Source organism: Odontesthes bonariensis, chromosome 4 (genome assembly GCF_027942865.1).
Source record: "Odontesthes bonariensis isolate fOdoBon6 chromosome 4, fOdoBon6.hap1, whole genome shotgun sequence".
NCBI classification, from domain to species: Eukaryota; Metazoa; Chordata; class Actinopteri; order Atheriniformes; family Atherinopsidae; genus Odontesthes; species Odontesthes bonariensis.
In genome coordinates, this window is record NC_134509.1 from 36183705 (window position 1) to 36255793 (window position 72089).

Consider the following 72089-nt stretch of genomic DNA (forward strand, 5'->3'; position numbering starts at 1 on the left):
CTGGTCATAGGGATCCTCGATAAAGAATTATCCGAAAAACTGCAACTGACAGCCGACCTAACACTGGAAATGGCCGTTGAAATGGTGCGGCAATCGGAGCAAATCAAGGGTCAAGTTAGCCAGCAGGCTACAGTTAGCTCCTCAGAGGCTAGCTACCTCAGCGAAGTTGCTAGGAGACAATCTCGAGCTCAGAACCATCACTCTGGCTCGAGGGGGTGGCAGCAGCCTGGAACCAACCGTTTCCAACCGCCGGGGGGGCAAGGAAAAAAATGTTTTAGTTGTGGCAAAGACTACCACACACAGGCACAGTGTAAAGCGGTGAACGCTACGTGTAGAAATTGCCAAAAAGTTGGGCATTTCGCAACTGTATGCCGGTCAGCCAAACTCAACGAGCTTGTTAACATGGGGGCAGAGTACGAGGCAAACGGAGACAATGGGCACTTTCTCGGCGAAATCAAAGCCGCCTGTACCGTTACCGACTCCACCACCCCATGGACTGTAAAGCTGCGAATAAGTCAGACCCGAATAGAGTTTAAGATCGACACAGGGGCCGACACTACCGTCATATCGGAAGACACATATCGCCGATTAAAACCCAGACCAGCGTTAGCCAACAACACCACATCCCTCCAGAGCCCGGGAGGCAGACTGGGTTGCTTAGGAATGTTCAACACGACAGTGAAGTACTCGGGCCAGCTGTACAAATTCAGCATTCATGTTATTAGAACACAGGGAAGTAACTTGCTGGGGCGCAATGTGGCAGAGGCGATGGGGCTGGTGAAGAGGCTAAATGAGGTACAGAGCACGTTCGACACAGAGCTGGGCTTACTCAAAGTAAAACCCGTGAAAATTCACCTAAAAGAGAACGCTATTCCCTACAGCGTGAGCACTGCTAGGCGGGTGTCTGCTCCTCTTTTCCCCAAAGTCAGGGCTGAGCTGAAGAGGATGGTGCAGTGTGGCGTCATTGAGGAGGTCAAGGAGCCGACGGAGTGGTGCGCACCCATGGTCCCGGTTCCCAAAAAGAATGGCGAGGTGAGAATCTGCGTCGACCTCAAACGCCTGAACACCGCAGTTAAGAGGGAGAGGTATGTCCTGCCCACCATAGATGACATCCTGCCGAGGCTGGCAGACTCTCGGGTGTTCTCCCTTCTAGACGCCGCCAGTGGGTTTTGGCAGATACCACTGGACCAAGACACGGCGATGCTCACCACCTTCATCACACCCATGGGAAGGTACTACTTCAAGCGGCTCCCTTTTGGAATCTCCAGCGCCTCCGAGATATTCCAAAGGGAGATGTCGGTGCTGTTCCGCGACCTGGAGGGCGTTGAGGTATTCATGGACGACATCCTTGTCCATGGTGCTGACGAGGGCCAACATGAGGAGCGACTGCAGGCAGCCCTACGCATCCTGAAGGACGCAGGCCTAAAGCTCAATGAAGACAAGTGTCGCCTGCGCCAGAGACAGCTGACATACCTGGGGCACTGCATCGATCAGGAGGGCATTCGACCCGATCCATCAAAGGTCAGTGCCATCATGGAGATGCCAGCCCCGAGCGACGTGCCCGAGCTGCGGAGGTTCCTGGGTATGGTTCAGTACCTGGGCAGGTACCTGCCGAGCCTGTCAGCGACAGCAAAACCCCTCAACGACCTGCTGAAGAACAACGCTGTGTGGTCCTGGGACACAGCCCAAGCCGAGGCCTTCAGCAAGGTAAAGATACTCGTTTGCACAGCACCCACACTGTCATTCTATGACATCAACAAGCCAACAATAGTGAGCGCCGATGCCAGCAGCTATGGGCCAGGCGCTGTGCTGCTGCAGAGGCATGATGATGGACTAAAACCAGTAGCATTCTGTTCTCGGACACTAACTGACTCTGAGACGCGCTATGCGCAAATAGAGAAAGAGTGCCTGGCAGCTGTTTGGGCATGTGAGAGGTTCTCCCAGTATCTGTATGGCCTAGAGAGTTTCACAGTGCATACAGACCACAAGCAATTAGTTCCACTGATCAACAACAAAGATCTCGACACAGTTCCTCTGCGATGCCAACGCTTACTCATGCGTATGATGAAGTATAACCCCACAGCAGAATATGTACCTGGTAAAACACTGACTGTAGCAGACACACTTTCCAGACAACCGTTACCAGCAGTACAAAGTGAAGTGTCAGAACTAATCTGTGATGTGACAGCTTTTGAAAATGCAACACACACCGCCTGGCCAGTATCCCCATCGAAACTGGAGCGGATCAAACAGGAGACGAGCACGGACTACGAACTCCATGTGGTCAGCAACCTGGTAGCGCAAGGCTGGCCAGCCCACGTGAGTAGTGTTCCAGTCCAAGCCAAAGCTTACCACCAGTGGGGAAACAGCTTGTCTGTCTCAAAAGGACTGGTGCTGTACGGTGAGCGCATAGTCATCCCGCACAGCCTGAAACACGACATTCTCAACCGTCTGCACGATGGGCACCAGGGCATCACCAAGTGCAAAGAGAGAGCGCGCATGAGTGTGTGGTGGCCCGGTCTGGAGAGAGAGCTCCAGGACCTCGTGACAAAATGCCCAGAATGCCTGCAGATCAGACCAACACAGAGGAAGGAGCCTCTGATCACGACTGAGCTGCCGTCCAGGCCATGGCAGAAGATCGCTGCAGACATGTGTGAGTACGACAAACAGAACTATTTAGTTGTGATTGACTATTTTTCTCGTTACCTGGAGATTGCCCACTTGCCTGACATGAGCAGCCAGACCACCTGTGCCCGTCTGAAGAACATCTTCGCGCGGTGGGGGTGTCCAGATGAGCTGTACACAGACAACGGAGGTCAATTCGTGAGCAGAGAATTCAAATCCTTCACTGACACTTATGACTTCACACACCACACTTCCAGTCCTCACTACCCACAGTCCAACGGTGAGGCTGAGAGAGCTGTACAGACAGCCAAAAAGATCATGCGGCAGGCTGACCCATTCCTTGCTCTCATGAGCTACAGAGCAACACCCTTGCAAGCCACTGGTGCCAGCCCCGCACAGCTGATGCTGGGCCGCCAGATCAAAATGACTGTGCCTGCTCTCGACACAGTCCTCTCCCCAAAGTGGCCTGACTTGGAAGCAGTCAGGCAAGCCGACGCCAGAGCCAAGGAGGGCTACAGGCGTGCATTCGACAGGCGTCACGGTGCCCGTGCACTTCCACCTCTCACCCCGGGGGCGAGCGTGGCGGTGAAACTGGACAACGAGTCTGGTTGGACAACAACCAGCACGGTCCACAGCATCCACCCTGCGCCTAGGTCCTACCTGGTGCAGACCGACAGGGGAGTCCTGCGTCGCAACAGACGTCATCTACGCCAAACATTCGACACAGCTCAGCGGCATGGTGAAGACAACGTGCAGCTGAGCAGTCAGCCAGGTGAGGCAGAGGGCACGCAGGCGTGCCACACAGAGACTGTTCCTGAACAGCCTGTTCCTGCAGAAAACACCCCAACTCGAGTGACTTCCAGAGGCAGAGTCATTTATACACCCGCAAGACTGAAAGACTTTGTGTTAGATCGACCATAGTTTGCCACATGGAGCAGAATAACCTCCGGCAACTATGCAGATTATTGGGTAGTCCACCCCATGACCTTAGATTACCTGTGTGATATAAAAAAAAAATAAATAAAAAAAAAAAAGAGATTGATATCTTTGATATTTATTGTATGTTGTATTGCATGAAAAGTTAAGTATATAGTAGCCTATGTCCAATGTGCCTTATGATAGAGTAAGAAATATTTAAAAACAATGAAATGCTTGGCTAATATTTAAAGTGTTGAAATCACTTAGATTGTTTCAGATATGCGTTTGCGTAATGTGTGTATATGTATGCTTGAAAGAGACCTGTCTGTCAGTGTGCCTGGGTATAATAATTAATAGTCAGTTAAACAATTTTGTTTCATTTCTGTGTTGAGCCCAGCCATTGCCTTCGTCTCAAAAAGGGGAAGATGTCATGAGCCACTCATGTAGTGTGCGCATGCGCCTAATGTTGTTACAATGAATCTAATGCGCGTGCCACAGAGGATATGACAGTTGGATATGACAGTTGATATGACAGTTGATATGACAGTTGATATGACAGTTGAAGATCTGCTACTGTGACGGGCAGTCGTGTTATGTTTGATCCAAATAAATACCGCTAACCAGAGAAGTTGTCCTCCTATGTTTACCCGGTTCATACGAGTTTTACACTTGTTGGGAGCTGTCAGGGTCGGACTGGCAAAAAAAATTGGCCCTGGCAATTTTCCCCTGGGACCAGCCCCCCCCCTCAGTATTAATTAGTATCTCCAATCTAATTAAATAAAAATAAAAAATGAGCACAGACCGCTCAGTCAATGGCATGTACCCATAGAAAAAATACACACACATCACACAACCTGACTATCGACTGCTAACAACCATGATCAGTAACCTACACAAACCCGGACACATAATGGCTCGGCGACCAGCAACCGGATAAACCAATGAAGTGAATCAATCCTGTGAAAGAATGAAAACAAGTGAATGAAACCTGCACTCACCCATTATGAAGTTAACTCTGCCAGCCCCTCCATAACCTGCTCAGCCAACTCCTTGACGTCGGGTATGGTTGGTAACGTTACGGCGGCTAGCATTAGCAACGAGGCTGCTAGGCATGCTAAATCGGTAAGCATTAGGCTACTGAAGAAAGCTAGTCTTTTTAGCTGCGTTATAGTATCATCTTTCTTCTCGGCTATAACCTTTGTTTACGGCCACTGGCCCTAACCTGACGCCCTAGCTGTCAAATCACCAGAAGTTTTCACCGGAAGTACTCGCGCACACACAAAAGCTCTCTCCAGATATATATTTCTTTCATTCCGCCCAGATGAAATTTAATGCCGCCCAGATGAAATTTAATGCCACTCTTCGAAAATCGGCGAAATTTAAGACATTTTATCTGACATTTTAAGTGTCCATTGTCCTGATAAAGATCTAGCCTACCAGCTGTTGTGAGGCTTCACTTTGACAGCATTCTCAGTGGTTTAAGGTAAAATAAATTGAGGCAATTGTCACAAAAACAAATAGCATCCGTTTTACACTGCCAAATGAAATATTGGCTACACAACGAGCCCCTCGTCAGCCCTCATCATCAGTAAATTTCTGAGTGGGTGCGATCAGTCTTGCTTGACTTGCATGTTGGAATGTCTCTCTCTCGGGCATTTGTAGCTGGTGCAGCCCTATTATTGTATGGCGAGCTGTCCACGCATGTGGTGCTGAAATCGCGTGTCGGAATGGTGGTATGTTAAAAAGAAAAAATCATACCGCCATTCCGACAAAAGAAAAATGAAATTCGGAATGACGGGACGTTTCATTTCTTAAAAAAATGTCACCATTCCGACAATTGAACGTCAATGTCGGAATGTCGGTATGTCGGAATGGCAGCATGTAACCGTTCCGGACGCCTACAGAGCTGTCACTCTTCCCTCCCTCGGCTCTGCTGATCACCTCACCATCCTGCTTGTTCCTGCTTACACCCCAGTCATCAGGAAAATTAAGAAGGTTACCAAGACCATCAAGCAGTGGACTAATAAGAGTATAGCTATCCTACAGGGTTGCTTCGAGTCTACTAACTGGACCAATCTCCTTTCTTCTTCTGAGGATATAAACGAACAGGTGGATGTTGTCTCATCATACATCAACTTCTGTGAGGAAAACATCATACCCTCCAAGACTATCACCATCTTTCCTAACAATAAACCCTGGGTCACCAAGGAGTTAAAAAACATTATCAATAAGAAGAAACGGATATTTTTCTCTGGGTCAGAGATGGAGAAAAAGGAGGTTAATAAAGAGGTCAAGAGGGCTATTAAGATTGCCAAGCTGAACTACAAGAGCAAAGTGGAAGAAAAGTTTTCTCATGGAAACCTCCGCTCAGCTTGGCAGGGTCTGAAGAGAATGGCGGCTGTTAACCTTTCTATCAGCAACAACCCTGTTAACACTCCTGGCAGCACACCAGCATCTCTCCCTAACGACCTTAACACCTTCTTCTCCAGATTTGAGATAAACAACTCCAACCAGTTAGAGGATATCAGATCCAACCTCATACCTGATGACCTTTGTATTTCTTTCTCCACCACAGACGTTGTAAGGGCCCTTAAGAGGTCTAAGGCTAATAGTGCACCTGGAGCTGATAACGTCAGTGGCCGGGTCCTCAGACATTAGGCCCAATCCCATTTCTATTTTTCTACCCCTACCCCTTAGCCCTACCCCTCGCCCCTTCAATCGTAGGGCTAAGGGGTAGGGGTGAAAACGTAACCCTTCGATTTGGGACACCCCTTCACACTCACGTACGTCATAAGTCCGCGCCATCAGTTGTTACGTAACCAAAAGCGACAGCTTTAGCCAGAAGTAAACAAACATGCCTGCTGCTGTGGCGTTCGCGCTCTCCTAGGCTATTCGATATTTTTAGAAATATCTGCGTCGAATCGACGGAGTGCCATCAGGCGAAGGCGTCTTCGACATCTGGGAGCATTGCTGGATCTTGTTACAATGTGGAATGTGAAATTAATGCAAATAACGCGTGTGAGTGAGCAGCTGGTAGCTTCCAGAGTCGGCGTGTGAATATGATAATGTGTGTATGTGTTTCAAAGTGCTTCTAACTGTACATTTGTGATATCGTGTAATATAGAAACAATTTGCTTGTCTCGTTGGATTTGCTGATTGGAGTAGTATCCTAACCTAGCTGAAAGCATAAGCTAACGTTTAGCCTTTGTTACTCGTCTAGTTCCGTTTGGGATAAACATGCAGCTCATGCGTTTTTGAAGCGGTTTTCTTTGTACCAGGTTCAGATTTGATGACATAAATAAATGCACTGCATTGTGTGTGCTATCAATGTGTTGGTTTGGGAGGATGAAAGCCTGATCTTTCCATGTTTTTCTTTCCAGCAGACGGGTCATCCTACAAATTCTTGCCGATTGGACCACAACATGTACCCCAATTTTTTTGTTATCCCTTGTATAATAAATCTCTTCATACCAATATCCGTTCCAGTCGTTCATATGATGTTGATGTGATAATCATGCTCACAAACCTTTGGTCCTTAATTTCTTTTATTAGGCTACTCACATTACAGACTGGTAAGGCAGCTTATTTTCAGAAATAGTGCAAATAACAGCCTAAAGTGTGTGGTGCAAATATTGACAATAAACAGTATGAATATAAACAATATGAACATAAACGGGCAACAGTGCAATCATCGAGAACGAGATGGTGGGGTGACCGGAGCAGGAACAGCGAAGGTGCATGGCACATCGGAGGTGCTGGGCTCAGTGATGTTCTGGGGGAACAAGACACGACATGACATTATAGCATGCACTTTCATCCATTGTAAAAAAAATTTAAAAAGGTGTTTCAGAATGCGGTATTGGTGGCTGTGTGTACAATAGGTGCATGGCGCATCAACTCACCGTAAAGTTTGTCTATCATGCGCTCAAACAGAGCTAAAAAGCGCTCCGTTTTCTGCTCCGTCTCCTCGTGGCGCTTCTGCTCCTTCAGGCTCTCCTGTATCAGGTAATCCATTATGGGATTGGACTTCCTACTTCTTTTTGGGGATGGGGATGACTTTAGAAACCGATCTTCGTTTTCGGCGCTAAACCTGATCAGGCTCTTTGTTTGTGCTTGAGTCCCTGTGAATCACAGTCACGTATATGAATACTTGTGATAATAGGTAGCGAAATGACGCACATGTCACTCAAAAGGAACTTCTCTATGGTTAACCAATTACATTGCTTGTAAATACTCGAGTTACAATTTCAAAAACGACAACTCTTTCGCAGCACCTTCACATGCATTGACCGATTACTCCATGTAAATAGCGACTTTTCCCATGTGCGTTTATAGCAGAAAACAACTACACATTGCCACCATGTTAAACTCACACAATACACCAGTTATCACAACCTAAAACGGTTAAAACAGTTAAATTATGGAAAAAAAATAGAGGAACTTGTGTGGTGCTCTCTTTGCTGCTTCTGCCATGTTTAAAAACACTCGAGTTCTCCCGGTAGTCGCGTTGTACTCTGGGAAATATATCATACCCCTTCGAACGGAGTCTGCCTGGCCGAAGCCCTCTGTTTGAAGGGCTACAAATTAGCCCTACCCCTCCGCCGACGTGAATTGGGACACCCCTACCCCTACACGTGAACGCGCAAAACGGAGGGGAAGGGGTAAGGGGTAGGGCCAAGGGGTGAAATGGGATTGGGCCTTAGGGAGTGTCTTCCAGAAACTGTTCCAGTTCTCCATCAACACAGGAACTGTCCCTAAGGTGCTGTTTACACATACCCGGGTATTTTGATAAACGCATATTTTCTAACCTTCGTTTGCAAATATAACTAGGTGCACACAGCCCCGTTTTTAAAAAAAAAAACACGTTTACATTGATCAGCATAAATACGCAGTCCGTCCGGGTCTACCCTAGAATCGCCGTCGCTGGCGGTGGTATGGCCGGGCTCTGTCTTCCAAAAGAAGCTCCGCAATTGCTGCCCTCCGAGCCCTAATGCGTCTTTGTTGGTCAATACACTGTATGACTTTAATTTTCAAAAGCACACAAGCGAGTATAGCTCTTAAAAACAGAAATGCTGCTAGTACCTCCATGCTTGCCAGATAAACAATGGACGTCGGTCTTTTACCCCGGATATTGCCCAAAACTCCGTTTTTGTCTCTTTCAACCAGTTTATACACAAACGCTAAATGGAGTTTTTAAAAAATCTCCACTTTTGCCGGAGTTTTTTTTATGCCTCGTTTTCAGAGGAAAACACTCCGTTTGTGTATAAATGAAAGGCACAAACGAAGGGAAAGGTCTTCGTTTATCAAAATACGTAAGTAAGTATGTGTAAACAGCACCTAAATGTTGGAAACACTCAACAATTATCCCCATTCCCAAGAGAAGCCCCCCCCATGGCCCTGAACGATCTGCGTCCAGTGGCCCTCTCCTCCCAGGTGATGAAGGCTATGGAGAGGCTTGTCAGGCAACACATTCTCACCCTGACCAATTCACAACTCGACCCGCTCCAATTTGCATATCAAAGCCACAAAGGTGTTGACGATGCCAAAGCCTTCATCATTGATACTGTTCACAGACACCTGGAGCTTCCCAATACCTCCGCCAGACTCCTGTTTGCAGATTTTTCCTCAGCCTTTAACACCGTGCAACCACGTATTCTAGCAGAGACACTCCACCGGAACTTCAACATGAGCAGTCAGCTCATCCTCTGGATCTTGGACTTTTTGACCAACCGAACCCAGCGTGTCCGGATTAATAATAACCTGTTTGACCTCCTCACCACCTCCACTGGCTCCCCACAAGGCTGTGTGTTATCTCCGCTGCTCTTCATTCTGTACACCGATGAGTGCAGATCAACACACTCCAACTGTCACTTGGTTAAGTTTGCTGATAATAATAATAATAATAATGACTTGGTTTTATATAGCGCCTTTCAAGTAACCCAAGGTCGCTTTACAAAAGGGAGATGGGGCTAGGGAATAGAGGAAAGAAGAGGGGAGGGGGTAGAAATGGGGATGGGGCCAAGGTGATTAAGGACCATAGGCCTCAGTGAATAAGTGGGATTTGATGTGCTTTTTGAACGTTTCCAGTGTGGGTACAGTTCTCCTGTCCCTCCTATCCGGCCCCTCCCTCCATCATGGACCCGCTCTTCAGCAGTTCATAGAGTGGTGTGACTCTTCCTGCCTGGAGCTGAATGTCACCAAAACTAAGGAGATGGTGGTGACCTTCTCTAGCAGCCAAAGGGAACTGGCGGCGGCTGTCACCACTATCATCCACGGTTCTCCGGTCGAGACAGTTGAGGAATATAAATATCTGGGAACCATCCTGGGTTGCCAACTGAGGTTCTCTTCCAACACAGAAGGGATCCTGAGGAAGTGTCACCACAGGATGTACCTACTAAGGAAACTGAACTCTTTTTCTATCTTGTACTTTCCATTCTCTGGAAAGTACAAGATGGCGGCTGGCAAGTTTGGCGTTCTGGTGACTCTCCTGGCATATATTTTTTAAGTAATTTATTAAGTGAGTTTTTAGATAGGCCTACAAACTGGGCGACGAGCATACCAAATAAATGTGCACAGTATGACAATTTAGCAGTAAACAAGCACTTTGGATTCGGGAAGAAAACCATTCTGGATTATTTCCTTTTCCCCGGCTGGTATGCAATCAAACGCAACACCAAGTCCATGACCACCGCGAAACGGCAGGTGAATGGCGGAGATTTGATAATTTGCCTGTGCTTACTATTATCTGGGGATATACATCAATGCCCTGGTCCGGTTGAATGGAAAGTTGGTGATCAACTGGAAATAGCAAAAACTATTGAAAACACCAGTCAAATTAACAACGGGGGAAATCTGTCTGGAGGGCGTGACCGAGAAGGTGTGAAAATAACAGTGGAATTCGGAGCAGTTGAACTAAAGCAATTTGGAGAAAGTGGTGATGGCCGGAGAGATTACTCTGGGGAACATGGATTCGTGGAGCAAGCCAGAGGAGAAGGCCCTTCTGGTCTGGGAGAAAGCATTGGAATGCAAGTCGGATTCGCGGAGGGAGTTGGACAAAGCTTGTCTCCTCATCGATCATGCATCGCAACGCAAGTAACGCAGGGAGCGCAGCGAAATACAGCCCAGGTAACCGCGGATAAATTACACACCTGTCAAGATACAACAGACACTTTCCTAACGAATCGGGGTCTACATCTGCTACATCTAAACATTAGGAGTCTATTACCCAAGATTAATGAGATCAGACTTCTCTGCAAAAATAACAAAGTGGGACTTTTAAGTTTTTCTGAAACATGGCTGGATGAATCGATAAAGGACGCTGAAATCGAAATAGAGAACTACTGCTTAATTAGGAAGGATCGTAACAGAAAAGGTGGGGGCGTCTGTGTTACGTACAGTGTTCTGTATGTCTTTTATGTATGTATGTTGTACATGTCTTGTGGTATGTATTGTATTGTGTTCTGTTTTGTGGTGTTGGTTTGTGTTGCTGTTTTGTCTCCCCCTCCTGTTTCAATTCTCTCACTTCACAATGTGCACACCTGGTTTCAATAATCATTCAACCACACCTGATCCAGATCTTCAATCAGCCAGTCCCCTTTATATAGTCCCTTGTTTGTTTCTTGTGAGCTGTGGCAGAGCTCTAGTTAGTTCTTTTTGTCTCTTGTTAATTCTTTTGTTGGGTGCACAGGGACTTCGAGGCTAGGTAAGATACCCTGGGGTCTACATATTACATCCACGTAAGTTTACCTTTTGTTAGAAACCCTAGGTAAGAGTGAGCACCACCCGCTGTCATTTTTGGGTGCTCAGCACCTGTAAAAGGGGGGTGGGGTTATGTTCTTTTCATTTCTTTGGTGCCACTGTAGTCCTCGTTGTTCCCTGTGTTACCATTTGTAAATAAATACTTTCTTTAACTGTTGATACGTTTCCTGGTTTTGTGTGACTACACCCTCACCCACCCAAACCTGTTGCCTTATGTTGCGCCTTCCCACTCCGAGCCATTAGGGGGCGTAACAGTCTGTATATATTTAAGATCGGACATTTGTTTTAACCAAAGAGTCGATATATATGAGGACCAGATTGAAGCTTTGTGGGTAAACATTTTGCTGCCTAAGAGCAAGCCAATATTAGTGGGCGTTTGTTACCGGCCTCCGGACCAGACAAATTTTTATGACCTGTTGGACAATGTATGTTCGAAATGCTTGGACTTCATAAATTCGGAAGTAATCATGTTGGGAGATTTTAATACGGATGTTGTCAGAGACGAAATTTCAATGTCTAAAGCTCTGAAGAACTTTTGCAGTAGCCACAGCCTACATCAGCTGATTGAAGAACCGACACGTGTTTGCATTTCTACTCAAACCACGATTGATCTTATTTTAGTTTCTGAGAAATCAAGAATTGTAAATAGTGGGGTAATTCACTACGGTTTAAAGGTAGGGTAGGAGATCCTGGATTTTGAGTCCAGCGAAGCTGCATTTTGAAAAAACACAGGTAAAAAGTCCCAACCCTTTTCTTCACTTTCCCCCAGAAGGCACGCCATGAACATGAACGCGCACGAGCACGACGGTGCACGAGCGCTGTTCTGACAGCAAGCATCGATCGTTGCCGTATTTAGTATTTAGTATATGCTAACTATACGTTTAATAATGCTAGGTGCTAGCCAAGCTGGCTCTAGTTTAGCTTCCTGCCAAGCTTCTGGACGCGTAATTCGTTCACGGAGCAGGGTATGCGCACAAGGGGAAGGAGGAGAAGAGGGAGGGAGGAGCACAATGATTGGATACTGTTTTTCCTAGATTGTACGTTCTGGAGGCCACTAAAAAATTTTATATTTGTGTCAAAACTTTTAATTAATTGGTTGCAATGGGGGTGTGAAGAGTATTTGAAGCAATATGTAAAAAAATGTTCCAGAAAAAGATCCCCTACCCCGCCTTTAAGTGACCATTCTATGATTTTCTGCACTAGGAAAGTAACGAAAACGGTGTTTAATGCTCACAATACCATGAAAATTAGATCTACGAAGGGGTATAGCAAAGAGACACTTACAAACTGTTTAAATGAAGTAAACTGGACATCTGTGATGCAATGTAATGATGTTGATCAAGCTTGGCATTTTTTTAAATTATTATTTTTGCAATGCATAGACAAGATCGCACCTTTTAGAGAAGTAAGAGTAAAACAGAGAACGGAATCATGGATAAATGATGGGATACTGGAGGCCATAAGGAGCAGAAACAGATTATATGATCAATTTAGGAAAAATAAGGATGATGAGAGTTGGATAGAGTATAAGAAAATGAGAAATGAAGTGAATAGACTAGTGGATTGTTCTAAACGAACCTATTTTAATGAGAAAATTACAGAGTATAAACACGACCCTAAAAAGCTATGGCAGTCATTGAGAGAGTTGGGATATAATAAGAGGCTGAAAACCAAAACATGCAATATTAGTCTAGATCTTGGCAATATGATTATATCAGATAAGGATAAAGTAGCACAGTTTTAAAACATATTTTTCAACAATTGCTAGCAAGCTGGTTGAAAAGCTTCCTGTCACGTCTAAACAATATGAAGAAAGTAACGTTTTTGATTTCTATTCCCAGCAAGGGGTTCCAAATGCATTCAGTTTAGACAAGGTACCAGAGGCAGATGTACTTATAAAACTCCAAAAGTTAGATGGCTCTAAAGCTACAGGTCTTGATAACATTCCATCTCGATTCTTGAAAGATGCTGCGGAGAACATCACTCCAAGTGTTACACACATCATAAACTTATCTATTGAAAAGGGACACTTCCCTGAAGATCTTAAAGCTGCAGTCTGCAACTCTTTTTCAAGCATAATGCCTGGAACTGTCCGGGGATTCTGAAAGTAGTACATTAAATACCCCAATACAAAAAAAAAAGGAGTTCTCTAGGTTCCCTATATGTCCCGCTAGGTCCCTCCAAAGCCAGCAGGTTTGTTTACAAAATTGCAGACCGGACCGGTAAAAGGTAACCAATCAGGCTGGGCTCTGCTGCCTGTCAATCACTGATTGTGCACGCGCGATACAAGGTAGGCTCGTCCCCAAGCTTATTTATCTAGACTATTGAACTTAATTACGGGCTAGTCTACTTACTGTGTCTTTCATGATCGCAAATGACAGGTGAGGTGATGAATGAGGAGTCGTGTACGTGCATCTGGCGTGCACGTAGACGTGCACGAGTTCTCATGTGTTTTGATGGGGCGGGACAGGAAGTTGAATAACTTTTTATTTTTCGGTTAAAAAAATAAGCATTTCTTGCATTTTGCGACTACGGAGGTCACCGTTTTCAACTTCAAGCGTTCTGATAGATCATGTAAACTCTTAAAATGCCAAAAATTAGGACTTTACGTATGACAACAACAAATCCTGCAGACTGCAGCTTTAAGCTGGCAAAAGTGATCCCACTTTACAAGAAAGGGAGTAAATTAGATCAGTATACTATAGACCAATCTCCATACTGAGCACAATTTCAAAGCTAATTGAGAGATTAGTTTTTGAGCAGGTAAACAAATATCTCTTATCTCGTAACTTACTATACGAACTCCAATCAGGATTTCGTAAATCACACTCCACCGACACATGTCTATTGTATCTAACTGATTATATTAGAAAGGAGGTTGACCAGGGCAAGTTCTGTGGCATGGTTATGCTGGACTTGCAAAAGGCGTTTGATACTGTAGACCATGGAATTCTTCTTACAAAACTGAGGGCTATAGGTTTTAACAACACAGCAGTAAAATGGTTTGAGTCATATCTGATGAATAGAGAACAAGTGGTCGATGTTGGGGGAACTTTATCCCAGCCACAAACTGTGCAGTGTGGGGTCCCCCAGGGGAGTGTTTTGAGCCCTCTCCTTCTTCTTTTATAAATTGATCTTAAATCAGTCTGTTCATGTGAATTATTTTTATTTGCTGATGATTCTGCACTTGTGTTTTCACACAAGGATAAAAACATGGTTGAATCAACATTAAGTATCGAGCTTTCTAATGTCAGCAAGTGGTTATCATTTAATAGGCTTTCTCTTCATCTGGGAAAAACCGAGTCCATCTTGTTTGGGTCTAAAATGAAGTTGAACAAAAGCCAAGGTTTTAAAATATTAGCTGGTGACACTGCACTTAATGCCAAGAACTCTGTCAGCTATCTTGGGTGTGTACTAGACAGCCAGTTGTCTGGTGCTGGTCAAGCCCAGAAAGTAATCACTAAGGTTAATCAACGAGTGCGTTTCCTGGCCAGAATTTCCAAGTATCTGGATCAGAAGGCTTTGTTAACCCTAGCAAGTGCTATAATTCAGCCGTATTATGATTATGCATGTTGCTCCTGGTACAATGGCATTACTAAATATCTTAAAAATAAGCTCCAGACCTCACAAAATAAATTAGTAAGGACCATTATGGGACTGCCTCCAAGAACTCACCTTGATCCTCACCACTTTAACAGTTTGGGTTGAGGACAGAGTTTCTCAAATTGAGTTGAGCATGGTGCACAAAATTGTAAATGGGGATGTCCCTAAATACTTAAATAATTTCTTTAACAGAGTGAGGAATGTCCACAGTTACTCCACTAGGGGGAGCTCTACAGACTTTGTTCCACCACGAGTCCTTACTAAGATAGGGAAGGACTCATTTCTATATATTGCATCAAGTTTGTGGAATAAGTTACCAGGTAGTATTAAAATGATTAATAGTTTAGATGGTTTTAAACGTGCTTTAAAAACCTGGCTTAGAGATCAGTCAGTGTAGGATAGCACTTTCATAGTAAAAATTTGTATTGTGTATGCTATATATGTAATGTTGTTTTAAAGTTTTGGTTTGGTCCCAGTGCCACTCTTCCCATTTTAACATCTGCTGCCATTCAACATCTAGGACCACAATGGAAATAAGCTTCCGAGCTTTATTGTGTTATCCTGGCGCTCTGTTTTTTTTTTTAAATTTAAGTATGTGGTGCAGTTTATATGGAACTTAATCATGTATTTATTTTTTAATATGAACGGAGAATGTCAAATAAAATCATTCATCATTCATCATTCATTCTGTCAGTCAGAACATCTTGTTGACTTTCTATTACTCATTCATTGAGAGTGTTTTGGCTTTCTCCATATGCATCTGGTATCACTCCATTACTGTACAGGATAGGAACCCCCTGCATAACATTGTCAAGGTGTGTTCCAAGATTATTGGACTTTCTGTTCGCCATCTGAACACTGTGTACGAGCAGCAGGCTAGCAGCCTGGCTCGTCGAATTCTCAAGGACCCGACTCATGCTCTGTTTCCGGCATTTGAGAAGCTGCAATCTGGTCGCAGGTTCCGCTGTCCGGCCTGTAAGACCCAAAGGAGAAGAGCAACCTTTGTTCCCAGTGTCATTCTCCTCTTGAACTCTAAGAAGTCTGAGACAGTGACTCTAACTATAACTTAGATCTTCTGTACAATTCTGTAGTGCAATATCTGATGTGCAAATTACAATATCACCTCGACATTTTAACTACAATGTCACTTTCATTTTTTATTGTCACTTTAATTACATTGTCATTTTAATATAATCGACGCCTTATTTTATTTATTTGCTAAATATTTTATTTTATTTTTATTTTTCATTATTTATTTTTTGTCACCCCCTTCTGTGTTTTATTTTCTTTATGATTCCATTTTCTTGTTCTTCTTTTAATGGACCACTCTTCGCCTTTCTAATTGCCCTTCGGGGATAAATAAAGTTTTTTCTGATTCTGATTCTGAATGTTACTGCTGTTAAACTGAGCACTTACTTACAAACAGTACTGAGGAGGTAAGAAAATAAATATAAAAATGAAAATCAAACATTATCACAGCTTTCCCAGTGTTTTTCTGTGACTATGCCAGGGAAGAACTTTCACCAAAGGAGGAGCCAAATATTACATTTGCAAAAGGGCAGGAATAAACCCAATAAATGCAGCTGTATTGTAAAAAATTTAATTAAGAAATCTATATTATATCTGAATCTATATTTTTAACCCTCTTCCATTAATCAATGCTTAAAATAAAAAGTCTAAGTGGTTTATTCTAGTCAAGGGGACTTTGGAAGATGAGTCTAACGCAGCCGGTCTGTCCGTTAAGCGGCTGGATGCAGAATGGACAGGCAGCGTGGAAGGCGTGAGTGCCATGCGGTAGCGGGATCTGACTCCAGTAGGCTATCGTCTTCTCTGAGCAGATATGCCCACAGGGGACAAAGGCATGGGTGGGAGGCTCAGCATCTACGTAAAAGCCTGGTTCACAGCTTAGCCACAGTGGCATATAAGGGCCCCTTGCCCGGCACATGGGGCACTCTCTCTCCTGACATTCCACTTCAACTTTGGGGTCATGGCGCCCTCCCCAGCCATGATAGCCGTGCACATGGCCACAGCGCAGGTAGGCCCAGGGCTGCTTCTCGTCCAGGACATCCTTGCGTCGCAGACTGGGGAAGGCCAAAGTGTTCAAGCCCACGGGGCACTGTGGACGCCCAGCATTCAGCTCCTGCCGCATCGCCTCCAGGTGCTTGACGGTGGGGGTACGCGCAAGTCCCTCTGCAGTCCGCCACAGCAGGGTGGCACCACAAAGGTCAATAAGGGAGCCGTCCACCAGCTTGTTATACTCAGAGTCCACCTTCAAAAAACACAGATCATCCACATCACTTCAATGTGTCACATTACTCTTATATGCTTCATGTTTAAAATAGTATTAGAAAGCTAATGTGCTGATGTCAGTTGCTTTCATTTAACATTCCTTTAATCAGTTAAACATTTTATATAGTTTACTTTCCATTTTTCAAAAATAAACAGAAAACTTAAGTTCATAAATACTTCATAAGTACTTATATAGTATGGTCCATACCTGTATAGTACAGTCCTTATTTATTTATTACAGTCCATACTATATAATACAGTCCATTCTTATATAGTACAGTCCATTTTACTGTAACTGTGTGTGCGATTGGGAGTCACACACCATGTTGCCCCTCTGCTGAGCTGATCTGGTCTCCCGGAGCGTGAAAACATTGCCACAGACTGAGATTTCCCTCCAAAGACCAGGTTTGGAGTCGTGGCTGAAGCCGTGGCAAGGATTCATTACCAGAACACCATTTGTGGTCAGTCCATCCATTTGACCCTCCTGCATCCTCCACTTGGCTGCCTTCTCCTGTGAAGAAGTCACAAACTTACTCTTAGCATCACCACACAACATGAGAGTTAATCAAGTAATGAATTGTTGTATAAATTTTTGATGGTAGCTTGCTACCCCAAGAAAGATGTTTTTAGAGGAGTCAAAGCCTGCAGCATAGATGTGTGCAGCTTGAGGTGGGTTTCTTTGACAGATGATGCGGCAGGCAAAGCGGGAGATGGTGCTCTGAGCGGTCTGACTCTCAGTGTAGCTCTGTCCACTGGGCACAGTGTCTGTCACAACAAAGTCAATGGGAGACTCGGTGGAACGCCCAATCTGTGATTAAAAGTTAAAAGTTCAAGGTTTCCATTTCTGGTATTTCAGTGTGCATGTTTGCTGACACTTGCAGACAGAAATTGATTTGGAATAAATATTGTGACACAGATTTGATAATTTTTGTTTAATTCATTTTTCCATTTTAAGAGTTTACAGACAAACTTTTTGAAAGAAAAGGTCCCATGCAACAGTCATGAATGCCTTAATGGACATAAGCCTTCTCAATTGTTAACTGATGGTGCTAAAGGCAGAATTGATTGGATGACACTGAATGTGATGGAAGAAAATGTTATCTATACATCCATCCATCTATACCCGCTTTGTAACGTAGTTACACTAATTCTTAGTTTATCTATTTTTATTTTTCACTTCACTAACTCTCCTGTCATTTCAGATCCTGCCATGCTAATTACTAATTTCCCTCACCTAGGTTTCCTGTCCATCTCCTCACCTGCAGTCTATTTGCTCATTAGGTCCTCAGTGTATATATACTCATCACTTTCACTTGTTCCCTGCCAGATTGTCTTGTGTTGTTCGTCGCCAAGCTCTCCAGCGTTTTCCGTTCCTGTCTACTTGTTCTGATCTAGTTCTGCCTCTCCTGGATTCCTGATTCCTGCCTGCCCCTTGTCGGATTTGTTAGCCACTCTGATCGCCTGGTTTCGACCCTGACTGTTTTCCTGGATTATTGATACCTGCCTACCCCTTATCGGATTTGTTTGCCTGCCTCGGATCGTTTGGTTGTGACCTGGACTGTTTTTTGGACTGAATAAACGGATCTTCCCTTTATAACCGCCTGCCTCATTGTCGTGCTTTTGGGTTCTCATTTGCTCGCTACATAATCGTGATGCGCTTAATCCGTTGGTCGGGGGGGGGGCTGGAGCCTATCCCAGCAGTCAGAAAATTTTATATATTATCTAAATGTAATGTTAAAAATAAACTAATCAGAAATGGTTGACTCTCAACATATGTGACACTATCTAGTTAGGGTGAACTGGATGCCACACACCTGGAACATGTCTGTGTCGCTGTCATGTGTGTACTCCACCACGACTGTCTGTGCTCGGGAGAGAGTGTACGATATACTGTGCTGTTCCTTGTTGCTAACAGCCTTTAAAAAAAAAAAAAAAAATTAAAAACACACAGAAGACATAAAAATCTGTTTAAGACATGAAAAAAAACTTATTATTATTATTATTTTTGTTGCCGCTGTCCTTTATAATAATGCATCGAGGAAACTAGCAGCATATATCACCTCGTGTTTTAGTAGAACACTATTTTGATTACACTCCTTATATAAATTTCACAGCGGCCTAGGTAAATTTCTGAAGCAGAGCTTAAGAAACATAAAGGATGGGGGGTTTCTTGGCTTAATGTACTTCTACCAATATGAAGTCTCACCTTAGCAGCCTGAGGTGTGCAGGACGTGTGAATGGTGCTGGGTTTCACACCATTTGCCTTGTTCCTACGACACAGAGCAAACAGACTTTTCCGCCTCCCTTTGTCACCGCTTGGCAGAGAGCCATTGCACCTGATCACAAACATGATGTCAACAGGGTATCATGTTATTAAATATATATGGATAAATACATAGGGATTCAATTCATCAGCCAAAGGTGTTGTTCCTGGGTTTCTCCTTCTTTATATAATGGAGTTTATTCATACAAAGAAAAAAAAGTGACAGCTTCTATCATGTTCCTAGGATTTTGCAAACTCGTAAAGCTCTACTCCCGAGACATTTTTAGTTAGTTAGCTTTTAAAGTTTGGCCCTCTGAACTAAATTAATTCATTTCAGTTCATGGTGTGTGTCTGCAGAGCCCTGCTGTTTGTTTGACCATGGCCTTCTCCATACATGGAGTGAAGCTAAGCAGAAGCGGGACAGGTGAAGATAAAGCCACATTATTTGCTAAATTACTTTAAGTGCTATTAAGTGTTACAACAAATATAATTCCTGCTATAAAATGGACAGACAAAGGTCTGGCCATACCATTGTTTATTCAACTAGTTTCTTCCGTGTACTTGACCTGAATAATATGAAGAGAACCTCTTCTTGTAGCTTATAACTTCTGCATAAGCATTTTTAATTTTAGCTTTTTTATTGTTTTATTTACCATGCTTTGAATAAGCACTTTGTTGAACCTGTTGATAATTGACACCCTGCCCTGAAGTTCTGCATCTGTTGGAAGGTATATATTTCATTATCAATGAAGCTTGACCAGCAGTTTCCCTGCTTCTGTTCTGTGTGGCAGGCATGGGTAAACACAACCCCGGCCTACCTATGCACTGCAGGTAAAAATCCTTTTTTTTTTTTTTCTTTTTTTTCACACAGCTTTCACTTGTGTTAGGAAGATTGTAGGACAGAAAAAGAAAAATTTTAGGTTTGAAGTTAGAAAAGCAGGATACAGCAATGTGATTTATAAGTGATTAACCCAAGCCATCAAGATGTCTGTTGAATACAATTTTATGAGCCTGACTGCACCTCCACCCCTGCAGCAACTCTCACGAACAGGCTTCTTCTGTCCAGCTGTACCTCCACCTCTATGGCAGCTTCCACCGCCAGGTCTTCTGAGCCAAGCTACAACTCCACCTCTGCGGCAGCTTCCACCACCAGGCATCCTGACCCCAGCCACAACTCCACCTCTGCGACAGATTCCACCACCAGGCATCCTAAGCACAACTGCACCTCCACATCTGTGGCAGCTCCCACCGCCTGGCTTCCTCTGTCCAGCTGTACCCCCACCCCCCATCTCTATGATTGATAGCAACATCACTCCTGTCGCCATCCCTTCGCTACAACCTCTGTGTCTAAATATAGAGGACGTTGGAGCTGAGCTCAGGAGGCTTTAGACAGGGAGGGCTACAGGACCAGATGGAGTCTGTCCAAGGCTTCTGAGGGACTGTGCTGGTCAACTAGCAGTCCCTCTTCAGAGGCTCTTCAATATGAGTCTTCAGATGGAAAAAGTCCCGGTGCTGTGGAAAACTTGTTGTCCCATAGTATCCAAATTAGGGAAACCGGTGGAGCTGAATGACTACAGACCGGTGGCTTTGACATCTCATATCATAAAGACCTTTGAGAGACTCCTTGTTCATCGCATGAGATTGCAGGTTGCTGAGGATCTTGACCATCTCCAGTTTGCCTACCAGAAACACATAGAAGTGGAAGAAGCAATTCTGTACATGCTGCATTGGGCATATGCTTATCTGGATGTGCCTGGTTCATTTGTGAGAATCATGTTCCTTGACTTCTCCAGTGCCTTCAACATCATACGACCTCCCATACTGAAAGACAAGCTTCTAGGTATGGGTGTGGCCCCCTCCGTGACATCGTGGATTATAGAATATCTGACTGTCAGACCACAGTATGTCACGATGGGGAGATGCGTTTCTAGAACACTGGAATGCAGTATTGGGGCTCCACAGGATACTGTTTTGGCTCCTTTTCTTTTTACCCTGTACCCAGTCCTGCCACATACAGAGGTATTCTGATGATATGGCTGTTGTGGCATGTGTGCGCAGTGGACCGGAGAAGGAGTACAGGGACCTTTTGGAGTTCTTCTATGGCTGGACCAAAAATAACTGTTTGCTCCTGAACACTACCAAGACCAAAGGTGGTGGACTTCAGGAGATCTAAAACTCCATACCAGTCAGTCTGCATTGATGGAGGGGCGATAGAGACTGTTCAGACCTGCAAATACCTGGGGGTGGTGCTGGATAATAAACTGGAGTGGTCTGCCAACATAGAAGCAGTATACATGAGGGGCCAGAGCCGTCTCTTCTTCCTGAGACGGCTCAGGTCCTTCAATGTCTGTAGTGATATGATATACATGTTTTATAGAATAGAAAATAGAACAGAAAAATACTTTATTCATCAACCAATGGGGGAAATTCAAATTAGTCAAGTAGCTCAAAAAATTATTAATATTTACAATGATTGTATATTAACAACAACAATAATAATATTAAAATAATAATACCAATGATAATAAACCCTTATCACACTATCATTGAGAGTTCTATGCTGTTGTCTGCTTGGGGAATTGCACTACAGACAAAAACTGTAGGCACCTGGACAAACTGGTGTAAAAGGCTGGTTCTGTTGTAGGCAGAAGGCCTCTTAGTGCTTTGGTGGAGCAACGGATGAGGAGAAAATTATATTCTGTTTCGGAGAATAATAAACATCCTCTCCACAGCATCCTGGCAGGACAGAGGAGCAGTTGAAGTGAGAGGCTCTTCTCTCTGCACTGCAGAACTGAGAGGTTCAGGAGGTCCTTTGTCCCCACAGCCATAAGGCTTTTTAACAGTGATTGCTGACATGTTCTTCTCAAATTTATTTATTTAGTCATTGAATATTATTATTATCATTATTATTATTGTTGTCTAATATACAATCATTGTAAATATTTTCAATTTTTTGAGCTACTTGACTCATTTGAATCTCCCCCACAATTTTATCATGAGCTCTATGATATTTGAAAGGACAATCCTGTAAGATGAATGTTATGTAAGCTTTAATTAAAAATAAAACTAATTTGTAGGTTATCTTCAGAGCCAGACTGCCACCAGCCACAGGTCAAGTAAACATGAGGTCACTTAAAAGTCGAGCCATTCTTTCACTGGATTATACACACTTCCTGCATTACTCAAAGAAACCCCCACCTCCTTTAGACAAACACAGACCACCCCATTTCCACTGTGGCTCCAGTGTGTGACACAGAACACAAGCTCTGTTTTTACTAACTACATGGCTCCTTTAAAACAAAACCTTATGCCCAGCGTAATTGCCAGTTTCAGAGTCTCCTAGACTGTTTAATTCCATATGTGGATGCAAGAATACAAAAGAAAACCAAAAGGCTGAAACCTCAGCAGCCACAACTTTTTTGACATCCTTCAACTTCCTTAAAGCACAGGTTCACTCTTGTGTCCACAGTAAATGGCCTTCAGTCAGGAAGTTGGCTGCATTCTTTGCTGAGGTCAAGTTTATGAACACATTCAACTGGATTTAAACTGAGTTATGCAGCAGCCAAAAAAAACCCAATACATTGACGGGGTTATTGCAGGTTTCAGTAAGTTAAATTAAGACCTTTTAAAGACCTTTTAAGGCCATTATGAATGAAATTTTAGACCAACACGACTTATGACCAGAAACATTCAAATGATCTCAGAAATTCAAAACCTTTTGTTCTTATTCATTTAGTAATTAAAGATTACATTTTATTAAATAAAAAATATATATATTAAATTAAATCAGTATTAAAACAAATAATCAAAACAGTTACTTTCTTAACCCAAGTAACCTTCCCAACACGACACTAATATATGTATGAGCTCATCCCTTTTAGCACCGATCTCAGTCCAAAGTGGTAGTGACACTGCGCTGGAGTGGACTGGGCACCGGAGGGACTGGGCACCGGAGGGACTGGGCACTGACGAAGACGTCAGGGGTGGCAAACAAAACTGGGTGATGGCTCGAGCCCGCTGAAGGCTTTTTGTGTCAAGCTGGTGCCACACCATCTCGAGGTGTGAGACTTGAACGCTTTCACACCCAAGGTCCCTAACTGGATGTTCCTCTTACAAAGTTTACAGCGAGCTTTGCTGGGGACCGCTTGTAACCAAGTGTGAAAATCGCATTGAAAACACACTGTTTTTACTCCATGTTATTACTCCATGTTTTCTATGACAAGCAGCAAAATTAACTCACAACACTTGGGGGGGGTAGCTGCAAACAGGTAGCTGCAAACAGCCGCAAAGTGAGCCAGCTATCTTTTTGCCAACATGATACCAAAATTAACAGCAGGGTTTGCCCACATTTTTAACAGTGCCTTTTGAACAGAAAAAAAATGTTCTGACATATTTTCCATGTAACATCAAAAGATATAAGGCACTCAGTGTTTCACCTAGGGGGTTGCATTGACTAACATGCCAGAGTCAAACAAATTTCTAAACTGCTAAAGGCTTCTATATAAAGCCTTCTAAAGTGTCCCCCTGCTGTAAATATGAATGAATGAAGAAGCCGGTTCTTTTGTTTGCCCTTTCCTTTTAAAAATCAATTCTAAAGTTTCATAATAAAGAAGAAGAAAGAGGAAGAAAGAATAAGAAGAATACATAAATAAAAACTTCTGCATAACAAAGAAATCCAACTTTGTACTGTAAATGTGTGCAGTTTCTGGTAAGAATGCATTATCACAAACCAAGTTGCTACTTTGTCACTAGTGGTCCATTCATAGAATAAACAATTCAGATACAGCTGCAGAAAACCTCTTTACATGCAAGTAAAGAGTCACCATTGATTTATACTCCATTTCACAAGGTTAAAGGGACTGGTTTTATGTAGGACTTTTCTCGTCTTGTTGACCCTTTTACAAAGGGTACATTGTGGAAGTTGCCTTTAGGCGAAAAGATGAGCCGAAAACTTCTCACATTAAGACTCTGTGAGTCGCGTTTATTAACTGACCAAAAACTGACAGTTCCAACTGACAGTTCCAACTGACAGTTCCAACTGACAGCTCGCGCATCAACAGAACAGCTGCTATCATGAAACGTCACCGGATCTCTTAAAGAGACCGCAACTATTAAATGCATCATAACATTCAAGACAATGAACCGCACAACATTAAAGACGATGAACCAACAACATAACAGATAACAGAACACATATAAGAAAGTGAATTATGCCGTCAGTGTTGAGAGCACTACAACATACCCATTTATACACTCATACAGCACTTCTTCAGCAATATAGTGTTTCAGGCTACACAGTGCTTTTTCTTTATTACTCAGATTCACACACCGATGGACGCAAAGAGGGGTTTAGTGCCTTGCCCAAGGACATTTCGCCATGTCATCCAGGGAAGCCAGGAATCAAACTATTGACCTTTGGATTGACAGACGACTGCTCTACCTCCAGAGCTACAGCTGCCACAATCCAGGTCAATTCAGTTCTATATCAATTAAATTCTATTAGAACTATTTATATTTCAGTTACAATACCAATTTTAATTGAAAGAGTGAAATTAACTTACTTCTTACTTTTATCATTCCATTGTACATGTTTGTATTGTGTGTTTTATATGTGTAAACATGTAAAACTTAATGGATTTGTATCTGCCAATTATAACTAAGGCAATCACAAACATGAGTCTCCTCATAAGCAAATACACGCACTGAGGGGTTGTGAAGAACACTGCTAATCTCCTCTAGCTGCTGTGTGTGCAGAGGTACGATAATGGATGTAGTTGTGGACTTTACTTCAAACATCACCATGGTGGCAGCTTCCGTGACATCTTCCGTTGCCTTAATGTCAACCTTTGTCTGAATACCTAGATAACTTTCATTCTTCCGCAATTCAGAATACAGAGCTAAGGAGATCTTTGGTTGTTGCTCCAGGCACCATTTCAGGATAGCACTGTGTTCCATCAGGTAACAGCTTATATCCAGGCACTTGGAGTAATTTTGCCTTCTCTTAGCACAGGGCTTGCCATAGTACTAGTCTGGGAAAATTAAGAAATTGTGATATTTCCAAAATATTTGACTTCCATCTTATATGATTAGTGGATGAATTTGCTTTTGTCCAACTTCTCACTTCACACAAACTTTTACATCCAAATTTGATCAACATTTCGGCACCTTCAGCGGTGAAGCTCTAACCAAGTTAATTAAACTGGGGTCTCACCGCATCTAATAAGCCCGACAGGGTCAAGGCTTCACACACAGGAAAGGCGTACATCTAAAAATTGGGGGATTTTAGAAAAATTTATATCAAATTAAGATCAATGGTAACAAGCCCTAAATGTAAGAAATTCACACTGTTTTATTAACAATGTATGGCTACCTCGTGTCTGACAATCCAGTCCTTGCACACAACTGAATGAGAACTAACAGGAGAGATCATATTTCTCCAGTTTTAGCTTCTCTTCATTGGCTCCCTGTTAAATTCAGAATATAATTTAAGATTCTTCTCCTCACATATAAAGCTCTTAATGACCGAGCTCCATCATATCTTAAAGATCTCATTGTAAGATATTTTCCTAACAGAGCACTTCGTTCCCAAACTGCAGATTTACTTGAGGTTCCCAGAGTTTCTAAAAGTAGAATGGGAGGCAGAGCCTTCAGTCATCAGGCCCCTCTCTTGTGGAATAAGCTGCCAGTAAATGTCCGGGAAGCAGACACCCTTTCCACTTTTAAGACCAGGCTTAAAACTTTCCTTTTTGATAAAGCTTATAGTTAGGGATGGCTCAGGTGATCCTGAAACATCCCATAGTTAAGCTGCTATAGGCCTAGACTGCTGTCACACCTTTCCTCACTTTACTCTCTTTATGTATATGTGACATTATTGTGGTCATTAACTCGTGTTTCCCTGTTCCAACAGATATCTTCCCCCCCCTCCCCCCCCCCCCCCCCCCTCCCCCCCCCCCCCCCCCCCCCCCCCCCCTCCCCCCTCCTTTCTGTCTTCTCAAGACGGATGGCCAACATTCCTGAGTCTGGTTCTGCCAGAGGTTTCTTCCTGTTAAAAGGGAGTCGTTTCTCTCCACAGTTGCCTCAGGCACGCTCAGGACGGGAGATTGGACTGAAGACAAGTTTCGGTGTAATCTGTTGGTGTCCTTAGCTAGGAAATTGTTTTTGAATTGGCTCTATATGAACAAATTGGATTATTTTATGAATAATTATGATTACAATTAATTTAATTCCAATTGGCTTGAATTGGACTTTATTATCTAAGTGCCTTGAGATGACATTTGTTGTATTTGGCGCTATATAAATAAAAATGAATTGAACTAAATCAATACTATATTACTATTTTTTCTTATGTAAAGGAAGCAGATTTTACTGCTTTTTAATGATCATGGATTACTTATCTAAAGCATGTTTGATGTGTTTGTGGTGAATGATTGTATTCTCTTGGCTATATGGAAGGTTTCATCCAAAAATGTATGTGATTCTTTAACAGTTGTGTAAACATACTGTATATGTTTGTTTAAGAGGCTAACTCAAGGAGCACAAGTCACAATGGTGGAACTTGTCAACACCCATTAGTGGATATCTTACCCCAACACAATAAGCTCTCCATATCTGACTGGTCCTTTGGTGGATGCAGGAGAGGTGGAGATGTTTTCCTGACCCAATGAAAACATCTGTGCAGCCTTCGGAGGGAGGAAGTATGAGGACAATCCCAGTGTGCAAAATCTCTGTCACCGTCAGAGCATCTCCAGGAGTATAGGTACACAACATATCATCTGCAGACAAAATCAGAACATTTATAACTTGGCATAAGCAATTTCCGATAATTCTGCTGGCCGAAAAGCAATGACTACACATGAAACAAATAATTTTCCACAATCGACCAGCTAGGACATCACTTTAGATATTTCATTTAAAATTCAAAAGCCTTTGTACATTCATTCAAACACACACAAAGGCTTCACCATGACACTATTCATTGCTACGATACACCCATACAATCTCTGTACATGGAGCTGGTGGCAAGAGTGGCAAACAATGTACATATTCACTCCATTACACTGAGTGGGGTTGTTAGGTGTAAAACAGGGGCCACGTGCGTCCGTGGAAGAGTGACTCACTTAGCAACACACTGGAATTGATGTAAAAATCCTTTGTATCTGAGAAAAAAAAAGAAAGAAAACAAGCTTGGCATTCATTTGAAAGTCTGATGTCATAAGGGGCTTTAAGGAGAGGGTTTTCATATAATTTACTGTCTTATAGTTTATAGTTTTAACTTTCCATCGTCTATTGATAAATCTCGTTATATCCACTAAAGCCTAAAATGACATCGCTGTCTTTTTCACGCACAATTTTTTTGAAAGTTCACATAAGACAACATGATAAGGTTAACATTAACATCAGACAAGCAGTTAATTTTTTCATTACTGCTACCGGTCTTATTCTTAAAAAATTTGAATGCAATAATAAAATTTTACCCAATAAACTAATATAATCCACTTAAACAAAGACAATGGCAGTGTTTCTATCTTAGTTTTACTGTAAGATACATTTAATCTTGGTGACCACAACACATTGCTCCACAGAATGGAAAAAAGGGTGTGTATTTCTGCCTCAGTCCTAAACTAGTCTGAATCCAATTCATGAAACAACAATTATTTTTATTCAAGTGCAGGAAATCAGTGAGTGATCAGTATTTTTCCCAACATAAGATAAACACCAAATGGTGAACATAAACATGCAGAGATTACAACAACTTTAACATGGTAATTTAACAAAGGTAGTTTTAACAAGTAACAGGAAATACAGCATGGTAGGTTTTGGGTCATCTGGCTAACCAACAGACAAAACATCCCAATAATACAGTATATTTTCCTTGGTCAATGGTTAAGATTCAACTTTGCAAGCCACAAAAACTAGAACCCAACAACTCGATTTTGATAAAACTCAGGCAAAGAACAGCTAGATTGACAATCATCAGGTTGACACGTTAACTCAAAACGTTAAAAAATGTTTAAAGGGATATGCCACCCCCAGGCCAAATTAAGTGTATCCCCGCATTCCCGAGACATAAATAAGTGTGTGGGAGCGTTTTCCTGGCGACCCAGGCATTGTCCGAATCTCACAGCACTGACCACTGCTTGGTTGCGTGTAATACATACATGCTAGCGTCGCCAATCGAAATATTTCGCCCAACGTGAATTAATTTACTTGATTTACCTTCTAATTACTGTGTGAGTGGTGTACTTTCACATCGAGTGCAAATGACTGTGTAAATCTACACGGAAGGCTTGTTTTGCTCATGTCGGTTTGGGAACTAGTTTCCAGTGCGGAAAACACAGCCGAAGCACACTCCCCGCTACGTCTTTGGGAATCCCCACCCCCGTTTTCCTCAAACAAACCAGCGTGAAGCAGCCAGGGGGTGGGGATTCCCAATGACGTAGCGGGGAGTGTGCTTCGGCTGTGTTTTCCACACTGGAAACTAGTTCCCAAACCGACATGAGCAAAACAAGCCTTCCGTGTAGATTTACACAGTCATTTGCACTCGATGTGAAAGTACACCACTCACACAGTAATTAGAAGGTAAATCAAGTAAATTAATTCACGTTGGGCGAAATATTTCGATTGGCGACGCTAGCATGTATGTATTAAGCGCAACCAAGCAGTGGTCAGTGCTGTGAGATTCGGACAATGCCTGGGTCGCCAGGAAAACGCTCCCACGCACTTATTTATGTCTCGGGAATGCGGGGATACACTTAATTTGGCCTGGGGGTGGCATATCCCTTTAAAGCAAGATATTGATCACAGGGACTTGTATTTTCCCTTCTACAGGTCTGTACTCATTTTTTTTTAAAGTAATTTCCAATTTGAGTCACAGTTCTCGATTTTTGACTCATTCTCTAAAGCATGCAGAGGCTGAAATCTACCATTAATGACTTAAAATTATGATTGTCATTCAAAAATATACCATAGTTCTGCACAATTGTAGATCACTTCTAAAAAACTAGTTTCACTCCAGCCTTGATGAAGGCATTGTAAAATGGATAATGAAAGGAGATGTTCTCTTTGTCACCTCTGTCATGACAGCAGATTTTCTTTCAGTGGATTTAAATGCAGCCTGTAAACTGCATGGGAATAGTGACCCATTCACCACATGTAAGTGGACACCATATAAATGACTTCAGTCCTCTTCAACAACTGCTTTTTTGTGAATCTCTTTCCTCTGAGATGAGACAGTCTGATTTATAACTGAATCTCACCTCGCTCTGCTAACACTGCACCTCAGAGTTAATTTTATCCCACACTTGGAAACATTAACTGGCTGCTCTTCACACAAGCTAATTTTAACTACAATTTGGCAGCATAGCTATGGTGACAATTGGGTCTTATTTTGATGGAAGCGTACAACCCATATTTTCTAAAGTGGGGTTGTGTGAAATACTCACGAGTAGTCAGTGTCAGAGCACTCAGAGAGCTTTTTTTTTTTGCTACAACACAGATGTTTCGCCATTAAGAAAATGTAGGGTCAGATAAATCAAGTCTCCTATAAGTGGTGATGTGGAGTGATGGATGGGTGATCTGTACAGGGTGTAACCAGCTTTTTGCCCAATGACAAGAGGACCAAAACACAAGTTAAAGGTACATATTCAATATAGGAAAACACAGGATTAAATACAGGAATTAAAGTGCAGATTCTGACCTGTAATTTCAGTTGATTTACATCCAAAGTGAAGGCTGGATGTAAGAATTAAGGCTCAATAATACCCTCTCTTCAGGGGGCTCATGTGTAATTGGACAGATAAACAATCATAAGCAAAATACTGATTTATTTTTTATTTTTCCCATGGACAGAACAACACCCTGCAGCCCTTTGAATGCATTTTTCAAACATTTTTGGAGGCAGAGTGACAAAATTCAATCACTAGGAGCACCAGTACCCAGGCTCCGCCCTCGCAGTGACGCAACACCTTCGGCTCTGCTACACTTACTCAGGCCAACTGCTCATTCAGGTGGATTCGAGTTCCCGAAAAAATGGGAACTCCACCCACTTTGTCGGGAAGCAATCAACTTTGAGCAGCGCCAACCAAGGCGGGTTCAAGGTAGTGACGTGGTTGAACTGCCACTCAACCCATGGATTGTACACGGAAGCGCTTCATTCAATATCAACATGGAGCAGCATCAAGCTTTTGACACTGCTGTAGATGCTGTAATGAAAGTGTTCGACGGGAGATTCTCGTTAAAAATCGAGCAAAGAACAGCCCTTGAATCGTTTCTTGACAGGAAAGACGTTTTCGCCTGGCTTGCTCCCTACTGGCTTTGGTAAGAGTTTAATCTACCAGTTAGCCCCGCTGGTAGCTAAATCATACGTCAGAGGAAAGAGTGGTGTGATTGGCTTAAGCTTAGGCACAGCCTTTTCTGGCCTCAACCAGTAGCAACCCGAGGGAGGCGGGTTGACCAGGCCATTTCGAATCGTATTCGTTATGGTCTTGGTCAGACCAGAATCTCGAAGAGATTTGAAAGTCTATGTTAATCAGGCTAGAGCACCAGTGCTCCTTTGTTTATTAATTTTAACTGCCGTCATATATCTTACTTCTTTGCTCTGCAACTGGCTGTAGTCTTATTGACTTCCTGGCTCGTCAAATAGTTTCCATGCTACTTTTTTAAAAATATATTTATTTATTTATTTTTTAAATCAGCTGAATAACTGAAAACACATGCTTATTTAATATGTACAATATTTGACAGCAGCATCAGTATAATATTAATGTCTCAATATGTTAGATAGCTACTGTATGTGCAAGATGAGATTAGAAACTTACTTTAGTCTGTCAGTGACATTCATGTCCACATTTTGCACATGACAGGAGTCTACATTTAGGATCAGTTTGATTCTTTATGTGACTCGCTTTATGTTTGCCACATACTTTTATTCTATGTCTAACTTCTTAGGCACATGGTACACTAGACAATGGGTCTAGACTACATATAGTTTTTTTTTTGTTTGTTTGTTCTTTTGTTTAAAATTGTAATTCTACTCTTTTTACCATGGGCTTAATGTTAGATTTAATGTGTAAATGTGCCTGTGATCTTTCAGAAACTGGCAGGTTGAACATTGATAGTCACTTCCCTTTACTCTCGGCTACAGCTGCTACAGTCAAAATAGGTTTCATACCCACCTAAGACTAAACTTTTTCAGGTTTTAGGTCAACATTTGCAAGTGGAGAGAGGTCCACGTCTCTATGGGTCTTTGAGATGAAATGACTGTTCGATGAAAATGGGCAAAGACCAACGTTTTAAAGTGGAAAAAAAGCAGCATCTACAGGGACAGATGCTGTGTTAGGATGGTGCATGATAATCAATTTGTGTTGCAGAACAAAGGAAGCCAGCTGGGAACTATATGGACAAGACAGAGCAGCTGTGTCAACCAAAACTGCTCAGGAAGCCCTGCTAAGGATAACAGACATATACAACAACTGAAGTAGATGCACCCTAATCTAAAGTCCTAAGGTGCTTAAAATTTCAACCTAAGAATCTAATTTTAGAAGTTTTTTACTGGGTAAACACAGAACTTAAAAGTCTGAATTAAATAGAATGCAGAATAAAGGCAAGTCTTAAAACATAAATTAGAATAGGATTCGGTGCTAACGCGTGTTGCCATCATAATTTATCAAACATAAAAACACCAATTAAGATATTAGATAAAGTTTTATGCACAGCACCAAGACCCAGGCAATCCTTTAACTTTAAAATCCCATGACATTCACATAACTTTTCACTGTTGTTTCATTTTTGAGAATACACAAACGTAATTTACTGCTTAGAACTTTCAACTCATGTCGAACGCTCTGATTAAATACAGATAAGCTAAACTAGCCTGGGAACCAGAACACAATTACAGCCACTATTAGCAGGTGAATGTTTGTCGGTCGGCAAAACTACAGTAAGTAACTCGATTAGTAAACTAGTAACAGGACGTAGTGGTAATGCTAACAGTGGGGAAAACACTTAAACAATGTTAATGATAACAAAAAATGAAGCACTATTACATTTCGAACAATAAACTCACCAAACGTAAAGCATTTTCATATTCAGGACATCTTTGTAACTGACGGTGAAAAAAAAGGTGCCGTCTTTTGGCATAATCGTTGAGGTAAATATCTGAATGTCCAGCGATAAATAAAGTGATTTTTTAAACTTCAGGAGACTTCGGGTGAAAAAACAAGTCTTTCAGGTCTCGCCTCGTCTCGGAGGCGCTCTAATATCATAACGTAAACTGTACTGTAAACTGTACTCACATCCGGTGACACCTTCAAAATAAAGCGAGGTGGGTGAAACTTGGCGACATACTTATCAGCACAAAAGAAAATTAACCCTGTAAAGCCTGAACCATGAAATAATTGCCTGAAAATTCTGATTCTTTGAAAATTGACTCTTTATTGGACCTTCTGACAAAAAATAAAAAAATGGAAAAATAAATACATTTGCATATATGATTTTTAATTTGTATCACTTTTGATACATCAGGTCTTTTTGTGAAATTTAATGCTCAGTTTTTTCTTTTTTAAACAATCAAAAACATATACAACCAACATGTTGTACCCCATTACAAGCTTAATTAGTTAATTAGTTTGAAAGTGTGGAAAATGTTCTGTAGCCACAAGATGCATGAATTCCTGTTGTAACAATAAGTCAAATTCATTGGAAAAGAAGATACTAACTGGTCACAAATTTGCTCTTTCCATCCAAATATTCTGGACTGATAAATGAACACGTGTTCATTTTCACAACATTAAAACAGTGTCATAGGAAGCTAAGGAAATGGAAATTACAAATATATTTGCTCATTAGATAGTCACTTGGTCAGGCCTAAAATTTATTTTTGTGCTATTTTCTAGTGAATAAAACGGCTAACAAAACCTAAAGAAGTACAACATTCTGTGGAGACATTCTTTGCTGGAGGCAAATCATCTTTTTATCTTTCGGATGTAATAATGTTTTATTGTGAAAGTTTGAAATCAGAACTTCCAGTTTACTCTCTGCTTCAGCTCAATCAGCTGGCTTTTGTTTGTTTTTATTTTCTTTTTTTCCAATAGGGCTCGGGCACACACGTTGCATTCTGGGATATGGTCGCCATATTGGATGCACAATCTATCGTAAACAAACCGAGGCAAGACAGAGATCAAGGAACAAACAGTGAGAGAAAAGTGAGAGAAAAGCATGTTAAAATCGAAGAAAGGATGTGGGATATACCGGGATACATTACAGAAGGAAGCCAGAGATTGGTACATACAGAAGATTGGCGTTATAAACGGACTGGACCCTTATGAAATACCGAGCAAGGAATGGAGTGTCGACGAAGATTTACTGCCGAAGTTCACCCTTTCGGACATAATTGCGTATATAGTATGTGGTGTCAGTGCTTATACTTTGCAACAGTTTCAATTCTAATGACACTTTACACTTTTGTCATGTTACTCTACTCTACTAAATAAATAATGAAACACACACACTTGGCTGTATCTCAAAGCATATTTATTTCAGACGACTTCAACTTTGCACAACACTCCTGCTCATGGTGGTCAGAGTACAACATACAGACACAATCTTGTCAAAGAATGTTTTGTCTTCACCTTCGCATGGCAAAACTATGTTGATAGGTACTTTTGCTGACAAAAAGGTGTATTGTTTCTGACAGTTCCAATCGCCCTTTCCGCGTGAATTCGGAGATGGGCAATTTTCCTTGTATTTTCCACATTAGATTAAGATTAAGATTAAGATCAGATTTATTGTCATGTATACATGCATACACACGAAATTTGTCCTCCGCTTTTAACCCATTGAGACATCCCTTGCTTCCAACTGACAGTGTCCTCTTGTGAAGGCGGAGATCTTTACCTCAGCACACAAAAGTCTGTAACTTACCAGAATGAAAATGCAGAGAACACACTCTCATCGACACCGGGATTGGGTGGAAAGTTATGCTTGGTCGTTTTACAGCAGCGATCCATGCTAGTCGACGACGCTTTGTTATCTCGGACACTTGGTCTCCATGGGTGCGCCTCCAAGCAGGAAACCGGTAAAAAGATAAACCATTTACGATTTCCCCCCCATTCCTGTCACGGCTTGCGCTATTGCACCCCACGACACAGCAACGTGCGACCATAGACAATAAGTAAGATAGATAAACCAACGAAGAAAGTTCCAAGACCAGGCGGGAGTACGTCCTGCGCGCAGTGGAAAACAATGTAAACAAAACAGTTCTGCGCTTCCAGTATGGCCGCCGCTCGCGTAGTGACGTCACATGCCCGAGCCCTATTTTAGTTGCACCTGTTTCCATATTGAAAAAATCGTTTTGATTATTTTTTATGTTTCTATTCACAATGGAAAAAGGTGTTTGATAGCCTGCCTTATTTTGAAATCTAAGACCGTTTCGTCTCGTAAAGTAAAATCTCATACCATGTTGTATCAACTAATTGGACAACCCATGCGACTCTCTCATAAATGTTGGGAAGTTCAACACTGCTCTGGCAGCTCCAGGTTTTGGAAGCTCTGGGGGCTGGGGGCTTCTGAGTAGGAGCTCTGGAACCTCCATGCTCATAAACTTAAAGTTATATTTAGTATATTTCAGACTGAACGTATTTAATCCAATCAAATAAAAAATGAAAAGAAAACAATCCATGCTGATAAATCAGGGTCCGTGGGTCCGTGTAACGCTTTGCAGTGCCTTGATCCATTTTTAGAATTCACATGAAAAAGATGAAAATTTGGTTCAAAACTTCAATTTTCAATTTTCCAGACAACTCAGAAAACAGATAATTGATGTTGTTTGTTCATTTCATTGTAATTTGTTGGTGGAAAGTAAAATGAGTTAATATTCCAATTTTCAATTTCTGCGTCGTGGTTGGACTGAACCATGCACGCGGGGGCCGGGGGGGATGTCTTGGCTCGAGTAGCGCCAGATGTGTTTTGTAGAGATAGGCCTACAAATGAAATGGATGGCAAGTCAGCTTGAGACGTACAGATCTGACAGAACGACTGGCTCAGCTGTAGGCCAACCTGCAAACTTTCCAATAGGCTACAGTACCCTATTAAGTTACGGCATGATTTAATATTGCCATATGTTTTACACCCTTCGCACTATCAATACTGCACTATCAGGAAAGAAACGGTGATGCTGAGTGTTGCATATCCTAAGTTTTATTTTAGTACATTCACTGCACGAAGATGATTGCCTACAAAGACGCAGACGTAGGCTACATTAAGAATGTAACAGGAATAAGTTCGTAAATTACCTCTGCAAAGCAGACATCAGCTGAACCGAAACGTTGCACGGGTTACAGCGCAACTGCCCCCGGGGGTCCGTGTTTTGCAGTGATTTGCTCCATTTTTAGAATTCACCTGAAGTCAGGCTCCCGTTCCCGCAACGTTATCATAACGTGCCATTTTCTGAGAAAAATATAATTAATAAACACGTAATGTGCATTGAGCAGGCCCTCCCCCCCTTGTGGTTCAGCCCAACTAAAATCGAAACAAAAATTACAAAGAATACATCAACAAATTTTACTTTAGTTTCAGTTGATATTTTGTTTTGTTTTTTCATCGTGTTTGATCACCGACTGAATAAAAATAACGCTATTTATCTATTTACGGACTAGTTTCAAAATTGAAAATTGAAGTTTTGAACCCAATTTTCATCTTTTTCATGTGAATTCTAAAAATGGATCAAAGCACTGCAAAGCGTTACACGGACCGTCCGTGTTTCATCCGTTCATTCAATTATTCCATTCATCTGGCAAACGAGTCAATATTTTGTTTTTCTGTTTAACCAAAAAATGGAAGATTCATGTTTGTTTTCCTATTTTCAGCTCAAAACAGAACAAATAATAAACAGGGAAACCAAAACGAAATAATAAATCTAATTTACGTTTTCGGGTTATTGGTTTCCCCATTTCCCACGGTGTCTTTGTGTTGCGTGCGCACATTCTACGCATACGCGCATGAAGGCTGTATTAGCGTTCCCAGGATCCTCAGCGACAGTTACCATGGTGAAAGATGCAACAGACCGGTCCTAGCACCAAAAGTGTAAGCTACAGAAAGTTCCATGGTATTGTTAGATCGATTCTTTCAATGGCAGCTCAAGAACAAGCCGGAGGGTCCGTGTAGGTCCGTGTACCTTCCGATCATTCAATTATTCCATTCATCTGGCAAACAGAAAAACGAAAAAACGAGTCAAAATTTCGTTTATCTGTTTTTCTGTTGAACCAAAAAATGGAATATTGGTGTTTGTTTTCCTATTTTCAGCTCAAAACAGAACAAATGATAAACAGGGAAACCAAAACGAAATAATAAATCTAATTTACGTTCTTGGGTTATTGGTTTCCCCATTTCCCGCGGTGTCTTTGTGTTGCGTGCGCACATTCTGCGCATACGTGCATGAAGGCTGTATTAGCGTTCCCATGATCCTCAGCGACAGTTACCATGGGGAAAGATGAAACAGACCTGTCCTCGCACCAAAAGTGGAAGCTACAGAAAGTTCCATGGTATGGTCCAGAGCACGTTATAATGGCCTCACTCGAGCCATACATCCATATAATCAATGATATGTTCATGAATGGAGAGACACATCATGATATCTCACAGAAATGGCAAGAAATGGGTGTCCAGCGGGGATGCTCTAAGAGCAGTGTCCGGAGACTGCTTGCAAAAAACATCATTCTTGGACCGGCCATCCTACCCATAGACACCCATAAAGTATTCAATATGCCAGGGCACTGTGCGGCGTATTCCTGTGCAAATCGGCAGACGATTGCGAACAGGGTTCGGGGGATTACTTTTCACAAGTAAAATTCAACATTATTATTGGTTGTATTTTGTGAATAAAATATTATTGTACTGTACTTATGTCCGCCAGCGAAATCGTAGCCAGCAAACATTAAGCTAAGCTATGGTTATAGCCGGTGTTCACCCGGCTATTAGGCCAACGGTGACTTTATAAATCATAAATTCCATGACACAGGCTTAGATTACAACTGACACAAGAATGCTATTGTAGAAATAATGCAAATATTGGTGGTATAACATTGATCAGCAAATTTTACAGATGACACAGGCTGTATTGTTCACATGTAATTCTTTCATCCTAACAAGAGTAAGATACCTCTCATGTCTCACACCCACCCCACTTACTTAAAAATACAGACAACTCAACATCTGACTGTAGAATAGTTTGCAAACAAGCTTACTTACACTTTCAGCAGCTTTGGTTTATTATCAACAGTTTGTTGACCCGAACCCTCTTAAGAAATGTGAAGGCAGAAGAAGGAAGAAAATAAGCTTGACCTCCTTTTTAAAATGTTTTTGTGTTGACTTTGTCGAATCTCACGTTTTTATTTTGAAGGTTTCCCAAAGACAAAGATATGAGGAAGAAGTAGGAAGTTGCTTTGAGGAGGAAATGTCTATGAGCCATCTTCCCACTAGGTTTGGTGCTCTGGTGGAAATTGCTCTGGTCTACATCGCAGGGTTTGTTGTCCGGCAGATTCTGAGAAATCTAATAAAGACAATTTGAATCAATCCTGATATAGATATAGATTTTCATTTCTTCTGAGATGTATGTAGATATAGATATTGTTTTTTCTGATATATAACTTCTGTCTATTGTGTTTTATCTTATATGTATAATGTATTATTTCTTCATTTTTCAACTTAATAAAATAGCTGAGTAGTACACAATCTGCTTCTCTATCATATATTAGTGTTTATTTATATATATGTATATGTGTGTGTGTGTGTGTGTGTGTGTGTGTGTGTGTGTGTGTGTGTAGTGAAGACACTGGGCTAAACTGTATCAGGCGTTAGTTCAGGGGTTAACACAAATGAATTTTGCAGAAACAAAACCCCCGCGAAAATCAGTTTTGTATTCAAGCGAGTTATGATTGATTAAATGAGCTGACACTTCATTGCGCCAGCCAGTCGGATTACACTGAGTGGAGCGGATGACCGGGAAACCAATGACCCAAAAACGTAAATTAGATTTATTATTTCGTTTTGGTTTCCCTGTTTATTATTTGTTCTGTTTTGAGCCGAAAATAGGAAAACAAACACCAATATTCCATTTTTTGGTTAAACAGAAAAACAGAAAAACGAAATTTTGACTCGTTTTTTTCGTTTTTCTGTTTGCCAGATGAATGGAATAACTGAATGATCGGAAGGTACACGGACCAGTGTATGGGTCTGGGTACTAAAGTATAATCCGTTTTTCTGCCAAAATGAAAAAACGAAAAACGGAAGTAGCTGTCCTTTTTCCGTTTTTGGTTTTAAACCAAAAACGAAAAAACGGATTTTGTTGATTTCATAAAAAAAACGAAAAACCAAAAAACCAAAATCAAATAACGGACCAAATTTGGTTTTTGGAAATTACTTTTTTCATTTTTCGTTTCTTACATTCGAACATGACGGCAGGCAGACCGGAAGCGGAAGTAACGCCAAAATAAAATTTGCGTGCTAATTTAATATCAAACATATTTTCCGCTTTTTATACACCCATTGTAGGTAGTAGGCTGCATTTATTTTAGTTAAGTGAAAATACAACAGCTGGATGTTTGGGAGAACGTGATAGCCTATATAAAATTATAATAGGCTACAAAAAAGTGATCACAGCCAAATATGACAAAAGATGAGGCTAGCCTTTCATTTCAGACAGCTGAACATTGCACATCTGCTAACCTTAAACAAAATAAACGAGAGCAACAACCGTCTATTTTTTTTTCTTCTTAAACGATGTTTTATATTGTTTTCATATAATTTGCTGATGGCAATTATAGAATGCGAGTGCGTGTGTTATACTGAAAGCAAGGCTGGGTGTGTCATGAATATAGACAACAGTGATTTTTTTTTTTTTTTTTTAAATGTGTTTAATTTTTTCAATAAGCAGACATACAAAAGACAAGACTACACAGAATAATAAAACGACGACAACAACAACAACAAGCTGGGAACAACAACAGAAAAATCAAAAACCCAAATGGAAGGATCAGTTCCAGATAGATGTGACAGGTACATTATACAGTATAAAATGAGCTAGAGATACAGCGGGAGCTGAAAAAGAAGAGAGACACCCCCCCCCCCCATGTCCTGTGCCATCCTCTCAATGAGGGGGCTTTATCTGAAATTCAGTGCTGTAGAATATTTTTCCTGGCGCAGAATGACATAACATTATACAGTTTCTTCTGGTACTTATCAGTCACACGCTCACTGGGAAGGCCCAGAAGGAGAGAGACCGGGTCGAGATCGAGGTCCTTTTTCACAATCTTTTGCATTTCAAATAAGACATTACTCCAATAATTTTAAATTTGAACACAGGACCAGAAACGATGAGTAAGAGTAATTTCTGTCTTACATATAAGACAGAGTGGAGAGACATCCTTCCTGTACTTTGAGAGAGACGGCTTGGACTAACATGTGGTCTATGCAGTATCTTAAATTGCATCGCTCTTGTCCGGTTACAAACAGTTATTTTTCTTGCATTATCCCAGATGTCCTCCCACATCTCCTCATTAATCACAACACCCAGTCCCCTCTGTGAGGGTTTCTTTTAGGTGCTGTACAAGCAAATCATAGCGTCTCTGTACAACGAGAAAGACCTTTAGGTAACACTTCACAATACTGTCTGAGTATTAGAGTGTACATCCCGTTCACTTATTTCCTACTTTGCCCGGACTTCCAGTGTAGCCTAACTCCTGGCCAATTCCCACCTTCTCCAGTCTTACAGCATAACTCGCGGCCACTTACCATGTAATATGCTGAACTACCCTAACTTCTGAATCAGTGTATTGAATGAAGCACTGTAGCCTACACTATAAACAAATGTGCTTTGCTCTTTGCTCATGGCAGTTGTGTATGTATACATGTCAGAGGACAAGCTTCACCCTTATTCCAGGGATTTATTATGTTTTGTCTTACAGCCTTGTATGATTCGGAATAAGAATATGTTGAGAAATGGACGAAACAAAGTGTCCCTGACATAAAATGACAGAGTTCCACTGATTTTTCTTATTCATGTACATGAATAAGAAAAATCAGTGGAACTCTGTTATCTTGAGACTCGGGACCTTACAATCACTGACCAAGTTGGTAACCTCTGAGTGTTGATAGACTCAGATCTGACTTATAGCAGCCACATCAAAGCTGTCACCAAGGCAGCTTTTTACCATCTCAGAAACACCAACAGAATTAAAGGTTTCCTCTCCCAAAAAGACCAGGAGAAACTCATCCATGCATTCATCTCCAGTAGACTCCATTACTGTAATGGTCTTTTAACTGGACTTCCCAAAAAGAGCATTAAACATCTGCAGCTCATCCAGAACGCTGCTGCTGGAGTTTTAACCCGGAATAAGAGATCTGAACACATCAAGCCAGTTTTAAAATCTTTACTCTACCTTCCAGAAGAATATGGAAACCATTTCTTGACTATATCAATGTAAACATCTCTGCTATACTGACAAGCGTTTTTGTATAAAATGCTCTGATGTTTTTTTTTGGGGTGGGGGGCTGTGTGTCTCTCTTCTTTTTCAGCTCCCGCTGTATCTCTAGCTCATTTTATACTGTATAATGTACCTGTCACATCTATCTGGAACTGATCCTTCTATTTGAGTTTGGATTTTTCTGTTGTTGTTCCCAGCTTGTTGTTGTTGTCGTTGTTTTATTATTCTGTCTATTCTTGTCTTTTCTATGTCTGCTTATTGAAAAAATTAAACACATTTAAAAAAAAAAAAATCACTGTTGTCTATGTTCATAGACAGCCTTGCTTTCAATATAACACACGCACTCGCTTTCTATAATTGCCATCAGAAAATTATATGAAAACAATATAAAACATCTTTTAAGAAAAAATAAAAGCCGGTTGTTTATTTTGTTTAATGTTTGTAGATGTGCAATGTTAAGCTGTCAGAAATGAAAGGCTAGCCTCATCTTTTGTCATATTTGGCTGTGATCACTTTTTTGTAGCGTATTATAATTTTATATAGGCTATCACGCTCTCCCAAACAACCAGCTGTTGTATTTTCACTTAACTAAAATAAATGCAGCCTACTACCTACAATGGGTGTATAAAAAGCGGAAAATATGTTTGATATTAAATTAGCACGCTAATTTTATTTTGGTGTTACTTCCGCTTCCGGTCTGCCTGCCGTCATGTTTGAATGTAAGAAACGAAAAATGAAAAAAGTAATTTCCAAAAACCAAATTTGGTCCGTTATTTGATTTTGTTTTTTTGTTTTTTCGTTTTTTTATGAAATCAACATAATCCGTTTTTTCGCCATTTTTTCGTTTTTGGTTTAAAACGAAAAACGGAAAAAGGACAGCTACTTCCGTTTTTCGTTTTGACAGAAAAACGGATTATACTTTAGTACCCAGACCCAAAACAAGTTCAAACTCCTTTGTCCTTCTTATACATCCATTCTAAGTAGGTTCCATGCATAAACCTCTTTAAATGACCTTGTATGAGAAAGAAAAACAGGAATAGACTTACTTCGGCGAGTTAAGGCCAAATTGGTATTTTTGCTATAAAATGAATTCCTTCAGTCAAAACAAGTTGAAACTCATTTGTCCATCATATATATCAATTCTAAGTAGGTGCCATGCATAAAGGTCCGGGTACTAAAGTATAATCCGTTTTTCTGTCAAAACGAAAAAACGAAAAACGGAAGTAGCTGTCCTTTTTCCTTTTTTCGTTTTAAACCAAAAACGAAAAAACGGCAAAAAAACGGATTTTGTTGATTTCATAAAAAAACGAAAAACGAAAAAAACAAAATCAAATTACGACCCAAATTTGGTTTTTGGAAATTACTTTTTTCATTTTTCGTTTCTTACGTTCGAACATGACGGCAGGCAGACAGGAAGCGGAAGTAACGCCAAAATAAAATTAGCGTGCTAATTTAATATCAAACATATTTTCCGCTTTTTATACACCCATTGTAGGTAGTAGGCTGCATTTATTTTAGTTAAGTGAAACTACAACAGCTGGTTGTTTGGGAGAACGTGATAGCCTATATAAAATTATAATACGCTTAAAAAAAGTGACCACAGCCAAATATGACAAAAGATGAGGCTAGCCTTTCATTTCTAGCTGAACATTGCATCTACAAACCTTAAACAAAATAAACAACCGTCTTTTTTTTTTCTTAAAAGATGTTTTATATTGTTTTCATATAATTTTCTGATGGCAATTATAGAATGCGAGTGCGTGTGTTATATTGAAAGCGAGGCTGTCTATGAATATAGACAACAGTGAGGTTTTTTTTTTAATGTGTTTAATTTTTTCAATAAGCAGACATACAAAAGACAAGACTAGACAGAATAATAAAACGACGACAACAACAACAAGCTGGGAACAACAACAGAAAAATCAAAAACTCAAATGGAAGGATCAGTTTCAGATAGATGTGACAGGTACATTATACAGTATTAAATGAGCTAGAGATACAGCGGGAGCTGAAAAAGAATAGAGACACCCCCCCCCCCCACATGTCTTTATTAATATTTTGTTTACTTTGTTTACTCCACTTTGTCCGCACACCTGCAACATTTTGGCTTCAAAGGAGCAAAATGCAAGGTCACATTACAGGGTCTGACATGTTCACTCTTAACTGTAGGCTATGTCAGGGTGTATTTTACTGTAATCTCCAGCAATCCTGGCATGGGCCCACTGGGAAGGCCCAGAAGGAGAGAGACCGGGTCGAGATCGAGGTCCTTTTTCACAATCTTTTGCATTTCAAATAAGATATTACTCCAATAAATTTGTATTTTAACACAGGATCAGAAACAGTGAGTAAGATCACCAATTTCTGTCAGAGACTGTGATCAGTAGCACTGGAACTCCACAAGGAACGGTGCTCTCCCCGGTGTTGTTCACCCTGTACACCACTGACTTCAACTACAACTCAGAGACCTGCCACATGCAAAAGTTCTCAGATGACACCGCCATTGTTGTATGCATTAAGGATGGGCAGGAGGGGGAGTACAGGGGACTGGTGGAGAACTTTGCCGGATGGTGCAGGTCAGGACCAACCAGCTGCAGCTGAACACCACCAAAACAAAGGAAATGGTGGTTGACTTCAGGCGAACCACCCCGCCCCTGGTGTCTGTCTCTATCGAGGGGGAGACAGTGGAGACAGTCTGCACATACAAGTACCTAGGGGTACATCTGGACAATAAACTGGACTGGTCTGCAAACTCTCACGCACTCTACAAGAAGGGTCAGAGCAGGCTCTACTTTCTGAGGAAGCTGAGATGTCTGCAACAGACTCCTGCTGATGTTCTACCAGTCTGTCATGGCCAGTGTGCTCTCCTATGCTGTGACATGCTGGAGGGGTAGCATTAGGAAGAGAGATGCTGGACGCCTTGACAGGTTGGTGAGGAAGGCTGGGTCTGTTGTAGGCACAGAACTGGAGGCTCTCACTACCACAGCTGAGAAGAGGACACTGAGCAGGCTCTTCTCTATAATGGACAACCACAGTCACCCTCTGTGTTTGCCAGCCAGAGAAGCCTGTTCAGCTACAGGTTCTGCGCGATCCCCTGCAGGACAGACAGGCTACGGAGGTCCTTTGTCCCCAGGGCAATCCAGCTATCCAACACCACACAGAAAGAGACTGCCATAGGTGATTGGACTGCATAACCCCCCCCCAATAATCAGGAACAACTTCTCTGCACTAGGACTCTGCGCTTTTTCACTAGGACAATAGACACATACTGTGTGTGTGTGTGTGTGTGTGTGAGAGAGATCTGCCTTTTTGCTGAATGTATGGAAGAGCTATATGGTTGATATATGTGTAATGATGTGTGTATTGCCTTGTGTATTTTCTATTGATGTATGTTTGCTACTGGACACCTTAATTTCCCTCTGGATTAATAAATGATACTCTACTCTCTACTCTATGTCCTACTTTGCCCGGACTTCCAGTGTAGCCTAACTCCTGGCCAATTCCCACCTTCTCCACTCTTACAGCATAAGATGCCATCACTCACTTACCATGTAATACGCTGAACTACCCTAACTTCCGAATCAGTGTATTGAATGAAGCACTGTAGCCTACACTATAAACAAATATGCTTTGCTCTTTGCTAATGGCAGTTGTGTATGTATACATGTCAGCGGACAAGCTTCACCCTTATTCCAGGGATTTATTATGTTTTGTCTTACAGCCTTGTATGATTCGGAATAAGAATATGTTGAGAAATGGATGAAACAAAGTGTCCCTGACATAAAATAACAGAGTTCCACTGATTTTTCTTATTCATGTTCAAGTTCATGTTGTTCCTTCATTTAGCTAATACTACTACTGCTTTGATTACCCACTGAAGCCTCTTCCTGTCTGCCTCAGTGCAGGTCCCAGCGGGCTCTCAATACAAGGTCTTCAGCAGTTTGGTGTCTAGATTGTTCAATCTGGACAATGTGGTGGTCCTCCTCACTGTTGGGCCCATGCCAGGATTGCTGGAGATTACAGTAAAATACACCCTGACATAGCCTACAGTTAAGAGTGAACATGTCAGACCCTGTAATGTGACCTTGCATTTTGCTCCTTTGAAGCCAAAATGTTGCAGGTGTGCGGACAAAGTGGAGTAAACAAAGTAAACAAAATATTAATAAAGACATGTGGGGGGGGGGTGTCTCTATTCTTTTTCAGCTCCCGCTGTATCTCTAGCTCATTTAATACTGTATAATGTACCTGTCACATCTATCTGAAACTGATCCTTCCATTTGAGTTTTTGATTTTTCTGTTGTTGTTCCCAGCTTGTTGTTGTTGTCGTCGTTTTATTATTCTGTCTAGTCTTGTCTTTTGTATGTCTGCTTATTGAAAAAATTAAACACATTAAAAAAAAAACCTCACTGTTGTCTATATTCATAGACAGCCTCGCTTTCAATATAACACACGCACTCGCATTCTATAATTGCCATCAGAAAATTATATGAAAACAATATAAAACATCTTTTAAGAAAAAAAAAAGACGGTTGTTTATTTTGTTTAAGGTTTGTAGATGCAATGTTCAGCTAGAAATGAAAGGCTAGCCTCATCTTTTGTCATATTTGGCTGTGGTCACTTTTTTTAAGCGTAATATAATTTTATATAGGCTATCACGTTCTCCCAAACAACCAGCTGTTGTAGTTTCACTTAACTAAAATAAATGCAGCCTACTACCTACAATGGGTGTATAAAAAGCGGAAAATATGTTTGATATTAAATTAGCACGCTAATTTTATTTTGGCGTTACTTCCGCTTCCGGTCTGCCTGCCGTCATGTTCGAACGTAAGAAACGAAAAATGAAAAAAGTAATTTCCAAAAACCAAATTTGGGTCGTAATTTGATTTTGTTTTTTTCGTTTTTTGTTTTTTTATGAAATCAACAAAATCCGTTTTTTTGCCGTTTTTTCGTTTTTGGTTTAAAACGAAAAAAGGAAAAAGGACAGCTACTTCCGTTTTTCGTTTTTTCGTTTTGACAGAAAAACGGATTATACTTTAGTACCCGGACCCATAAACCTCTTTAAATGACCTTGTATGAGAAAGAAACACAGGAATAGACTTCTTTTGCGGAGTTAAGACGGAATTCGGATATTTGCTATAAACACCAATTCCTTCAGTCAAAACAAGTTCAAACTCCTTTGTCCTTTATATATATCCATTCTAACTAGGTTCCATTCATAAACCTCTTTAAATGACCTTGTCTGAGAAAGAAACACAAGAATAGCCTTCTTTTGCGGAGTTAAGACGAAATTCGGATTTTTGCTATAAACACCAATTCCTTCAGTCAAAACAAGTTGAAACTCATTTGTCCATCATATATATCAATTCTAAGTAGGTGCCATGCATAAACCTCTTTAAATGACCTTGTATGAGAAAGAAACACAGGAATAGCCTTCTTTTGCGGAGTTAAGACGAAATTCGGATATTTGCTATAAACACCAATTCTTCAGTCAAAACAAGGTCAAACTCCTTTGTCTTTCATATATATAAATTCTAAGTAGGTCCCATGCATAAACCTCTTTAAATGATCTTGTATGAGAAAGAAAAACAGGAATAGCCTTCTTTTGCGGAGTTAAGACGAAATTCGGATTTTTGCTTATAAACACCAATTCCTTCAGTAAAAACAAGTTCAAACTCCTTTGTCCTTCATATATACCCATTCTAACTAGGTTCCATGCATAAACCTCTTTAAATGACCTTGTTTGAGAAAGAAAAACAGGAATAGCCTTACTTTGGCGAGGTAAGGCCAAATTGGTATTTTTGCTATAAAATGAATTCAATCAGTCAAAACAAGTTCAAAGTCATTTGTCCATCATATATATCAATTCTAAGTAGGTTCCATGCATAAACCTCTTTAAATGACCTTGTATGAGAAAGAAACACAGGAATAGCCTTCTTTTGCGGACTTAAGACGAAATTCGGATATTTGCTTATAAACACCAATTCCTTCAGTCAAAACAAGTTCAAACTCCTTTGTCTTTCATATATATCAATTCTAAGTAAGTTGCATGCATAAACCTCTTTAAATGACCTTGTATGAGAAAGAAAAACAGGAATAGAATTACTTTGGCAAGATAAGGCCAAATTGGTATTTTTCCTATAAAATGAATTCCTTCAGTCAAAACAAGTTCAAACTCATTTGTCCATCATATATATAAATTCTAAGTAGGTACCATGCATAAACCTCTTTAAATGACCTTGTATGAGAAAGAAACAAAGGAATAGCCTTCTTTTGCGGAGTTAAGACGAAATTCGGATTTTTGCTTATAAACACCAATTCCTTCAGTCAAAACAAGTTCAAACTCCTTTGTCTTTCATATATATCAATTCTAAGTAGGTCGCATGCATAAACCTCTTTAAATGACCTTGTACGAGAAAGAAAAACAGGAATAGAATTACTTTGGCAAGATAAGGCCAAATTGGTATTTTTCCTATAAAATGAATTCCTTCAGTCAAAACAAGTTCAAACTCATTTGTCCATCATATATATAAATTCTAAGTAGGTACCATGCATAAACCTCTTTAAATGACCTTGTATGAGAAAGAAACAAAGGAATAGCCTTCTTTTGCGGAGTTAAGACGAAATTCGGATATTTGCTTATAAACACCAATTCCTTCAGTCAAAACAAGTTCAAACTCATTTGTCCATCATATATATCAATTCTAAGTAGGTTCCATGCATAAACCTCTTTAAATGACCTTGTATGAGAAAGAAACACAGGAATAGCCTTCTTTTGCGGACTTAAGACGAAATTCGGATATTTGTTTATAAACACCAATTCCTTCAGTCAAAACAAGTTCAAACTCCTTTGTCTTTCATATATATCAATTCTAAGTAGGTCGCATGCATAAACCTCTTTAAATGATCTTGTATGAGAAAGAAACACAAGAATAGCCTTCTTTTGCGGAGTTAAGACGAAATTCGGATTTTTGCTTATAAACACCAATTCCTTCAGTCAAAACAAGTTCAAACTCCTTTGTCCTTCATATATATCCATTCTAACTAGGTTCCATGCATAAACCTCTTTAAATGACCTTGTTTGAGAAAGAAAAACAGGAATAGCCTTCTTTTGCGGAATTAAGACGAAATTCGGATTTTTGCTTATAAACACCAATTCCTTCAGTCAAAAAAAGTTCAAACTCCTATGTCCTTCATATATATCATTTCTAAGTAGGTTCCATGCATAAACCTCTTTAAATGACCTTGTTTGAGAAAGAAAAACAGGAATAGCCTTACTTTTGCGAGTTAAAGCCAAATTGGTATTTTTGCTATAAAATGAATTCCTTCAGTCAAAACAAGTTCAAACTCCTATTTCCTTCATATATATCCATTCTAAGAAGGTTCCATGCATAAACCTCTTTAAATGACCTTGCTTGAGAAAGAAAAACAGGAATAGACTTCTTTTGCGGAGTTAAGACGAAAGTCGGATTTTTGCTTATAAACACAAATTCCTTCAGTCAAAACAAGTTTAAACTCCTATGTCCTTCATATATATCCATTCTAAGAAGGTTCCATGCATAAACCTCTTTAAATGACCTTGTTTGAGAAAGAAAAACAGGAATAGCGTTACTTTTGCGAGTTAAAGCCAAATTGGTATTTTTGCTATAAAATGAATTCCTTCAGTCAAAACAAGTTCAAACTCCTATTTCCTTCATATATATCCATTCTAAGAAGGTTCCATGCATAAACCTCTTTAAATGACCTTGTTTGAGAAAGAAAAACAGGAATAGCCTTACTTTTGCGAGTTAAAGCCAAATTGGTATTTTTGCTATAAAATGAATTCCTTCAGTCAAAACAAGTTCAAACTCCTTCGTCTTTCATATATATATAAATTCTAAGTAGGTACCATGCATAAACCTCTTTAAAGACCTTGTATGAGAAAGAAAAACAGGAATAGCCTTACTTCGGCGAGTTACGGCCAAATTGGTATTTTTGCTATAAAATGAATTCCTTCAGTCAAAACAAGTCCAAACTCCTTTGTCCTTCATATATATCAATTCTAAGTAGGTCCCATGCATAAACCTCTTTAAATGACCTTGTATGAGAAAGAAAAACAGGAACAAAATTACTTTGGCAAGTTAAGGCCAAATTGGTATTTTTGCTATAAAATGAATTCCTTCAGTCAAAACAAGGTCAAAATCCTTTGTCCTTTATATATATCCATTCTAACTAGGTTCCATGCATAAACCTCTTTAAATGACCTTGTCTGAGAAAGAAAAACAGGAATAGCCTTACTTTGGCGAGTTAAGGCCAAATTGGTATTTTTGCTATAAAATGAATTCCTTCAGTCAAAACAAGGTCAAACTCCTTTGTCCTTCATATATATCCATTCTAAGTAGGTTCCATGCATAAACCTCTTTAAATGACCTTGTTTGAGAAAGAAAAACAGGAATAGCCTTACTTTTGCGAGTTAAAGCCAAATTGGTATTTTTGCTTTAAAATGAATTCCTTCAGTCAAAACAAGTTCAAACTCCTATTTCCTTCATATATATCCATTCTAAGAAGGTTCCACGCATAAACCTCTTTAAATGACCTTGTTTGAGAAAGAAAAACAGGAATAGCCTTACTTTTGCGAGTTAAAGCCAAATTGGTATTTTTGCTATAAAATGAATTCCTTCAGTCAAACCAAGTTCAAACTAATTTGTCCTTCATATATATCCATTCTAACTAGGTTCCATGCATAAACCTCTTTAAATGACCTTGTTTGAGAAAGAAAAACAGGAATAGCCTTCTTTTGCGGAATTAAGACGAAATTGGTATTTTTGCTTATAAACACCAATTCCTTCAGTCAAAACAAGTTTAAACTCCTATTTCCTTCATATATATCCATTCTAAGAAGGTTCCATGCATAAACCTCTTTAAATGACCTTGTTTGAGAAAGAAAAACAGGAATAGCCTTACTTTTGCGAGTTAAAGCCAAATTGGTATTTTTGCTATAAAATGAATTCCTTCAGTCAAACCAAGTTAAAACTAATTTGTCCTTCATATATATAATTTCTAAGTAGGTTCCATGCATAAACCTCTTTAAATGACCTTGTTTGAGAAAGAAAAACAGGAATAGCCTTACTTTTGCGAGTTAAAGCCAAATTGGTTTTTTGTTATAAAATGAATTCCTTCAGTGAAACCAAGTTCAAACTAATTTGTCCTTCATATATATCATTTCTAAGTAGGTTCCATGCATAAACCTCTTTAAATGACCTTGTTTGAGAAAGAAAAACAGGAATAGCCTTACTTTTGCGAGTTAAAGCCAAATTGGTATTTTTACTATAAAATGAATTCCTTCAGTGAAACCAAGTTCAAACTAATTTGTCCTTCATATAAATCATTTCTAAGTAGGTTCCATGCATAAACCTCTTTAAATGACCTTGTTTGAGAAAGAAAAACAGGAATAGCCTTACTTTTGCGAGTTAAAGCCAAATTGGTATTTTTGCTATAAAATGAATTCCTTCAGTCAAAACAAGTTCAAACTCCTATTTCCTTCATATATATCCATTCTAAGAAGGTTCCATGCATAAACCTCTTTAAATGACCTTGTTTGAGAAAGAAAAACAGGAATAGCCTTACTTTTGCGAGTTAAAGCCAAATTGGTATTTTTGCTATAAAATGAATTCCTTCAGTTAAACCAAGTTCAAACTAATTTGTCCTTCATATATATCCATTCTAAGAAGGTTCCATGCATAAAACTCTTTAAATGACCTTGTTTGAGAAAGAAAAACAGGAATAGCCTTACTTTTGCGAGTTAAAGCCAAATTGGTATTTTTGCTATAAAATGAATTCCTTCAGTCAAAACAAGTTCAAACTCCTATTTCTTTCATATATATATCCATTCTAAGAAGGTTCCATGCATAAACCTCTTTAAATGACCTTGTTTGAGAAAGAAAAACAGGAATAGGCTTCTTTTGCGGAATTAAGACGAAATTGGTATTTTTGCTTATAAACACCAATTCCTTCAGTCAAAACAAGTTTAAACTCCTATTTCCTTCATATATATCCATTCTAAGAAGGTTCCATGCATAAACCTCTTTAAATGACCTTGTTTGAGAAAGAAAAACAGGAATAGCCTTACTTTTGCGAGTTAAAGCCAAATTGGTATTTTTGCTATAAAATGAATTCCTTCAGTCAAAACAAGTTCAAACTAATTTGTCCTTCATATATATCATTTCTAAGTAGGTTCCATGCATAAACCTCTTTAAATGACCTTGTTTGAGAAAGAAAAACAGGAATAGCCTTCTTTTGCGGAATTAAGACGAAATTCGGATTTTTGCTTATAAACACTAATTCCTTCAGTCAAAACAAGTTCAAACTCCTATGTCCTTCATATATATCCATTCTAAGAAGGTTCCATGCATAAACCTCTTTAAATGACCTTGTTTGAGAAAGAAAAACAGGAATAGCCTTCTTTTGCGGAATTAAGACGAAATTCGGATTTTTGTTTATAAACACCAATTCCTTCAGTCAAAACAAGTTCAAACTCCTATTTCCTTCATATATATCCATTCTAAGAAGGTTCCATGCATAAACCTCTTTAAATGACCTTGTTTGAGAAAGAAAAACAGGAATAGCCTTACTTTTGCGAGTTAAAGCCAAATTGGTATTTTTGCTATAAAATGAATTCCTTCAATCAAAACAAGTTCAAACTCCTATTTCCTTCATATATATCCATTCTAAGAAGGTTCCTTGCATAAACCTCTTTAAATGACCTTGTTTGAGAAAGAAAAACAGGAATAGCCTCACTTTTGCGAGTTAAAGCCAAATTGGTATTTTTGCTATAAAATGAATTCCTTCAGTGAAACCAAGTTCAAACTAATTTGTCCTTCATATATATCATTTCTAAGTAGGTTCCATGCATAAACCTCTTTAAATGACCTTGTTTGAGAAAGAAAAACAGGAATAGCCTTACTTTTGCGGAATTAAGACGAAATTCGGATTTTTGCTTATAAACACCAATTCCTTCAGTCAAAACAAGTTCAAACTCCTATTTCCTTCATATATATCCATTCTAAGAAGGTTCCATGCATAAACCTCTTTAAATGACCTTGTTTGAGAAAGAAAAAAAGGAATAGCCTTCTTTTGCGAGTTAAAGCCAAATTGGTATTTTTGCTATAAAATGAATTCCTTCAGTCACAACAAGTTCAAACACCTATTTCCTTCATATATATCCATTCTAAGAAGGTTCCTTGCATAAACCTCTTTAAATGACCTTGTTTGAGAAAGAAAAACAGGAATAGCCTTACTTTTGCGAGTTAAAGCCAAATTGGTATTTTTGCTATAAAATGAATTCCTTCAGTCAAAACAAGTTCAAACTCCTATTTCCTTCATATATATCCATTCTAAGAAGGTTCCATGCATAAACCTCTTTAAATGACCTTGTTTGAGAAAGAAAAACAGGAATAGCCTTACTTTTGCGAGTTAAAGCCAAATTGGTATTTTTGCTATAAAATGAATTCCTTCAGTGAAACCAAGTTCAAACTAATTTGTCCTTCATATATATCCATTCTAAGAAGGTTCCATGCATAAACCTCTTTAAATGACCTTGTTTGAGAAAGAAAAACAGGAATAGACTTCTTTTGCGGAGTTAAGACGAAAGTCGGATTTTTGCTTATAAACACAAATTCCTTCAGTCAAAACAAGTTTAAACTCCTATGTCCTTCATATATATCCATTCTAAGAAGGTTCCATGCATAAACCTCTTTAAATGACCTTGTTTGAGAAAGAAAAACAGGAATAGCGTTACTTTTGCGAGTTAAAGCCAAATTGGTATTTTTGCTATAAAATGAATTCCTTCAGTCAAAACAGGTTCAAACTCCTATTTCCTTCATATATATCCATTCTAAGAAGGTTCCATGCATAAACCTCTTTAAATGACCTTGTTTGAGAAAGAAAAACAGGAATAGCCTTACTTTTGCGAGTTAAAGCCAAATTGGTATTTTTGCTTTAAAATGAATTCCTTCAGTCAAAACAAGTTCAAACTCCTTTGTCCTTCATATATATCCATTCTAAGTAGGTCGCATGCATAAACCTCTTTAAATGATCTTGTATGAGAAAGAAAAACAGGAATAGACTTACTTTGGCGAGTTGAGGACAAATTGGTATTTTTGCTATAAAATGAATTCCTTCAGTCAAAACAAGTTCAAACTCCTTCGTCTTTCATATATATAAATTCTAAGTAGGTACCATGCATAAACCTCTTTAAATGACCTTGTATGAGAAAGAAAAACAGGAATAGCCTTACTTCGGCGAGTTACGGCCAAATTGGTATTTTTGCTATAAAATGAATTCCTTCAGTCAAAACAAGTCCAAACTCCTTTGTCCTTCATATATATCAATTCTAAGTAGGTCCCATGCATAAACCTCTTTAAATGACCCTGTATGAGAAAGAAAAACAGGAACAAAATTACTTTGGCAAGTTAAGGCCAAATTGGTATTTTTGCTATAAAATGAATTCCTTCAGTCAAAACAAGGTCAAAATCCTTTGTCCTTTATATATATCCATTCTAACTAGGTTCCATGCATAAACCTCTTTAAATGACCTTGTCTGAGAAAGAAAAACAGGAATAGCCTTACTTTGGCGAGTTAAGGCCAAATTGGTATTTTTGCTATAAAATGAATTCCTTCAGTCAAAACAAGGTCAAACTCCTTTGTCCTTCATATATATCCATTCTAAGTAGGTTCCATGCATAAACCTCTTTAAATGACCTTGTTTGAGAAAGAAAAACAGGAATAGCCTTACTTTTGCGAGTTAAAGCCAAATTGGTATTTTTGCTTTAAAATGAATTCCTTCAGTCAAAACAAGTTCAAACTCCTATTTCCTTCATATATATCCATTCTAAGAAGGTTCCACGCATAAACCTCTTTAAATGACCTTGTTTGAGAAAGAAAAACAGGAATAGCCTTACTTTTGCGAGTTAAAGCCAAATTGGTATTTTTGCTATAAAATGAATTCCTTCAGTCAAACCAAGTTCAAACTAATTTGTCCTTCATATATATCATTTCTAAGTAGGTTCCATGCATAAACCTCTTTAAATGACCTTGTTTGAGAAAGAAAAACAGGAATAGCCTTCTTTTGCGGAATTAAGACGAAATTGGTATTTTTGCTTATAAACACCAATTCCTTCAGTCAAAACAAGTTTAAACTCCTATTTCCTTCATATATATCCATTCTAAGAAGGTTCCATGCATAAACCTCTTTAAATGACCTTGTTTGAGAAAGAAAAACAGGAATAGCCTTACTTTTGCGAGTTAAAGCCAAATTGGTATTTTTGCTATAAAATGAATTCCTTCAGTCAAACCAAGTTAAAACTAATTTGTCCTTCATATATATAATTTCTAAGTAGGCTCCATGCATAAACCTCTTTAAATGACCTTGTTTGAGAAAGAAAAACAGGAATAGCCTTACTTTTGCGAGTTAAAGCCAAATTGGTTTTTTGTTATAAAATGAATTCCTTCAGTGAAACCAAGTTCAAACTAATTTGTCCTTCATATATATCTTTTCTAAGTAGGTTCCATGCATAAACCTCTTTAAATGACCTTGTTTGAGAAAGAAAAACAGGAATAGCCTTACTTTTGCGAGTTAAAGCCAAATTGGTATTTTTACTATAAAATGAATTCCTTCAGTGAAACCAAGTTCAAACTAATTTGTCCTTCATATATATCATTTCTAAGTAGGTTCCATGCATAAACCTCTTTAAATGACCTTGTTTGAGAAAGAAAAACAGGAATAGCCTTACTTTTGCGAGTTAAAGCCAAATTGGTATTTTTGCTATAAAATGAATTCCTTCAGTCAAAACAAGTTCAAACTCCTATTTCCTTCATATATATCCATTCTAAGAAGGTTCCATGCATAAACCTCTTTAAATGACCTTGTTTGAGAAAGAAAAACAGGAATAGCCTTACTTTTGCGAGTTAAAGCCAAATTGGTATTTTTGCTATAAAATGAATTCCTTCAGTCAAACCAAGTTCAAACTAATTTGTCCTTCATATATATCCATTCTAAGAAGGTTCCATGCATAAAACTCTTTAAATGACCTTGTTTGAGAAAGAAAAACAGGAATAGCCTTACTTTTGCGAGTTAAAGCCAAATTGGTATTTTTGCTATAAAATGAATTCCTTCAGTCAAAACAAGTTCAAACTCCTATTTCTTTCATATATATATATCCATTCTAAGAAGGTTCCATGCATAAACCTCTTTAAATGACCTTGTTTGAGAAAGAAAAACAGGAATAGGCTTCTTTTGCGGAATTAAGACGAAATTGGTATTTTTGCTTATAAACACCAATTCCTTCAGTCAAAACAAGTTTAAACTCCTATTTCCTTCATATATATCCATTCTAAGAAGGTTCCATGCATAAACCTCTTTAAATGACCTTGTTTGAGAAAGAAAAACAGGAATAGCCTTACTTTTGCGAGTTAAAGCCAAATTGGTATTTTTGCTATAAAATGAATTCCTTCAGTCAAAACAAGTTCAAACTAATTTGTCCTTCATATATATCATTTCTAAGTAGGTTCCATGCATAAACCTCTTTAAATGACCTTGTTTGAGAAAGAAAAACAGGAATAGCCTTCTTTTGCGGAATTAAGACGAAATTCGGATTTTTGCTTATAAACACTAATTGCTTCAGTCAAAACAAGTTCAAACTCCTATGTCCTTCATATATATCCATTCTAAGAAGGTTCCATGCATAAACCTCTTTAAATGACCTTGTTTGAGAAAGAAAAAAAGGAATAGCCTTACTTTTGCGAGTTAAAGCCAAATTGGTATTTTTGCTATAAAATGAATTCCTTCAGTCACAACAAGTTCAAACACCTATTTCCTTCATATATATCCATTCTAAGAAGGTTCCTTGCATAAACCTCTTTAAATGACCTTGTTTGAGAAAGAAAAACAGGAATAGCCTTACTTTTGCGAGTTAAAGCCAAATTGGTATTTTTGCTATAAAATGAATTCCTTCAGTCAAACCAAGTTCAAACTCCTTATTCCTTCATATATATCCATTCTAAGAAGGTTCCATGCATAAACCTCTTTAAATGACCTTGTTTGAGAAAGAAAAACAGGAATAGCCTTACTTTTGCGAGTTAAAGCCAAATTGGTATTTTTGCTATAAAATGAATTCCTTCAGTGAAACCAAGTTCAAACTAATTTGTCCTTCATATATATCCATTCTAAGAAGGTTCCATGCATAAACCTCTTTAAATGACCTTGTTTGAGAAAGAAAAACAGGAATAGCCTTCTTTTGCGGAATTAAGACGAAATTGGTATTTTTGCTTATAAACACCAATTCCTTCAGTCAAAACAAGTTTAAACTCCTATTTCCTTCATATATATCCATTCTAAGTAGGTCGCATGCATAAACCTCTTTAAATGATCTTGTATGAGAAAGAAAAACAGGAATAGACTTACTTTGGCGAGTTGAGGACAAATTGGTATTTTTGCTATAAAATGAATTCCTTCAGTCAAAACAAGTTCAAACTCCTTCGTCTTTCATATATATAAATTCTAAGTAGGTACCATGCATAAACCTCTTTAAATGACCTTGTATGAGAAAGAAAAACAGGAATAGCCTTACTTCGGCGAGTTACGGCCAAATTGGTATTTTTGCTATAAAATGAATTCCTTCAGTCAAAACAAGTCCAAACTCCTTTGTCCTTCATATATATCAATTCTAAGTAGGTCCCATGCATAAACCTCTTTAAATGACCTTGTATGAGAAAGAAAAACAGGAACAAAATTACTTTGGCAAGTTAAGGCCAAATTGGTATTTTTGCTATAAAATGAATTCCTTCAGTCAAAACAAGGTCAAAATCCTTTGTCCTTTATATATATCCATTCTAACTAGGTTCCATGCATAAACCTCTTTAAATGACCTTGTCTGAGAAAGAAAAACAGGAATAGCCTTACTTTGGCGAGTTAAGGCCAAATTGGTATTTTTGCTATAAAATGAATTCCTTCAGTCAAAACAAGGTCAAACTCCTTTGTCCTTCATATATATCCATTCTAAGTAGGTTCCATGCATAAACCTCTTTAAATGACCTTGTTTGAGAAAGAAAAACAGGAATAGCCTTACTTTTGCGAGTTAAAGCCAAATTGGTATTTTTGCTTTAAAATGAATTCCTTCAGTCAAAACAAGTTCAAACTCCTATTTCCTTCATATATATCCATTCTAAGAAGGTTCCACGCATAAACCTCTTTAAATGACCTTGTTTGAGAAAGAAAAACAGGAATAGCCTTACTTTTGCGAGTTAAAGCCAAATTGGTATTTTTGCTATAAAATGAATTCCTTCAGTCAAAACAAGTTCAAACTCCTATTTCCTTCATATATATCCATTCTAAGAAGGTTCCATGCATAAACCTCTTTAAATGACCTTGTTTGAGAAAGAAAAACAGGAATAGCCTTACTTTTGCGAGTTAAAGCCAAATTGGTATTTTTGCTATAAAATGAATTCCTTCAGTCAAAACAAGTTCAAACTCCTATTTCTTTCATATATATATCCATTCTAAGAAGGTTCCATGCATAAACCTCTTTAAATGACCTAGTTTGAGAAAGAAAAACAGGAATAGCCTTACTTTTGCGAGTTAAAGCCAAATTGGTATTTTTGCTATAAAATGAATTCCTTCAGTCAAAACAAGTTCAAACTAATTTGTCCTTCATATATATCATTTCTAAGTAGGTTCCATGCATAAACCTCTTTAAATGACCTTGTTTGAGAAAGAAAAACAGGAATAGCCTTCTTTTGCGGAATTAAGACGAAATTCGGATTTTTGCTTATAAACACTAATTGCTTCAGTCAAAACAAGTTCAAACTCCTATGTCCTTCATATATATCCATTCTAAGAAGGTTCCATGCATAAACCTCTTTAAATGACCTTGTTTGAGAAAGAAAAACAGGAATAGCCTTCTTTTGCGGAATTAAGACGAAATTCGGATTTTTGTTTATAAACACCAATTCCTTCAGTCAAAACAAGTTCAAACTCCTATTTCCTTCATATATATCCATTCTAAGAAGGTTCCATGCATAAACCTCTTTAAATGACCTTGTTTGAGAAAGAAAAACAGGAATAGCCTCACTTTTGCGAGTTAAAGCCAAATTGGTATTTTTGCTATAAAATGAATTCCTTCAGTGAAACCAAGTTCAAACTAATTTGTCCTTCATATATATCATTTCTAAGTAGGTTCCATGCATAAACCTCTTTAAATGACCTTGTTTGAGAAAGAAAAACAGGAATAGCCTTACTTTTGCGGAATTAAGACGAAATTCGGATTTTTGCTTATAAACACCAATTCCTTCAGTCAAAACAAGTTCAAACTCCTATTTCATTCATATATATCCATTCTAAGAAGGTTCCATGCATAAACCTCTTTAAATGACCTTGTTTGAGAAAGAAAAAAAGGAATAGCCTTACTTTTGCGAGTTAAAGCCAAATTGGTATTTTTGCTATAAAATGAATTCCTTCAGTCAAACCAAGTTCAAACTCCTATTTCCTTCATATATATCCATTCTAAGAAGGTTCCATGCATAAACCTCTTTAAATGACCTTGTTTGAGAAAGAAAAACAGGAATAGCCTTACTTTTGCGAGTTAAAGCCAAATTGGTATTTTTGCTATAAAATGAATTCCTTCAGTGAAACCAAGTTCAAACTAATTTGTCCTTCATATATATCCATTCTAAGAAGGTTCCATGCATAAACCTCTTTAAATGACCTTGTTTGAGAAAGAAAAACAGGAATAGCCTTCTTTTGCGGAATTAAGACGAAATTGGTATTTTTGCTTATAAACACCAATTCCTTCAGTCAAAACAAGTTTAAACTCCTATTTCCTTCATATATATCCATTCTAAGAAGGTTCCATGCATAAACCTCTTTAAATGACCTTGTTTGAGAAAGAAAAACAGGAATAGCCTTACTTTTGCGAGTTAAAGCCAAATTGGTAGTATTGCTATAAAATGAATTCCTTCAGTCAAAACAAGTTCAAACTAATTTGTCCTTCATATATATAATTTCTAAGTAGGTTCCATGCATAAACCTCTTTAAATGACCTTGTTTGAGAAAGAAAAAAAGGAATAGCCTTACTTTTGCGAGTTAAAGCCAAATTGGTATTTTTGCTATAAAATGAATTCCTTCAGTCACAACAAGTTCAAACACCTATTTCCTTCATATATATCCATTCTAAGAAGGTTCCTTGCATAAACCTCTTTAAATGACCTTTTTTGAGAAAGAAAAACAGGAATAGCCTTACTTTTGCGAATTAAAGCCAAATTGGTATTTTTGCTATAAAATGAATTCCATCAGTCAAACCAAGTTCAAACTAATTTGTCCTTCATATATATCCATTCTAAGAAGGTTCCATGCATAAACCTCTTTAAATGACCTTGTTTGAGAAAGAAAAACAGGAATAGCCTTCTTTTGCGGAATTAAGACGAAATTGGTATTTTTGCTTATAAACACCAATTCCTTCAGTCAAAACAAGTTTAAACTCCTATTTCCTTCATATATATCCATTCTAAGAAGGTTCCATGCATAAACCTCTTTAAATGACCTTGTTTGAGAAAGAAAAACAGGAATAGCCTTACTTTTGCGAGTTAAAGCCAAATTGGTAATTTTGCTATAAAATGAATTCCTTCAGTCAAAACAAGTTCAAACTAATTTGTCCTTCATATATATCATTTCTAAGTAGGTTCCATGCATAAACCTCTTTAAATGACCTTGTTTGAGAAAGAAAAACAGGAATAGCCTTCTTTTGCGGAATTAAGACGAAATTCGGATTTTTGCTTATAAACACCAATTCCTTCAGTCAAAACAAGTTCAAACTCCTATGTCCTTCATATATATTCATTCTAAGAAGGTTCCATGCATAAACCTCTTTAAATGACCTTGTTTGAGAAAGAAAAACAGGAATAGCCTTCTTTTGCGGAATTAAGACGAAATTCGGATTTTTGCTCATAAACACCAATTCCTTCAGTCAAAACAAGTTTAAACTCCTATTTCCTTCATATATATCCATTCTAAGAAGGTTCCATGCATAAACCTCTTTAAATGACCTTGTTTGAGAAAGAAAAACAGGAATAGCCTTACTTTTGCGAGTTAAAGCCAAATTGGTATTTTTGCTATAAAATGAATTCCTTCAGTCAAACCAAGTTAAAACTAATTTGTCCTTCATATATATAATTTCTAAGTAGGTTCCATGCATAAACCTCTTTAAATGACCTTGTTTGAGAAAGAAAAACAGGAATAGCCTTACTTTTGCGAGTTAAAGCCAAATTGGTATTTTTGTTATAAAATGAATTCCTTCAGTGAAACCAAGTTCAAACTAATTTGTCCTTCATATATATCATTTCTAAGTAGGTTCCATGCATAAACCTCTTTAAATGACCTTGTTTGAGAAAGAAAAACAGGAATAGCCTTACTTTTGCGAGTTAAAGCCAAATTGGTATTTTTACTATAAAATGAATTCCTTCAGTGAAACCAAGTTCAAACTAATTTGTCCTTCATATATATCATTTCTAAGTAGGTTCCATGCATAAACCTCTTTAAATGACCTTGTTTGAGAAAGAAAAACAGGAATAGCCTTACTTTTGCGAGTTAAAGCCAAATTGGTATTTTTGCTATAAAATGAATTCCTTCAGTCAAACCAAGTTCAAACTAATTTGTCCTTCATATATATCCATTCTAAGAAGGTTCCATGCATAAAACTCTTTAAATGACCTTGTTTGAGAAAGAAAAACAGGAATAGCCTTACTTTTGCGAGTTAAAGCCAAATTGGTATTTTTGCTATAAAATGAATTCCTTCAGTCAAAACAAGTTCAAACTCCTATTTCTTTCATATATATATCCATTCTAAGTAGGTCGCATGCATAAACCTCTTTAAATGATCTTGTATGAGAAAGAAAAACAGGAATAGACTTACTTTGGCGAGTTGAGGCCAAATTGGTATTTTTGCTATAAAATGAATTCCTTCAGTCAAAACAAGTTCAAACTCCTTCGTCTTTCATATATATAAATTCTAAGTAGGTACCATGCATAAACCTCTTTAAATGACCTTGTATGAGAAAGAAAAACAGGAATAGCCTTACTTCGGCGATTTACGGCCAAATTGGTATTTGTGCTATAAAATGAATTCCTTCAGTCAAAACAAGTCCAAACTCCTTTGTCCTTCATATATATCAATTCTAAGTAGGTCCCATGCATAAACCTCTTTAAATGACCTTGTCTGAGAAAGAAAAACAGGAATAGCCTTACTTTGGCGAGTTAAGGCCAAATTGATATTTTTGCTATAAAATGAATTCCTTCAGTCAAAACAAGGTCAAACTCCTTTGTCCTTCATATATATCCATTCTAAGTAGGTTCCATGCATAAACCTCTTTAAATGACCTTGTTTGAGAAAGAAAAACAGGAATAGCCTTCTTTTGCGGAATTAAGACGAAATTCGGATTTTTGCTTACAAACACCAATTCCTTCAGTCAAAAAAAGTTCAAACTCCTATGTCCTTCATATATATCCATTCTAAGAAGGTTCCATGCATAAACCTCTTTAAATGACCTTGTTTGAGAAAGAAAAACAGGAATAGCCTTACTTTTGCGAGTTAAAGCCAAATTGGTATTTTTGCTATAAAATGAATTCCTTCAGTCAAACCAAGTTCAAACTAATTTGTCCTTCATATATATCATTTCTAAGTAGGTTCCATGCATAAACCTCTTTAAATGACCTTGTTTGAGAAAGAAAAACAGGAATAGCCTTCTTTTGCGGAATTAAGACGAAATTGGTATTTTTGCTTATAAACACCAATTCCTTCAGTCAAAACAAGTTTAAACTCCTATTTCCTTCATATATATCCATTCTAAGAAGGTTCCATGCATAAACCTCTTTAAATGACCTTGTTTGAGAAAGAAAAACAGGAATAGCCTTACTTTTGCGAGTTAAAGCCAAATTGGTATTTTTGCTATAAAATGAATTCCTTCAGTCAAACCAAGTTCAAACTAATTTGTCCTTCATATATATAATTTCTAAGTAGGTTCCATGCATAAACCTCTTTAAATGACCTTGTTTGAGAAAGAAAAACAGGAATAGCCTTACTTTTGCGAGTTAAAGCCAAATTGGTATTTTTGTTATAAAATGAATTCCTTCAGTGAAACCAAGTTCAAACTAATTTGTCCTTCATATATATCATTTCTAAGTAGGTTCCATGCATAAACCTCTTTAAATGACCTTGTTTGAGAAAGAAAAACAGGAATAGCCTTACTTTTGCGAGTTAAAGCCAAATTGGTATTTTTACTATAAAATGAATTCCTTCAGTGAAACCAAGTTCAAACTAATTTGTCCTTCATATATATCATTTCTAAGTAGGTTCCATGCATAAACCTCTTTAAATGACCTTGTTTGAGAAAGAAAAACAGGAATATCCTTACTTTTGCGAGTTAAAGCCAAATTGGTATTTTTGCTATAAAATGAATTCCTTCAGTCAAAACAAGTTCAAACACCTATTTCCTTCATATATATCCATTCTAAGAAGGTTCCTTGCATAAACCTCTTTAAATGACCTTGTTTGAGAAAGAAAAACAGGAATAGCCTTACTTTTGCGATTTAAAGCCAAATTGGTATTTTTGCTATAAAATGAATTCCTTCAGTCAAAACAAGTTCAAACTCCTATTTCCTTCATATATATCCATTCTAAGAAGGTTCCATGCATAAACCTCTTTAAATGACCTTTTTTGAGAAAGAAAAACAGGAATAGCCTTACTTTTGCGAATTAAAGCCAAATTGGTATTTTTGCTATAAAATGAATTCCTTCAGTCAAAACAAGTTCAAACTAATTTGTCCTTCATATATATCCATTCTAAGAAGGTTCCATGCATAAACCTCTTTAAATGACCTTGTTTGAGAAAGAAAAAAAGGAATAGCCTTACTTTTGCGAGTTAAAGCCAAATTGGTATTTTTGCTATAAAATGAATTCCTTCAGTCAAAACAAGTTCAAACACCTATTTCCTTCATATATATCCATTCTAAGAAGGTTCCTTGCATAAACCTCTTTAAATGACCTTGTTTGAGAAAGAAAAACAGGAATAGCCTTACTTTTGCGAGTTAAAGCCAAATTGGTATTTTTGCTATAAAATGAATTCCTTCAGTCAAAACAAGTTCAAACTCCTATTTCCTTCATATATATCCATTCTAAGAAGGTTCCATGCATAAACCTCTTTAAATGACCTTGTTTGAGAAAGAAAAACAGGAATAGCCTTACTTTTGCGAGTTAAAGCCAAATTGGTATTTTTGCTATAAAATGAATTCCTTCAGTGAAACCAAGTTCAAACTAATTTGTCCGTCATATATATCCATTCTAAGAAGGTTCCATGCATAAACCTCTTTAAATGACCTTGTTTGAGAAAGAAAAACAGGAATGGCCTTCTTTTGCGGAATTAAGACGAAATTGGTATTTTTGCTTATAAACACCAATTCCTTCAGTCAAAACAAGTTTAAACTCCTATTTCCTTCATATATATCCATTCTAAGAAGGTTCCATGCATAAACCTCTTTAAATGACCTTGTTTGAGAAAGAAAAACAGGAATAGCCTTTCTTTTGCGAGTTAAAGCCAAATTGGTAATATTGCTATAAAATGAATTCCTTCAGTCAAAACAAGTTCAAACACCTATTTCCTTCATATATATCCATTCTAAGAAGGTTCCTTTCATAAACCTCTTTAAATGACCTTGTTTGAGAAAGAAAAACAGGAATAGCCTTACTTTTGCGATTTAAAGCCAAATTGGTATTTTTGCTATAAAATGAATTCCTTCAGTCAAAACAAGTTCAAACTCCTATTTCCTTCATATATATCCATTCTAAGAAGGTTCCATGCATAAACCTCTTTAAATGACCTTTTTTGAGAAAGAAAAACAGGAATAGCCTTACTTTTGCGAATTAAAGCCAAATTGGTATTTTTGCTATAAAATGAATTCCTTCAGTCAAACCAAGTTCAAACTAATTTGTCCTTCATATATATCCATTCTAAGAAGGTTCCATGCATAAACCTCTTTAAATGACCTTGTTTGAGAAAGAAAAACAGGAATAGCCTTACTTTTGCGAGTTAAAGCCAAATTGGTATTTTTGCTATAAAATGAATTTCTTTAGTCAAAACAAGTTCAAACTAATTTGTCCTTCATATATATCAATTCTAAGTAGGTTCCATGCATAAACCTCTTTCAATGACCTTGTTTGAGAAAGAAAAACAAGAATAGCCTTCTTTTGCAGAATTAAGACGAAATTCGGATTTTTGCTTACAAACACCAATTCCTTTAGTCAAAAAAAGTTCAAACTCCTATATCCTTCATATATATCCATTCTAAGAAGGTTCCATGCATAAACCTCTTTAAATGACCTTGTTTGAGAAAGAAAAACAGGAATAGCCTTACTTTTGCAGAATTAAGACGAAATTCGGATTTTTGCTTACAAACACCAATTCCTTCAGTCAAAAAAAGTTCAAACTCCTATATCCTTCATATATATCCATTCTAAGAAGGTTCCATGCATAAACCTCTTTAAATGACCTTGTTTGAGAAAGAAAAACAGGAATAGCCTTACTTTTGCGAGTTAAAGCCAAATTGGTATTTTTACTATAAAATGAATTCCTTCAGTCAAACCAAGTTCAAACTAATTTGTCCGTCATATATATTTTTTCTAAGTAGGTTCCATGCATAAACCTCTTTAAATGACCTTGTTTGAGAAAGAAAAACAGGAATAGCCTTACTTTTGCGAGTTAAAGCCAAATTGGTATTTGTGCTATAAAATGAATTCCTTCAGTCAAAACAAGTTCAAACTCCTATTTCCTTCATATATATCCATTCTAAGAAGGTTCCATGCATAAACCTCTTTAAATGACCTTGTTTGAGAAAGAAAAACAGGAATAGCCTTAATTTTTCGAGTTAAAGCCAAATTGGTATTTTTGCTATAAAATGAATTCCTTCAGTCAAACCAAGTTCAAACTAATTTGTCCTTTATATATATCATTTCTAAGTAGGTTCCATGCATAAACCTCTTTAAATGACCTTGTTTGAGAAAGAAAAACAGGAATAGCCTTCTTTTGCGGAATTAAGACGAAATTCGGATTTTTGCTTATAAACACCAATTCCTTCAGTCAAAACAAGTTCAAACTCCTGTTTCCTTCATATATATCCATTCTAAGAAGGTTCCTTGCATAAACCTCTTTAAATGACCTTGTTTGAGAAAGAAAAACAGGAATAGCCTTACTTTTGCGAGTTAAAGCCAAATTGGTATTTTTGCTATAAAATGAATTCCTTCAGTCAAAACAAGTTCAAACTCCTATTTCCTTCATATATATCCATTCTAAGAAGGTTCCATGCATAAACCTCTTTAAATGACCTTGTTTGAGAAAGAAAAACAGGAATAGCCTTACTTTTGCGAGTTAAAGCCAAATTGGTATTTTTGCTATAAAATGAATTCCTTCAGTCAAACCAAGTTCAAACTAATTTGTCCTTCATATATATAATTTCTAAGTAGGTTCCATGCATAAACCTCTTTAAATGACCTTGTTTGAGAAAGAAAAACAGGAATAGCCTTACTTTTGCGAGTTAAAGCCAAATTGGTATTTGTGCTATAAAATGAATTCCTTCAGTCAAAACAAGTTCAAACTCCTATTTCCTTCATATATATCCATTCTAAGAAGGTTCCATGCATAAACCTCTTTAAATGACCTTGTTTGAGAAAGAAAAACAGGAATAGCCTTACTTTTTCGAGTTAAAGCCAAATTGGTATTTTTGCTATAAAATGAATTCCTTCAGTCAAACCAAGTTCAAACTAATTTGTCCTTCATATATATCATTTCTAAGTAGGTTCCATGCATAAACCTCTTTAAATGACCTTGTTTGAGAAAGAAAAACAGGAATAGCCTTCTTTTGCGGAATTAAGACGAAATTCGGATTTTTGCTTATAAACACCAATTCCTTCAGTCAAAACAAGTTCAAACTCCTGTTTCCTTCATATATATCCATTCTAAGAAGGTTCCTTGCATAAACCTCTTTAAATGACCTTGTTTGAGAAAGAAAAACAGGAATAGCCTTACTTTTGCGAGTTAAAGCCAAATTGGTATTTTTTGCTATAAAATGAATTCCTTCAGTCAAACCAAGTTCAAACTAATTTGTCCTTCATATATATCCATTATAAGAAGGTTCCATGCATAAACCTCTTTAAATGACCTTGTTTGAGAAAGAAAAACAGGAATAGCCTTACTTTTGCGGAATTAAGACGAAATTGGTATTTTTGCTTATAAACACCAATTCCTTCAGTCAAAACAAGTTTAAACTCCTATTTCCTTCATATATATCCATTCTAAGAAGGTTCCATGCATAAACCTCTTTAAATGACCTTGTTTGAGAAAGAAAAACAGGAATAGCCTTACTTTTGCGAGTTAAAGCCAAATTGGTATTTTTGCTATAAAATGAATTCCTTCAGTCAAAACAAGTTCAAACTAATTTGTCCTTAATATATATCATTTCTAAGTAGGTTCCATGCATAAACCTCTTTAAATGACCTTGTTTGAGAAAGAAAAACAGGAATAGCCTTCTTTTGCGGAATTAAGACGAAATTCGGATTTTTGCTTATAAACACTAATTCCTTCAGTCAAAACAAGTTCAAACTCCTATGTCCTTCATATATATCCATTCTAAGAAGGTTCCATGCATAAACCTCTTTAAATGACCTTGTTTGAGAAAGAAAAACAGGAATAGCCTTCTTTTGCGAGTTAAAGCCAAATTGGTATTTTTGCTATAAAATGAATTCCTTCAATCAAAACAAGTTCAAACTCCTATTTCCTTCATATATATCCATTCTAAGAAGGTTCCTTGCATAAACCTCTTTAAATGACCTTGTTTGAGAAAGAAAAACAGGAATAGCCTCACTTTTGCGAGTTAAAGCCAAATTGGTATTTTTGCTATAAAATGAATTCCTTCAGTGAAACCAAGTTCAAACTAATTTGTCCTTCATATATATATCATTTCTAAGTAGGTTCCATGCATAAACCTCTTTAAATGACCTTGTTTGAGAAAGAAAAACAGGAATAGCCTTCTTTTGCGGAATTAAGACGAAATTCGGATTTTTGCTTATAAACACCAATTCCTTCAGTCAAAACAAGTTCAAACTCCTATTTCCTTCATATATATCCATTCTAAGAAGGTTCCATGCATAAACCTCTTTAAATGACCTTGTTTGAGAAAGAAAAAAAGGAATAGCCTTACTTTTGCGAGTTAAAGCCAAATTGGTATTTTTGCTATAAAATGAATTCCTTCAGTCAAAACAAGTTCAAACACCTATTTCCTTCATATATATCCATTCTAAGAAGGTTCCTTGCATAAACCTCTTTAAATGACCTTGTTTGAGAAAGAAAAAAAGGAATAGCCTTACTTTTGCGAGTTAAAGCCAAATTGGTATTTTTGCTATAAAATGAATTCCTTCAGTCAAAACAAGTTCAAACACCTATTTCCTTCATATATATCCATTCTAAGAAGGTTCCTTGCATAAACCTCTTTAAATGACCTTGTTTGAGAAAGAAAAACAGGAATAGCCTTACTTTTGCGAGTTAAAGCCAAATTGGTATTTTTGCTATAAAATGAATTCCTTCAGTCAAAACAAGTTCAAACTAATTTGTCCTTCATATATATCAATTCTAAGTAGGTTCCATGCATAAACCTCTATAAATGACCTTGTTTGAGAAAGAAAAACAGGAATAGCCTTCTTTTGCGGAATTAAGACGAAATTCGGATTTTTGCTTACAAACACCAATTCCTTCAGTCAAAAAAAGTTCAAACTCCTATGTCCTTCATATATATCCATTCTAAGAAGGTTCCATGCATAAACCTCTTTAAATTACCTTGTTTGAGAAAGAAAAACAGGAATAGCCTTACTTTTGCGAGTTAAAGCCAAATTGGTATTTTTGCTATAAAATGAATTCCTTCAGTCAAACCAAGTTCAAACTAATTTGTCCTTCATATATATCATTTCTAAGTAGGTTCCATGCATAAACCTCTTTAAATGACCTTGTTTGAGAAAGAAAAACAGGAATAGCCTTACTTTTGCGAGTTAAAGCCAAATTGGTATTTTTGCTATAAAATGAATTCCTTCAGTGAAACCAAGTTCAAACTTATTTGTCCTTCATATATATCAATTCTAAGTAGGTTCCATGCATAAACCTCTTTAAATGACCTTGTTTGAGAAAGAAAAACAGGAATAGCCTTCTTTTGCGGAATTAAGACGAAATTCGGATTTTTGCTTATAAACACCAATTCCTTCAGTCAAAACAAGTTCAAACTCCTATTTCCTTCATATATATCCATTCTAAGAAGGTTCCATGCATAAACCTCTTTAAATGACCTTGTTTGAGAAAGAAAAACAGGAATAGCCTTACTTTTGCGAGTTAAAGCCAAATTGGTATTTTTGCTATAAAATGAATTCCTTCAGTCAAAACAAGTTCAAACACCTATTTCCTTCATATATATCCATTCTAAGAAAGTTCCTTGCATAAACCTCTTTAAATGACCTTGTTTGAGAAAGAAAAACAGGAATAGCCTTACTTTTGCGAGTTAAAGCCAAATTGGTATTTTTGCTATAAAATGAATTCCTTCAGTCAAAACAAGTTCAAACTCCTATTTCCTTCATATATATCCATTCTAAGAAGGTTCCATGCATAAACCTCTTTAAATGACCTTGTTTGAGAAAGAAAAACAGGAATAGCCTTACTTTTGCGAGTTAAAGCCAAATTGGTATTTTTGCTATAAAATGAATTCCTTCAGTCAAACCAAGTTCATACTAATTTGTCCTTCATATATATCCATTCTAAGAAGGTTCCATGCATCAACCTCTTTAAATGACCTTGTTTGAGAAAGAAAAACAGGAATAGCCTTCTTTAGCGGAATTAAGACGAAATTCGGATTTTTGCTTATAAACACCAATTCCTTCAGTCAAAACAAGTTTAAACTCCTATTTCCTTCATATATATCCATTCTAAGAAGGTTCCATGCATAAACCTCTTTAAATGACCTTGTTTGAGAAAGAAAAACAGGAATAGCCTTACTTTTGCGAGTTAAAGCCAAATTGGTATTTTTGCTATAAAATGAATTCCTTCAGTCAAAACAAGTTCAAACTAATTTGTCCTTAATATATATCATTTCTAAGTAGGTTCCATGCATAAACCTCTTTAAATGACCTTGTTTGAGAAAGAAAAACAGGAATAGCCTTCTTTTGCGGAATTAAGACGAAATTCGGATTTTTGCTTATAAACACTAATTCCTTCAGTCAAAACAAGTTCAAACTCCTATGTCCTTCATATATATCCATTCTAAGAAGGTTCCATGCATAAACCTCTTTAAATGACCTTGTTTGAGAAAGAAAAACAGGAATAGCCTTCTTTTGCGGAATTAAGACGAAATTCGGATTTTTACTTATAAACACCAATTCCTTCAGTCAAAACAAGTTCAAACTCCTATTTCCTTCATATATATCCATTCTAAGAAGGATCCATGCATAAACCTCTTTAAATGACCTTGTTTGAGAAAGAAAAAAAGGAATAGCCTTACTTTTGCGAGTTAAAGCCAAATTGGTATTTTTGCTATAAAATGAATTCCTTCAATCAAAACAAGTTCAAACTCCTATTTCCTTCATATATATCCATTCTAAGAAGGTTCCTTGCATAAACCTCTTTAAATGACCTTGTTTGAGAAAGAAAAACAGGAATAGCCTCACTTTTGCGAGTTAAAGCCAAATTGGTATTTTTGCTATAAAATGAATTCCTTCAGTGAAACCAAGTTCAAACTAATTTGTCCTTCATATATATATCATTTCTAAGTAGGTTCCATGCATAAACCTCTTTAAATGACCTTGTTTGAGAAAGAAAAACAGGAATAGCCTTCTTTTGCGGAATTAAGACGAAATTCGGATTTTTGCTTATAAACACCAATTCCTTCAGTCAAAACAAGTTCAAACTCCTATTTCCTTCATATATATCCATTCTAAGAAGGTTCCTTGCATAAACCTCTTTAAATGACCTTGTTTGAGAAAGAAAAAAAGGAATAGCCTTACTTTTGCGAGTTAAAGCCAAATTGGTATTTGTGCTATAAAATGAATTCCTTCAGTCAAAACAAGTTCAAACTCCTATTTCCTTCATATATATCCATTCTAAGAAGGTTCCATGCATAAACCTCTTTAAATGACCTTGTTTGAGAAAGAAAAACAGGAATAGCCTTACTTTTTCGAGTTAAAGCCAAATTGGTATTTTTGCTATAAAATGAATTCCTTCAGTCAAACCAAGTTCAAACTAATTTGTCCTTCATATATATCATTTCTAAGTAGGTTCCATGCATAAACCTCTTTAAATGACCTTGTTTGAGAAAGAAAAACAGGAATAGCCTTCTTTTGCGGAATTAAGACGAAATTCGGATTTTTGCTTATAAACACCAATTCCTTCAGTCAAAACAAGTTCAAACTCCTGTTTCCTTCATATATATCCATTCTAAGAAGGTTCCTTGCATAAACCTCTTTAAATGACCTTGTTTGAGAAAGAAAAACAGGAATAGCCTTACTTTTGCGAGTTAAAGCCAAATTGGTATTTTTTGCTATAAAATGAATTCCTTCAGTCAAACCAAGTTCAAACTAATTTGTCCTTCATATATATCCATTATAAGAAGGTTCCATGCATAAACCTCTTTAAATGACCTTGTTTGAGAAAGAAAAACAGGAATAGCCTTACTTTTGCGGAATTAAGACGAAATTGGTATTTTTGCTTATAAACACCAATTCCTTCAGTCAAAACAAGTTTAAACTCCTATTTCCTTCATATATATCCATTCTAAGAAGGTTCCATGCATAAACCTCTTTAAATGACCTTGTTTGAGAAAGAAAAACAGGAATAGCCTTACTTTTGCGAGTTAAAGCCAAATTGGTATTTTTGCTATAAAATGAATTCCTTCAGTCAAAACAAGTTCAAACTAATTTGTCCTTAATATATATCATTTCTAAGTAGGTTCCATGCATAAACCTCTTTAAATGACCTTGTTTGAGAAAGAAAAACAGGAATAGCCTTCTTTTGCGGAATTAAGACGAAATTCGGATTTTTGCTTATAAACACTAATTCCTTCAGTCAAAACAAGTTCAAACTCCTATGTCCTTCATATATATCCATTCTAAGAAGGTTCCATGCATAAACCTCTTTAAATGACCTTGTTTGAGAAAGAAAAACAGGAATAGCCTTCTTTTGCGGAATTAAGACGAAATTCGGATTTTTACTTATAAACACCAATTCCTTCAGTCAAAACAAGTTCAAACTCCTATTTCCTTCATATATATCCATTCTAAGAAGGTTCCATGCATAAACCTCTTTAAATGACCTTGTTTGAGAAAGAAAAACAGGAATAGCCTTCTTTTGCGGAATTAAGACGAAATTCGGATTTTTGCTTATAAACACCAATTCCTTCAGTCAAAACAAGTTCAAACTCCTGTTTCCTTCATATATATCCATTCTAAGAAGGTTCCTTGCATAAACCTCTTTAAATGACCTTGTTTGAGAAAGAAAAACAGGAATAGCCTTACTTTTGCGAGTTAAAGCCAAATTGGTATTTTTTGCTATAAAATGAATTCCTTCAGTCAAACCAAGTTCAAACTAATTTTTCCTTCATATATATCCATTATAAGAAGGTTCCATGCATAAACCTCTTTAAATGACCTTGTTTGAGAAAGAAAAACAGGAATAGCCTTACTTTTGCGGAATTAAGACGAAATTGGTATTTTTGCTTATAAACACCAATTCCTTCAGTCAAAACAAGTTTAAACTCCTATTTCCTTCATATATATCCATTCTAAGAAGGTTCCATGCATAAACCTCTTTAAATGACCTTGTTTGAGAAAGAAAAACAGGAATAGCCTTACTTTTGCGAGTTAAAGCCAAATTGGTATTTTTGCTATAAAATGAATTCCTTCAGTCAAAACAAGTTCAAACTAATTTGTCCTTAATATATATCATTTCTAAGTAGGTTCCATGCATAAACCTCTTTAAATGACCTTGTTTGAGAAAGAAAAACAGGAATAGCCTTCTTTTGCGGAATTAAGACGAAATTCGGATTTTTGCTTATAAACACTAAT

At 38.1% G+C, this 72089-nt stretch overlaps 1 protein-coding gene across 3 annotated transcripts; it reads right to left on the reverse strand.

Annotated features, from left to right (window-relative positions):
* Positions 1 to 13550: 13550 nt before the first annotated feature.
* On the reverse strand, positions 13551 to 32712 carry LOC142379044 (E3 ubiquitin-protein ligase pellino homolog 1-like). 3 transcript variants are annotated; one of them, XM_075464118.1, is made up of 7 exons: positions 32520 to 32712; positions 27041 to 27228; positions 19400 to 19529; positions 19008 to 19109; positions 17804 to 18001; positions 17516 to 17704; positions 13551 to 17173 (listed from the first exon to the last, which is right to left on the reverse strand). In XM_075464118.1, the coding sequence occupies exons 2-7, from the start codon at positions 27124 to 27126 to the stop codon at positions 16595 to 16597; spliced, it is 1284 nt and encodes a 427-aa protein (XP_075320233.1). In that variant the 5' UTR covers positions 27127 to 27228; positions 32520 to 32712; the 3' UTR covers positions 13551 to 16594. The 3 variants fall into 3 exon arrangements, with proteins under 3 accessions (XP_075320233.1, XP_075320234.1, XP_075320235.1); XM_075464119.1 differs by lacking the exon at positions 32520 to 32712 and adding an exon at positions 27574 to 27613; XM_075464120.1 differs by lacking the exon at positions 17804 to 18001.
* Positions 32713 to 72089: the final 39377 nt, after the last annotated feature.

What these genes read in the sequence shown, in the direction of transcription:
- LOC142379044 (XM_075464118.1), bottom strand. Translation starts at nt 27,126, where the DNA reads ATGTTTTCATTGGGTCAGGAAAACATCTCCACCTCTCCTGCATCCACC. An exon ending in GCACACCTCAGGCTGCTAAG is followed by an intron (nt 19,110 to 19,399) that starts GTGAGACTTCAT and finishes TTTTTTTTAAAG; the next exon opens with GCTGTTAGCAACAAGGAACA. An exon ending in GCGACACAGACATGTTCCAG is followed by an intron (nt 18,002 to 19,007) that starts GTGTGTGGCATC and finishes TTTTAATCACAG; the next exon opens with ATTGGGCGTTCCACCGAGTC.